Here is a 69,479-nt window from a genome sequence, read left to right on the forward strand (position 1 = left end):
AACATGAGGTGGAACCTATAAGGACAGAGCAGAACTGTCTCCAACTTTGATGATGTGGGTGTCTTGTGGGAGAAGCTGGTGCCCTGCCTCGCAGAGCTTAACACACACCTGGGCCAGGAGTCAGAGAAACTGAAAGAGGATCGGGAGAAGTTGGAGGATGTACAAGCCCAGCTGCTGCCCCATGCCCAGGAGGTCAGCCAGCAGGTAAGCAACCAAATGGCTGCTGCCTCTCTTCCACCCTCCAAATCACCTTCAAAAATGTCTCTGTGGCTGTGCACGGTGGCTCACGCCTGTAATTCTGGCACCTTGGGAGGCCGAGGAGGGCAGATTGCTTAAGGTCAGGAGTTTGAGACCAGCCTGGCCAACATGGCGAAACCCCAACTCTGCTAAAAATATAAAAATTAGCCAGGCGTGGTGATGCGCACCTGTGGTCCCAGCTACTCAGGAGGGTGAGGCACGAGAATTGCTCGAACTTGGGAGGCAGAGGTTGCAGTGAGCCAAGATCAAGCCCTGCACTCCAGCCTGAGCGACAGGATCAGACTCCGGCTAAAAAAAAAAAAAATCTTGTGGCCAGCCTACTTGGAAACATTCCAGAAAGGGAATTCTGAAAAACAGTTCAGCCTAGCCAAATTAACATAGTACAAGGCCACTGTGCTTCTTAATGGTAATGGTTTGTAATAATTTCCAGAGAGAAAAAATAAAAAGACAATTCAGTCTTTTCTTCAGCATGTTTGATCAAAATTTGTTTTTTATTATCAGTGATCTTGAACTATTGCAGTTTTGTGTCCCACAGACATAGGGATTCTGATAAATTCAATGTCATGTGATTCTCATTCAAAAATTTAAAAAAAGTGCCCTGACAATTAATTAATAGTTTTGCTGGACATAAAATTCTAGGTTTGAAATTATTTTCCCTTAGAATTTTGAAAGTGTTGGTCAATTTTGCAATGTTGAATATATTCTTGACAGGAGAGACTGCTGGCTTTGACCAAACTTTAAAGAGAACTGAGTACTGTCCTCACAAATTTCTATATCTAATGGGAAGAGTTTTCCCCAGCCAAGCTTTTTGGCTCTGTACATCTCAAAATTTGTTTTTTCTCTACTACTCAGCTGCTTCATTGCCAAATGCCTTAGAACAAGTTCATTTTTGTTTTGTTTTGTTTTTGAGACAAGCTCTTGTTTTGTTGCCCTGGCTGGAGTACAGTGGCATGAACACAGCTGACTGCAGCCTCGACCTCCCAGTCTCAAGCAATCCTCCTGCCTCAGCCTTCCAAGTAGCTAGGACTATAGGCACATGCCACCATGCCTACCTAACTTTTGTATTTTTTGTAGAGATGAGGTCTTACTATGTTGTCCAGGCTGGTCTCTAAAGCCTGGCCTCAAGTGATCCTCCCACCTTGGCCTCCCAAAGTGCTGGGATTATAGATGTGAGCCACCATGCCCAGCCCAAGTTCATATTGTGATAAACATTTGACCCTGACCTTTCATGTCACAATTCCCGTGAGTCAGCCCGGTGGGCAGTGGAAGTATTCCTAAATGGCCATTTTTACAATAGGACAACCACCGCATGGAAGGGAACTGAGGCGCCCCAGTAAAGACCATTACCAACCCCCAGACAGGCACGGGGGATATCCTGGAGTCTCCAGCTCTGACTGAGTTGTCAGCTGACAGCAGCCACATGAGTGATTCCAGCAAGATCAGCAGAAGAACCACACAGATACCAGCCTGCAGGACTGTGAAAAATGATCAATCATTTTCATCTTAAACCACTAAGGTTTAGAGTGGTTTGTCATATAGCAATAGACAACTGAACACTTGTAAATCATCTAACTGGATTTTCAAAAACCCAATCTGAGTGTCTTTCCTTTAATTTATGACAACTTATTCATAATTTCTTATGCTTAATGATATGTCTGGGTTGATTCCTAACACTTTGAGTTTTCTATCTGCCATGATTTTTTGCCTCCCACCCCCTTTTGTGCCCTTTGTTAGATAGGTCAGGTTTTATTTATGGTATTTTTCCTCTTACAGTCAGGAGGTTATAAATCCTATTTCTATTCTTCTGGCTTTTCTTTTCAAGAAACAAAGGAATATATCTGCTTCTTCATCTTTCTTTGGCGATTGGGTGTGCTTCGGGTTTAATTAGGTTGAATTTTTCCCATCAGAAGGAAGTTACTGTTTGTGGCCTAGAAAATGATAAAATACAGAGTAAGGCAATCAAAATCACCACAGGAAAGGAGCCCTGTGGGTCTGTCTGTGTGCAGACGTGTGAGCGGATGGTTATTGGAGAATGGTTGAGGAATGCAGCTCATCAGCCAAGGCCCGGTGCTCATCAGCCGCCCATCTGACACTCATCGAAAGCATCGGTTGCTGGAGATTGACCAGGTGTCCAAGTGGCCTGTTTCTTACCCTCTGCTTTGGCTTGGCCAAGGTTTAGGCAGCTTCTCTCTTTCCTCCAGGCTTCTGAGGTCTGCTTTCCTCCAAGCCTGAGCAAGTGTAACAGAAAGTGGATTGTGACCCCTTATCAGCTCCTCCTGGGAATCAGCTGACCCTCTGCCTTTCCTAGGCACATTTTCACGAGACCCCACCCCTTGCATGCCCAGCTCCCCTTACAAACGTTTGCTTACCTCTGCTTGTCCTCTCATTACCCTGTGAAAGAAAAACTTATTTCTGTTTGATTTTGAAACACTCACAGATTTCTGAGATGGGAGCTTTCTCCATATTGCAATCATCTTTCTAATTAAAGCCTCTCCCTCCCTCTCTAATTCTGGATTTGTTTTTATTTGACAAAATACAGTCACCATTTTCTGGGGATGAAAACTTAGTCAATATCAGAAACCTGACTGCAGTCAGGAATAGAGCTCATTCACCTTTCTTCCCTAGAACTTAGACTGTGCTTGAGGCATAGTGGGTACTTCATATGTGCCTTGTGAATGAATGAATGAATGAATGAAAGAAGGAACAGATGCTGAACTCAGGAGACAGAGAAGGAAGCTGGGAGAGCTGGTGTCTGGCCTCTGCTTGCTCCAGGAGCTATGTTCTCCCCGTTCACAGCTATAGCAGCTGCCAGGGATTCTGGAAACACATCCTGCTGCCATGGAAATGAATGCAGTCACAGAGTGGGAACAGTTAAGTTACTTTTCTGAGAGAGTTACATCATTTAGAAGCAGATCTCTAAAAGTCCTTGCTCCTGCAGGAGTTGGTGACTGGGTGGCAATAATTGTGTTCACATGGTTAACTATGACAGTGTCTCAAGAAGCTCAAATAACGGGTTGGAAATGCACAAATGATTGCTAGTTGCTTGAGCTCTCTGCTAGCCCTTGCCTTGCTCTCTCCATATTTACTTTCTCCAGCTTGCAACTGGATGTATAGACGTGTCTCTACAGCAGCCTGGCCCACCCTATTGCTGAGGCAGGAAGTTGATCTGCGGGTTGCAGCTGCTCTTGAGGAAGCTGAGTCTACTAAAATCTGTTCACCCTTTCCCTGACACTGCTGCTAAGGCCGGTCCCCATCCCCTGCAGCTTTGCTGGGCCTTGTTTATCTTTTCACCATTCTTGACTGGCTCTGGCCTATTTCTGGATCTCATGTCTGTCCTCTGACAAACCCTGCATCTCTGCCAGCTTTCTGGAATCTGTCACTCTGAGAGACATGGGAAAACGACATTGCCCAACAGAACCAACATCTCACTGTGGCAAAAAATAGACTCATCCAAAGCAATCTGGGCACACATGAATGTCCCCAGCACTGAACATCCGCAATCACTGGTTTCCCTCATCTGATTAATTTATTCCCCATAGAGAGGTTTTGCAAACATTTATGCATCTTTAAGCATTTTAATGGTCTGATTTCTTAATTTTGATGGATTTTCTTTTCTCTTTACCTAAAATATCATTTGAATCCATTTTCAGCTGATTATTCCTTGTTTTCTGTTTGTAATAGCAACGAGCTAGAAACAAGGTAATTATCCAACAATAAAAGACATTTTCCCTCCTCTTTGCGTGCTCTTTGGTGCTCAGGCTGCAGGCCGAGAGTCACTTATCTCCTCCCACTGGCCTTATTGCTGGCTAACCCGTGACCCAGTAGCCTAGCCCTCTGTCTTTCCTGGGAATCTCTTACAACCGGTTGACCTCTGCCTGGTCCTTCTTAGTTCGACAGAGCACCTGTTTGTTCCTGGGGTACTGAATGGAGCACTGTCCTTCTCCTGGATAACTGATGACAAAGATGCATCCAACCTGCACATGCAACGTGCTCCCTCTTGCATGAATGCTGGCCGCACCCAAGGATCTGCACCTGCTCACTCTCCCTGCCTCCCTGCCTAAGGCAGAGAATTGAGGATGTTATGTTAGTGAAATCCTCAGATCACTCACAGTGCAGAACACTCCCCCACTTCTCTCCATCATGTGTCAGGCCCAGAAGCAGTTACAATGATTACAGCATCACCTCCCACCTTTCCATCTACACAGTTGAACAGCTGTGCATTAGTCTAGAAAAGTCACCCTGAAAACTGGCTCTAGTTTGGGGAGGTGACATGCTTTTGCTTTGTCCCCAGAGATGCTCTTCTGTTGTCCTTGCAGTGCAGGGAGTACCTCCTGGGTTATGTGCAGCAGCCCTGCCTGAGGTAGGGGAGAGCTGTTCACTAATATGGATCTGAATCTCACCAGTCTGGGAGGGGACAGGTACTTCTAAATCAATCAATCAATCTTTCAAGTTTTCTCATCTTCCAAAAAGACATTAATGCCCAGTTGAAAATAGCAGCTACTGAATTCGCCTGGGCTTATCACACAAACAAACTCTCATTATCATATTTTTTCCTTGATGCTGTATGAAACTGAGTGAAGTTACATTTCCTGATTCAGAAGTTGCAACTGAAATGGCCCAAGTGGGAACAAAAGAGGACATTTTGATAACAGATGGGTTGACCCTTTATGGTATAGAACTGATTCTGAGAACTACTCCAACAAGCATGCATTCTAAACTCTATCAAGCAATGTGTGGAATCATGGCAACAAAAACATGTTCTCCCTGTCTCTTAGGTATTTCTTATTTGGAAAAGGGAGTTTCAAGTTGTTTTTCTGACTTCAATGAAGATTGTGATGAAATCACAGAATACATAAAACAAAAGATTGTTGATATTGTGTTCAAATGCAAACTAGACTTACTCATCTATCTGCATATTTGGCAAATGGTGCAAATGTAAATTTTGGAAAATTCCATTCAGTCTATAAACTTACCAAAGGAAATTTAAGAAATTTCCTGCTAGACGTCCTGACCCCTCTGTACCTTTTATATAATACTCCTAAAAAGAGGTGTGATTTGCCTACCTGTGACATTGACACTTTCGTAATGACATTTGTGTTTACTTTTCAGTTTCCTCAAAGCATGCAGAGGTACTTTATGAGATTTTTTATTTTTATGGAAGTGGAAGGAGATAGCTTTCTTAGAGATATGCCTACAAGATGTCTTGCAGAAAAGATGTTGGCATGTTGGCCTACTATAAAATCATATTTTCAAAGTGTAGGATGAGAAGAATGTCCTTCACTACTTTGGAAATACATTTAGTATGAGAAAGGAGAAAAGGATTACTGTAAAATGGAAATGTATATGCCATTTCTCCAAGACTGTTTCATAATCTTTAAAAAAGCTACAGAAAAGGATGAACTAAGTGCATCTAACTCGCTCCATTTAGGTGTAGGTTGTGACAAAAACTCATCTAGTGAACAAATGACTCATTCCTTGGAAATAAGACTGCTTTGAAACTTAAAAAATTATCACTAGGAAAGGACAGCCAAGTTAAACAGGATTTTCTCAATTTCTTTACTAAAACTGCAACTTATTTGGAATCCAGCTTCAGTTTCACAAATTCAAAGTACCTCCCTGCTTTGAAGCCATTTTTCCAGAGAAAAGAGGCTTACCTTATGATGACATCCAATGTGCTTTGAAGTGTTTTAGAATGACAGACATTTTAGACATCGATAGCCTGTGTGATTAATTTATGGAAGCAAAAGAACTGATTGACGAACAACTGGCCTACCGAAACAAGCCCGTAGATACAGGGGATGGACATGTATGGAGAGGTGGAAATTAATTCCTACAAGTCTAAAAACCTGCTGTTGGCCAGACGTAGTGGCTCACGCTTGTAATCCCAGCACTTTGGGAGGCCAAGGTGGGTGGATCACGAGGTCAGGAGATCAAGACCATCCTGGCTAACATGGTGAAACCCTGTCTCTACTAAAAATACAAAAAGTTAGCGGGGCATGGTGGTGGGCACCTGTAGTCCCAGCTACTCGGGAGGCTGAGGCAGGAAAACGGCGTGAACCTGGGAGGAGGAGATTGCAGTGAGCGGAGTTCGCGCCACTGCACTCCAGCCTGAGCGACAGAGTAAGCCTCTGTCTCAAAAAAAAAAAAAAAAAAAAAAAAAAAAAAATCTGCTGTTGCTAGTAAATAAAAGCCTAAGTACTCCATGCCCTCACAGTGTTGTTGAGAAGATATTTAGCCTTGTGTCATCACATCAGACTGACACTAGGAATCAATGTAATGTGGGCTTGAGAAGAGCAGAGCCGCAGGCCAAAGTGAATGTTATACTTATCTCGATTCAGTTTTATTATTGCATAAAAGAAAAGATGAGTGTCCTAAATGCCACAGGCAATTCAGAGAAATATTATTAGGAAAGGAAGCTGAAGGAATAAAAGGCATCTTACTGTAGCATGGGACAGAAGGAAACTGACATTTTTAAAAAATCAAATATGTGAAATACCTGTTTCATCATTCCTATTGTATTTTCATTTTCCTTTTTAATTTTTTGGCTTCTTTTTTTTATTCTTTTCCAACTTTTATTTTAAATTCAGGGGTTCATGTGCAGGATGTGCAGGTTTGTTACACAGGTAAACATGTGTCATGGGAGTTGCTGCACTGATCATCCCATCATCTCAGTATTAAGCCGGCCCAGCATCTATTAGCTATTCTTCCTGATGTTTTCCTTTCTCCCACCCTCCACCCGCTGACAGGCCCCATTGTGTGTTGTTCCCCCGATGTTTCCATGTGTTCCCATCATTCACCTCACACTTATAAGTGAGAACATGCAGTGTTTGGTTTTCTGCTCCCGCGTTAGTTTGCTGAGGACAATGGCTTCCAATACCATCCATGACCTTGCAAAGGACATGATCTCGTTCCTTTGTATGGCTGCATAGTATTCCTTGGTCTATACGTGCCACATTTTCTTTATCCAGTCTATCATTGATGGGTATTTAGGTTGATTCCATGTCTTCGCTATTGTGAATAGTTATGTTTTCCTTTTTAGAAGTCTTATGTTTATATATATTAATAATATAAAATAAATAGTCTATAAACCTTAACTATTCAATAAGGACTTTTAAAAGTTAAAACAAATTGCTATATCTGAGGATAAAACAGTATAAAAATATTGTTTTATTTTTTCACACATATTTAATTAGCCTTACTATTAATTATCCCTAGTTGCTATTAGGTAGTCCTATTATCTGGTTTAAATAACATTTGTATAACAGAAATGTAAATAAATCAGAATATATAATTTCAAATAAGTACCCATCTTCCTTTCTAAGTGCCTTAAAAGCAACGGCACATATGTGTATAATTATTTATTATATATGGTGTTATTATGGCTTTTGTATTGGTCTGGCATGGCATGGCTGTGTCTTTTGTGTGTGTGTGTGTGTGTGAGATAGAGTCTTGCGCTGTTGCCCAGGCTGGAGCGCAGTGGCGTGATCTCAGCTCACTGCAACCTCCGCCTCCCGGGTTCACCCCATTCTCCTGCCTCAGCCTGCCGAGTAGCTGGGACTACAGGTGCCTGCCACCAGGCCCGGTTAATTTTTTGTATTTTTAGTAGAGATGGGGTTTCACCGTGTTAGCCAGGCTGGTCTCGATCTCCTGACCTCATGATCTGCCCGCCTCGGCCTCCCAAAGTGCTGGGATTGCAGGCGTGAGCCACCACGCCCAGCCTGGATTGTCTTTCTGAAATATTGGTGATCCTGTCTGTCATTCGCATCATGTTTCTTTCTTCTTCTTCTTCTTCTTCTCCTCCTCCTCCTCCTCCTCTTCCTCCCTCCTCCTCCTCCTCCTCCTGCTTCTGCTGCTGCTTCTGCTGCTGCTGCTGCTTCTTCTTCTTCCCCTTCTCCTTCTTCTTCTTCTTCTTCTTCTTCTTCTTCTTCTTCTTCTTCTTCTTCTTCTTCTTCTTTGAGACGAAGTCTTTCTCTGTTGCCCAGGTTGGAGTGCAATGGCGCGATCTCAGCTCACTGCAACCTCCGCCTCCCAGGTTCAAGCAATTCTCCTGCCTCAACCTCTAGAGTAACCGGGATTACAGGCACCGCCCCCCCTACTATTCCTTGCTAATTTTTGTATTTTTAGTAGAGATGGGGTTTTGTCATATTGGCCAGGCTGGTCTGGAACGCCTGACCTCAGGTGATCCACCCACTTCAGCCTCCCAAAGTGCTGGGATTACAGGTGTGAGCCACCGTGCCTGACCTGGCATCATGTGTCTATGGTTCCATCCATGTGGCTGTCGTGTCTATCAGTAGCTCAGTCCTTTAGACTGCTGAGTGGTGTTCCATTGTATGGATACTGTGTGCCCCTGGTGGTGGAGGTGGTGTTTTTATCCATTCACTAGCTGATGGATATTTGGGTTGTTTCCAGTTCTTGGTGATTATAAACATGTGCATAAAGGTTCTTGTGTGCACATTTTTATTTTTCTTGGGTAACTGCCTAAGTGCAGAATTCGTAGGTTATATTATGAGTGTATGTTTTACTATGTAAGGAACTCCCAAATTATCTTCCCAAGTGGCTGAACCATTTTTGCATTCCCACCAGCAGTGTATGAGCTGCTCTGCATGCTAGCTAGCACTTGATAATTTCAGTTACATTTTTAAAATTTTTCAGCTATTCTAATAGATGTGTAATGGTATTTTCTTATTTTAAAATTTCATAGCAGTCATTTTGATTGGCATTCACAACTGCCTCAGAGGGAACCGAGACAAAAAGAAAACATAAAGAAAGAAAATTCTGCCTGTGGAACGGAAGAACGGGAACAGGTGCAGAAAGGGTTCTGAGAATGAGTGTGACATTGAGGATATTCAGGGTAAAAAAATCAGCTTTGGCTGAGGAAGAGTGCCCCGGGGAGGTGGGGGTTGTGTCAACCAGACTGCCCCCTCTCCCAGAGCTCAGACCCAGGGCTCTTGAGAGTCCTCAGGTCTTCATGTCTCAAAAGGAAAGAAGGAGTTGGGGTGGGGGAAGGGTAGAACTCTTTCTGCCTTTATTTATTTATTTATTTATTTATTTATTTATTTAGAGACAGGATCTTGCTCTGTTGCCCAGGCTGGAGTGCAGAGGCATGATCATGGCTCACTGCAGCCTGAAACTCCCTGGCTCAATCGATCCTCCCACCTCAGCCTCCTAAGTAGCTGGGACTACAGGCATGTGCCACCACGCCCAGTAATTTTTTTATTTTTTGTAGAGATGGGCTTTTGCCATGTTGCCTAGACCAATCTTGAACTCCTAGGCTCAAGCAATCCTCCTGCCTCAGCCTTCCAAAGTGCTGGGATTACAGGTATGAGCCACCACACCAGATCCAGAAAGTTTATTTTTGAGCGCAGTGTCCATGTCACCATACTGTGAGCTCCATGAAGGCAACCCATCATCACTCTTGTCCCTTGCTCTGTTCCCACACCTGGCTCACTGCCCGTCTCATGGTTGGAGCCCAGGAGGTACTTATGGAGTGGATGGAATAATGAATATTTCTAGACCACTGAAGCTGCTTTAGTGAAACGTCACACAGAACAGTGACTGCATTCTTTCTGCCAGCCTAGGGAAGGTCCCTTTTGCTCGCCCTAGGCCCAGTTGATGGCCCATCTGGTCATTTCTTCACCACCTCTCACACCTGTTCACTTTACTACCCCTTCCCTCACCACTGCTTCTTCTGTGGGCTGTTGACACAGCCTCCTAACAACTCTCATGGCCTCCCCCAGTCTTCTTCTGTCCCCCAGTTTCTAATCTGTCTTATCTTTGCCAGATGTTGGATTAATAAGCCTTTCTCTTATCCTGACCTGTCACACCAAGAGCCCCTGTACTGACTCCTGATATCCACAAAAGAAGAGCCAACAGGAAACTGGCCCCTCCTCCTTTCCTATATCCCAGCTCCCACTGGCCCTCTGGAGGGCTCTTGATTTTGGTCAAAGTCTACCGTCATGTTTGTTGTTGTTGTTGTTTGTTTGTTTGTTTGTTTGTTTCTTGAGACAGAATCCCGCCCGGACACCCAGGCTGGAGTGCAATGGTGCGCTCTCGGCTCACTGCAACCTCTGCTTCCCAGGTTCAAGCAATTCTTCTGCCTCAGCCTCCTGTGTAGCTGGGATTACAGGCGCCCGCCACCACCCCCAGCTGACTTTTTGTATTTTTGTAGAGACAGGGTTTCACCATGTTGCCCAGGCTGGTCTTGAACTCCTGACCTCATGATCTACCCTCCTCAGCCTCCCAAAGTGCTGGGATTACAGGCATGAGCCACCACGCCCAGCCACCTTCATGTTTTTAAAACTGCCCTTTCCTGCTGAAACCAACCCTACCCTGTCTGCATGGCCTCTCAAAAGAACGAAAGAACCAGGGCTTCGGGATCAGAGAGACGTGGGTTCAAACTCTAGTGACCTATTTCCTAACCAAGGGGACATTGAAAAATTCCTTACCCTGAGTCTCAGTGCTCTTTTCTCTAGAATGGGCAATAAAAAGTACCTACCTTTACTTGGGAGGCTGAGACAGCAGGATTCTTTGGGTCCAGGAGGTTGAGGCCACAGTAAGCTATGAAGCGCCACTATGCTCCAACCCGAGTGACAAAGGGAGACCTCATCTCTAAAACAAAACAAAACAAAAAAGTACCTACCCTGGGTTTGTGTAAGGAGATTGTATGTATAAAGGGGGCCTGGCATATACTAACAATGTAGAAATTTTTTAAAAGGTAGATATGATTTTTGGTAATTCCTGCCTAAAGAAAAAAAGGCTAAAAAAAAGAGTATAGTTAATTAATTGTTTTCTAATTCTTTCCCAGCCAAAACACTGAAGGTTGCTTCCCTAGGGAGGGAACTACCTGAGTAGAGATTGGGTTTCAAGTGTGGGTGCTGCTGCCCCCAGCCTAATGGGTCTCATGCCCTAAAGAGAAGCTGGTCAGTCACAATGCTCCCTCCAACTCCTCTTTACCTTGGGATAGAGTCCTCATGGGTTCAAAGACCAACCAAGCAACAACAGGACACAGTAGAGAAAACAGTCAGTGAGGGAGAACTTTTTCATCCTTTCCCACAGACATTTGGGGTCATCTCATGTGTGAACATGGTGAAGGAGGAAGACAAAGACAAACAGAATGTGGTCCTCCTGACTGGGTGCTCCCTGACGGAGAGGCATGAGCCTACTGATGATTGGAGTTTGCTATGGTTTGTATAATAGTGTCTCCTCTGAAATTCATGTTGAAATGGAATCCCCCATGCAACAGTATTAAGAAGTGTGGCCTTGAGGATGTGATTGAGTCATGAGGGCTCCATACTCATAAACGGATAGGGTTAGGGCTCTTATAAAAAACTTGACAGGCCGGGCACGGTGGCTCACACCTGTAATCCCAGCACTTTGGGCGGCCGGGGCAGGTGGATCACCTGAGGTCAGGAGTTTGAGACCAGCCTGGCCAACACGGTAAAACCCTGTCTCTACTAAAAATACAAAAATTAGCTGGATGTGGTGGCACATGCCTGTAATTCTGGCTACTTGGAAGGCTGAAGCAGGAGAATCACTTGAACCCAGGAGGCAGAGGTTGCAGTAAGCAGAGATCATGCCACTGCACTCTTGCCTGGGCAACAAGTGTGAAACTCCATCTCCAAAAAAAAAAAAAGTCTTGACAGATGGAGTTCACTCTTTTACTGCCTTTCCATCCCTTCTGCCACTTGAGACCATGGCATTCCTCCCCTCTAGAGGATGCAGCAACAAGGTGCCATCTTGGAAGCAGGGAACAGCCCTCAGCAGACACAACCAAACCTGCTGGTGCCTTGCTCTTGGACTTTCCAGCCTCCAGAACTGCAAGAAAATACATTTCTCTTTTTTATAAATGACTCAATCTCAGGTATTTCGTTATAGCAATAAAAATGAACTAAGACAGAGTTGTTCCAAGAAGAAGACACTTAAAACCTCTCCAAAGCAGATGGGTCTCCCTGGAGTAGAAAGCTCCCCAATATCAATGAGATTCTAGAGGAAACATTATGATCACATATCAGGGAAGAGAGTGAAGCTTCAAATGGGCTCTGATTAGGGGCTCTCTAAAGCCCAGCCTCATTCTGGGTTCTGCAACTGAAGAGGCTTTAGGGTATCAAAGGGCGTCCAGTTGCTTGAAAAGCAAAAATAAAAAGAAGAAGCTCATATGTCAATAAGGCAAGTCATTAAGAAAGTAGGTGCTTTTAATACCAGGTAATGTCAGCATAAGAATATGTATACAAAGCTGGGTTATTTTTAGTATTGGGTGAAGGCACATTATTCTTTTGACAATTAGAATAAAGAAAGCAATTAGAAACTCCAGGAAAATGAAAAGCTGTGCAGAAAAAGCTGTAGCCCAAATACAAAGCAAATGAAATGTGGCATGTCTTTGAGCAGTTGATGGAGCATAAGAAAATTGAATACATTTGACCTTGATGCTAAGAACCCCTTCTGAGCAGCCTGGGCATCATGACATTAGATCAGAAGGGAAAGAAATGTAATTCTTTGATATTCCTTGGCTCAGCAGTGACAGTGAACTGTACTCACACAGGCATGAGAATATAATATTGGTTTATTGATTTTTTCTTAGAGTCAATTTATGGACAAAATGCAGCTGTTATAATAATGACTTCAGAATAGTATCTAAATGTTATCATCAATTAAAATGTAAAAGTAAGACTATTAAAGACTTGAGAGGTAGAGGAGAGATAGAAGTCGGTTTCTCATTTTACATAGTGGGAAGTCAGATTGTATCTTCACTCTGTGGAGTAGGAAGTAGGTCTGTTAGTTAGAGCTCGATAACCAGTAGAAGAAACAAGAATATTTTAAATTGCAGAAACCAGGAGGAATGAAGAGCAATGAAAGGGAGCCATGCACATGAACCAAAACCTTGTTTTTCACAGGAGAGTGAATGAGTTTCCTAGGATTGCCATAACAAAGTATCAAAAATAGTGTGACTCAGCCTGGCGCAGTGGCTCACGCCTGTAACCCCAGCATTTTGGGAGGCCAAGGCGGGCAAATCACTTGAGATCAGGAGTTCAAGACCAGCCTCGTCAATGTGGTGAAACCCCATCTCCACTAAAAATATGAAAATTAGCCAGGCGTGGTGGCAGGAGCCTGTAATCCCAACTACTCAGGAGGCTGAGGCAGGAGAATCGCTTGAACTTGGGAGGTGGAGGTTGCGGTGAGCCAAGATCACACCACTGTACTCCAGCCTGGGCGACAGAGCAAGACCTTATTTTAAAAAACAAATAAGTAAATAAAACAGTGTGACTCAAACAACAAAAATTTATCATCTTACAGTTCTGGAGGCTGAGGTTGAAATCAAGGTGCCAGCAGTGTTGGTTTCTGCAGGGGAGGATCTGTTCCAGGCTTCTCCACTAGAATCTTTTGCTTGCTGGTGATCTCTGGTGCTTACAGATGCACAGCTCCACCAGTTGCTTTCATCTCCATTTTATGATCTCCCTGTGTCTTCACCTTGTCTTCCTTCTGTATCCAAATTTCCCCTCTTTATGAAGACACCAAGAATTCTAAATTTTGAATTTGGTCTTCCAGGTAGTTATCAAGACACATTTGTCATGGATTGGAGAATAGAACATATTAAATCTTCTGTAGATTTTATAACTTTAAAATACTTACACATATGGCCAGGTGCGGTGTCTCACACCTGTAATCCCAGCACTTTGGGAGACCAAGGCAGATGGATCACCTGAGGTCAGGAATTCAAGGCCAGCCTGACCAACATGGCAAAACCCTGTCTCTACAAAAATACAAAAATTAGCCAGGCGTGGTGGTGGGTGCCTGTAATACCAGCTACTTGGGAGGTTGAGGCAAGAGAATCACTTGAACCCAGGAGGCAGAGGTCTCAATGAGCCAAGATCATGCCACTGCACTCCAGCCTGGGCAACAGACCCAATCTCAGGCATTTTGTTATAGCAAGACAAGAGTGAGACTCTGTCACAAAAAAAAGAAAAAGAAAGAAAGAAAAAGAAAAAAAAAAAAAAAAGGAAAATAGGCCAGGCGAGGTGGCTCACGCCTGTAATCTCAGCAGTTTGGGAGGCCAAGGCAGGTGGATCACATGAGGTCAAGTGTTCGAGACCTGCCTGACCAACATGGAGAAACCCTGTCTCTATTAAAAATACAAAATTAGCTGGGCATGGTGGTGTGCACCTGTAATCCCAGTTGCTCAGGAGGCTGAGGCAAGAGAATCACCTGCACCTAGGAGGTAGAGGTTGCAGTGAGCTGAGATCACACCATTGCACTCCAGCCTGGGCAAGAAGAGTGAAACTCCATCTCAAAAATAACTAACTAAATAAATAAAATATTTACACCTATGGTATATGGGCTTCCAATTATACTCTTGTCATAGGCCCTGCAAAAGTATGGGCAGGCCTGATGTGTGTAACCACAGCAGAACAAGAACCAGAAACCATCAGTTGTTGCTCTGGAGAGTGCATAGAAGGTGAGACTGGGAGAAAGAGGATTGTAGTGTTCTGTTAGAAGCCTCTCTGTCAATGTGATGCTCTGTTTTGCCATTTGCATGCTTCACTTCAATAAAACTTATGAAAATTATCCAAGTTCTCACCTTCTCCCTTGAGTCTTCCTGATCCCCAGCTCTCACCACAGAGAGAGCTTCTACAACCCTCAGTAGCTGTGCTGCCTTCTGTCCTGCCTGGCCTGCTCTCCCAGAAGCCCCTGAAGACAATACCACCTCCCCAGGCCCACTGGCCACCTGTCTTCTTGTCTCCCCCGAGAGGTTCCCTGAGCTGAGGTCAGCACAGCCTGTTTGCCCTGCCTCCTCTTGGTCAGCATTCTCTGCCAGAGCTTCTCTCCTCCCTCCCCCTCTAGCCTGGTGCTCCCACCTGCACCTCCCGGTAGCCCCTCAGGGTTGGGAGAAGCCCAAGCTCTGCCCACAGTCTCTGGTGGCTGAGGGTGGGCGGGGAGGTGTTGCATGGAACAGTGCTGCAGCCTCACCTCTTCGTGAGAAGCAGGTGTCTGCCAAGTCAAATGGCTTTCTGCTATCCGTGAGAGGCTCCACCTTCCTCCTGACTGGCCCAGGCCTTTGCCACCACTGTTCCCTTTATGTCTCAGTCTCCCTCCCTCCCCTTTCCCTCACCCTTGCTTTCTGCTGGGTCCCCCTGTTTCTCCTTTTCTCTCTGTCTGCATTACCCTCCAAGCCCTTTACCCTCAATTCCATCTTGCCATGGAGCAGAGGGATTATTGCGACTCCCCCATTCCAGACCCCAGATCCTGCTTCATCCTCAGGGTTAAACTACCCCTGCCCCACACACTCAACCTGCACCGGCATCTAATCCAGGCCTTTCATGCTGACCCCTGACAAATGGCCCTTGGCCCATTCCTAGGGCCCCACAGCTAACAGTGGGACGTGATACTGACGCTGTAGCACTGGTTCCAATCTAGAACCTTAATCTGAACACTCACTGTCATTCATAACACTCCCCAATCCCACCCCTACCCTTTGGGAAGGGCTGGGGCTGAAAACTCGAGGTCTGTGATGTATCCTGGGGGTGCGGCCAAGTTCTGCATTCCTGGAAACTGGGACTGGCTTGGAGAAAAACAAAAACAAATCCTATGAAGTATGCTTCAATTGGTGCTACTGCTGAAAATAGTCCCTGAGGACTAAGACGAAGGTCAGGAGAGAGCAGTGGGAATGGTGTCAGGAGAGGAGACCAGAAATGTGGCTGGAGATGGCCCTGAGTGGAAGGGCAGTGACAGTCAGCAGGGAGGGCTTAGGAGGCCCTGGGCAGATGGAGGAGGGAGGAGACAGGGGGGCAAAGGCTCCAGCTGGAAGGCCAAGGTTATTGTTCATTCATTCCTTTGTTCAGCAACTATTTGTTGAGCACCTACTAAGTGGCAGGCCCTTTGCTGGGCACCGGGGAGATAGCAGTGGACAGAACCAAGACCTGCCTGTGTGGAGCTCGCATTCAGATTGCGGAGATAGACAGGAAACACACTAGCAGAGATGTTAGGGGAAGGTAGGAAAGAAGGACAGATAAGGCAAGGTGAGCAGACAGCGAGGGACAAATACTTTATATAGAGTGGCCTGGGAAGGCCTTTCTGGGGAGCTGGCATTTGAACAAACCTCAAAAGACAAGAGGAAGGGAGCCCTGCAAGTATGGAGGGACTTTGTCCAGTTAGAGGAAATAGTAGGAGCAGCAGCCCCAAGGTGGGAGCAGGGGACACGTGGAGCTGCACACAGCGAGCAGGGCCAGAGCAAAGCGGGGTCAGGCCAGAGAAAGCAGCCAGGTTGCCCACCAAGGCTCACCTGGGTTCCTAGGTCAGAGATCCCGAGAAGAGGGGAGAGGCCCTCATGCCCAAGTGGTGGGAAGGGGTGGAGGAAAATGGGGAGGAAATGGAAGTGAGGCCGCCCCACGTAAGGTCAGCTGCGACCTCTGAGTTAGCATGATGCCAGAAGAGAAGACAGGGCCTGCAGGGCCTCTCCCCCATCCATAGCCCTGGGTGCACATGCCACGAGCTCCTGCTCACTCCACCTCACGTCCCCACACTCGTGCATGAACAACACACACACAGAAAATAGGCACAGGCTCAGCTTTCACATGCATGCACATAGAAATTACGTGTAAACACACGCATGCACACGGGCCCCTCGTGTCAATGGAGACATTTTTGAGAATTCTAGACAGGCAGAATATAAGGGCCAAAGGACTTTAGACCAACTCTCACGTATGACAGAGGCACTAAGGCCTAGAAAAAGGAAGCCTCATAATTTGTTGAGCTAGGCAGATTGCTCTATGTACCCACATGTATGTGCATGTTGTGCGCACGCACACACACACACACACACACACACACACGCAGTCCCACCAGCTGGCCAAAGCTCCTTCCATAACCCTATCTTCTCAACAGCCTCTGTCTCCCAGGACACCCACAGGCTTAACCAAGTCCCACCAGGAGTGCACCGAGCTTCCTCCCAGCTATTCCAGCAGGCTGCTGGGGGGAACGCAGTGTCGGGACCAAGACAGACCCTGCCCTTCTTGGTGGGATGGCAACAGCTCACAACCACAGCTGACCACAGCAGCCCCCGACTGCCTCTCTCCTCTCAGAGCCTGTTTCCGGGTCCAATAGATCTTCTTCCTCCATCTCTCTTTCTGGGTGTTTCTCCCTTGCTTCCTTTCTCTACCTCCGGAAAGGAGGCCGTGATTCCCTCTCTTTCTCCTGGTATCTTTCTCATTACTCTGTTTCTCTCCAGTTCTCTGTCTCTGCTGGGCTTGTCCCTCTCACTCCATTTTCTCATCAGGATCTTTTTTTGCTTTCCAGGGAAAGCTGACGTGGCGCCCCTGGTCAGCGGGAGTGAGGCCTTCTGGGGTGGGGGAGTCCCGCTCGAGCTGGGGTGCAGGTGGCGCCCTGGTTGGGGGCAGCAGGAGCAGGAGCGGAGTGAAAGGCAGCGGAATGGGGGGAGAGAGGGCTGGGCCTCCGCGGGCAGGAAGGGGAGCAGGGGGAAAGAAAAACTGTGGGAGGAAGTGAGCCCGCCTCCCCTGCTAGGGTGACCAACTGTACTGGTTTGCTGAGACTGTCTGGATTTGAGCATGGAAAGTCCCATGTCCCAGAAAATCCATCAGTTCCAGGTGAACCAGGACTGCTGGCTGATCACCCTATAAGCTGCCAGGGACCCACAGGAGACAGGGCCAGGACTCACAGGAGGGGCTTCCAAGCTTGGCCTCCTAGTTCTGGGGACAGTCAGGGCCCCACGTACTCACCAAGGGTCCCCATCTCAGGCCTGAGCCCAATTTAGAGGAGGCCAGGAGAGGGGAGATGGCAGCCCAGACAGCCCACAGGAAGCTCCCAGGTGGAAAAGATGAGGAAGCCCAACTTCTGGCTTGTCTCCCAGCCTGCTGGCATGATCTCCCATGAGGTGGGCTTTACAGAAAAAACTTGAGCTATGACAACAAGAGACGGCAGAGGGGCAACCCGGGAGATCATACGCCCCATCCTCAGAGGCCTGCACAACTGCTCCTGGGCTCTGCTGAAGGGTAGGCCCACCTGTCCCACTGGGAGACACCTTGGAGAGTCAATGGTCCTTAGCTGAGATCCTGCTGGCCCTATTATCCTTCCTGGTGGAAGCGGGCACTGCCACACCTTGCAGGCAGTGGCAGGACCTGAGCAGACTAGGAAGACACATCAGTGACCAGCATGCGCAGTCTCATGTCTGCCCAAGTGGGCTGGTCCCTCTCACTTTTTCCGCCCTCAGCCCCCAACATCTGTTCTGAGGTGGGAGTCTGAGCTTAGTATTTGGCTGTCATCCAGGTCTTAGGTAGGGAATGAGGGGACAGACTCCCTGCCCCCAGAAGACTGCTGACATACTCACCCATCCAACAGAGCATGGGTCTCCTACACTGTATGAAATATTCTCTAAAATGTCTTGGGCATGCCCCTTCACTATCCTGGGCCCAAAGGCCCTATCTGTAAGATGATGAGGCGGTGAAGTGGGTGAGCTCTAAAATGCTTCATTCTGACGATCACCCAACTCGTCCATCATGCCGTGAAGGGGACGCTTACTGAGTGTCTTCCCAGTGCCGGAGATCAATAGCACCTGGGAAGGTAAGGCCTCTGCCCTCAGTGGGCTTCCTCTCTAGTAAGGGGTCGCACATTAAACACACATGAATAAATAATCACAGCTTATAGGAAGAGCTATGAAGAAAAGTCAGGAATGTCCGCAAGAACAGTCACTGGGAACTGAGGGCTGTGGAGGTGCTTGCACTCTGACCCTGGTGTGCTTGGAAGGAGGGAGATGAGGTAGGAACTGTGAACTCCTCAGAGCACCCTGGAGGTGAAGCTGCTGGCATAGACTTTGTGCAGGTGAGGGTGTGTGTATGGGCTGTGCAGAATATACTGAAGCCCCCTCCACCAGGAAGCCCTCCCTGACTGACACAGGTCACTGAAACTTCCCTCTGGTTTACTGAACCCTGGATGTGTATTCTTGCAGCCTCTGGTTGACCAACCAAACTCAGGACTTTCCTAGAAATTTTCCGGCACAGTGAGGATGATGCAACAGAGGCCTTCCTCTGCAGGGGAAAAAAGGGGGACGCTCCACTAGACCATAATAATATCCTCAACATCATACTGGGGTGTTTTGCAGGCAGCATGCTGGGGACTTCTGTGGCCTTGCTTGGTGACAGGGAATGGGGTGTGATGAGCTGCGGCAGGCTTCCTGGGGATGCTTTCAGCCAAAGATGATCCCTGTCTGCCCTTGGCCCTGCTGAGAGGGTAAGTTGAGTCATGAGCAGAATTCAGCCAGTTATCAGATGGAAGGCTAAGGAAGCTTGGGGAGGGCTACTGAGGAGATATGGTAGGCTTGTTCTGTGGAGGGGAAAATTCTTCAGTCTACAGAGTTCTTTTCTGGGGCTTCTTCATCTTTCGATTTCTCTTCCAGTTCCCTTGTTTTGGGCCTCTTTTGTTTCCCCATTCCCCTACCCTGGGCCTTCCTGTTTGGAAAAGGGGTCAAATATCTTCACCCTGGAGGCGTCTGCCCCTTCCACACAGTTGGTGTTGTAACAGTGGAGCTCAGAGAGGCCAAAGCTGACCGCATAGATGTCCAGCACCAACAGTGGGATTTTGGGCCCTGCGGGGGACACAGAGAGAACTCTCCAGGAGTGTGGCCCCTTGGCCTCCCCTCTGGGTGCCCAGTGGGCAGTGGGCCTGGGTGGCTCAGAATCCCGGCCAGGAGCACTGAAGGCCAACAGGCTCCCGCCCTGAGCTTTCTGAGCCAGGATTCCTTGTCTCCTCCCCAACCAGTAGGGAGTGCAGTGAGGGGCGGGGCCTGGAGTCTTGGGAGCTCCCTGGACAACAACATGCATTTAGTGCAGCTCAGTCTCAGAGCCAGTAGGATACGTTTTCTTAAAAAAAAAAAAAAAAAAAAAAAAAAAAAAAAAAAACACGCCTAACATCTTGGCTTTCACTGAAGGGTTGGTATCTGCTTTGTACACTTTGGTCTTCTTGGCTTTTCACTGAGACACAAATACATGGATGCACACTCACTTCCACACACAAACCCACACCAAGCCAGACACACCCATACAAACACACACCAAGACGTACACACACACACTCACACACAAATTAATGTACGTGGTTTCATACCCACATCCACACAAACACACATACAAAGTCAGGCACACACAGAAATACACACCCTCACACCCACAAACTTGTACACACACACACACATATACACACCAACACACATACAACCCTGGCTTGGACAAAGGCTTCCCCTTTTTCCTTTTTTGCAGTGGAAGTTTCCCACCTTCCATGAGATTCAATTTCTCGCCCTTCCCCCGCTAAAATCCTCCTGGCCCCATCATTTCTTGGGTCCTTTCCAGACAGTGCTGTGTCTTTAAGGAAGTTGAAGCTGCTAAAAGTGAGTGAGAGAGAGAGAGAAAACACAACCCAAAAAAATTTGGCATCTCTTCCCCCCTCAAGTTTCTGGTGTCACTTATGAAACACGGGTCCTTGTTGCTGCAGAGCAGTTGTTTTGCTGGAAGGAGGGAGTGCGCGGGCTGCCCCGGGCTCCTCCCTGCCGCCTCCTCTCAGTGGATGGTCCCAGGCACCCTGTCTGGGGCAGGGAGGGCACAGGCCTACACACTGAAGGTGGGGTGGGACCAGGCTGCCCCTCGCCTCAGCATCCAAGTCCTCCCTTGGGTGCCCGTGGCCCTGCAGACTCTCAGGGCTAAGGTCCTCTGTTGCCTTTTGGTTCCACCTTAGAAAAGGCTCCGCTTGACTAAGAGTAGCTTGAAGGTAAGCCAGTGGGGAGGAGGGCTCCAGGGCCAGCGGCGGGAAGGGGAGGCCTCTTGGATATAGGGGCTGGTTCCCTCTTGGTCCATCCCTGCTAGTCTGAGGTGCATGGGACAATCCTTAGCTTGGAGCCGTCCAGGGGGCATCTGCTGCTTCCACAACCCACAACTGAGGCCCCACAAATCCCAGCTGCGTTTGGGCTGAGCCCCTGGCCTCACCCCAGTCAGCTGAGAGGTCCTGGCGGGGGGTTATTTGGGCAGCTGCCTGGCTAAGTTTGAACAGAATAGGCCACGGGTGTGATTCCACAGAAAAGGCCTGGTGTCTGCTGCGGTCACGGCCGGAGGAGCGGGAGGGGGTGGGTGGAGTGGATGGGGGTGGTGTGCACTGCACAAGGGGCCTTGTCTGGGCCAGGGCAAAGCATACCTATGGGGGACTCCGGTGGGAGGGACTGCGGCCAGGATGTGGGAGGGCAGGGGGAGGTTCTGCAAAGTGCTGGGGGAGGGGGGTGGCTGGAAAACAGATTTCAAGTCATAAAGTCAGCTAGGAACAGGCCGAGGCAGGGAGAACTCTCCACTCGAAGGAGGAGCTGGGGTCCTCTTCCATCCTGTCTTCGTCCTGCCTGGCTGCGTGACCTCGGGCAAGTCTCTGCCCTTCTCTGGGCCTCAGTTTCTCCTTCTGTAGGATGGGGGCGGTGGGCTAGGTGGTGTTGGGCTTTAGCTGGGTTATGTGGGACAGGGCCTCCTGATGGGAAAGAGCTCTGGCTGGGCTTGTGGGAGGAATGAGTCCCTCTGGCGAGTTCTCAGGATCCCCTGGGTGACATGCCCTTCTCTGCAGGAGGCACCATGCAGGAGCTGCATCTGCTCTGGTGGGCGGTTCTCCTGGGCCTGGCACAGGCCTGCCCTGAGCCCTGCGACTGTGGGGAAAAGTATGGCTTCCAGATTGCCGACTGTGCCTACCGCGACCTGGAGGCCGTGCCGCCTGGCTTCCCGGCCAATGTGACTACACTGAGCCTGTCGGCCAACCGGCTGCCAGGCTTGCCAGAGGGTGCCTTCAGGGAGGTGCCCCTGCTGCAATCGCTGTGGCTGGCACACAATGAGATCCGCACGGTGGCCGCCGGCGCCCTGGCCTCTCTGAGCCATCTCAAGAGCCTGGACCTCAGCCACAATCTCATCTCTGACTTTGCCTGGAGCGACCTGCACAACCTCAGTGGCCTCCAACTGCTCAAGATGGACAGCAACGAGCTGACCTTCATCCCCCGCGATGCCTTCCGCAGCCTCCGTGCTCTGCGCTCGCTGCAACTCAACCACAACCACTTGCACACATTGGCCGAGGGCACCTTCACCCCGCTCACCGCGCTGTCCCACCTGCAGATCAACGACAACCCCTTCGACTGCACCTGCGGCATAGTGTGGCTCAAGACATGGGCCCTGGCCACGGCAGTGTCCATCCCGGAGCAGGACAACATCGCCTGCACCTCACCCCATGTGCTCAAGGGCACACCGCTGAGCCGCCTGCCACCACTGCCATGCTCGGCACCCTCAGTGCAGCTCAGCTACCAACCCAGCCAGGATGGTGCCGAGCTGCGGCCTGGCTTCGTGCTGGCGCTGCACTGTGATGTGGATGGGCAGCCGGCCCCTCAGCTTCACTGGCACATCCAGATACCCAGCGGCATTGTGGAGATCACCAGCCCCAATGTGGGCACTGACGGGCGTGCCCTGCCCGGCACCCCTGCGGTCAGCTCCCAGCCGCGCTTCCAGGCCTTTGCCAATGGCAGCCTGCTTATCCCCGACTTTGGCAAGCTGGAGGAAGGCACCTACAGCTGCCTGGCCACCAATGAGCTGGGCAGTGCTGAGAGCTCAGTGGACGTGGCACTGGCCACACCCGGCGAGGGTGGTGAGGACACACTAGGGCGCAGGTTCCATGGCAAAGCAGTTGAGGGAAAGGGCTGCTATACGGTTGACAATGAGGTGCAGCCATCAGGGCCGGAGGACAATGTGGTCATCATCTACCTCAGCCGTGCTGGGAACCCTGAGGCTGCAGTCGCAGAAGGGGTCCCTGGGCAGCTGCCCCCAGGCCTGCTCCTGCTGGGCCAAAGCCTCCTCCTCCTTCTCTTCCTCACCTCCTTCTAGCCCCACCCCAGCCAAGGCTGGGCTGAAGCAGCCCCAGGGCTTTCCTAACTCCTCCCCTTGCCCCTGCCAATGCCCCTTTAAGTGCTGCAGGGGTCTGGATTTGGCAACTCCTGAGGCCTGCATGGGTGACTTCACATTTTCCTACCTCTCCTTCTAATCTCTTCTAGAGCACCTGCTACCCCCAACTTCTAGACCTGCTCCAAACTAGTGACTAAGATAGAATTTGATCCCCTAACTCACTGTCTGCGGTGCTCATTGCTGCTAACAGAATTGCCTGTGCTCTCCTCTCAGGGGCAGCATGCTAACAGGGTGGTGCCCTAATCCAACTGGGAGAAGCCTCGGTGGTGGAATTCCAGGCACTGTGACTGTCAAGCTGGCCAGGGCCAGGATTGGGGGAATGGAGCTGGGGCTTGGCTGGGGGGTGGTCCGAAGCAGACAGGGAATGGGAGAGGAGGATGGGATGTAGACAGTGGTTAGCATGGCTCTGAGGCTCCCCAGGGCCTGCTCAAGCTCCTCCTGCTCCTTGGTGTTTTCTGATGACTTGGGAGATTGGGAGCCCCTTTGTCCTCATCTGAGACTGAAATGTGGGGATCCAAGATGGCCTTCCATCCTCTTACCCTTCCTCCCTCAGCCTGCACCCTCTATCCTGGAACCTGTCCTCCCTTTCTCCCCAGCTATGCATCTGTTGCCTGCTCTTCTGCAAAGGCCACCAGCTTGGGAGCAGCAGAGAAATAAACAGCATTTCTGATGCCCCTCCGTGTCTGCCTGGAATTTTGTCTGGATCTAGGAGACCCTACTGGGAGATAGAATCAGGAGCTGAAGATGCAGGGCAGCCAGCCTGCCTGCCCACAGTGGCAGGGGCCTCTGGGACCCCAACAGGCTGTGGAGGCACAGGAGGGCTGACCCAGTGCTTGTGTCAGGGGCTGGGCCTTGCAGTGGGCTGAGCTGCAGATAGTCCCTTCCTCCAAACCGTCCCACAGGACAGGTTGGGGCAGAAACCTGGGGTGGCTGGCTACCCTGAGCAGCGCCTGATGTCAGCATTGGCTTCAAGAGAGGCATTTGGAAAGGCACAAGGAAATGGAGGTGCCTGGGTGGTAGTTCCTCTTCCCTGTCCTGCTCCTGGAAGAGATGTTAGGAATGAAGAGGAAAGAGGGGACAGGTGGGGCAAGATGGAGGAGACAGATGAGGAGCAGGGGACACAAGACAGAGAAGGAGAAAGCCCCAGAGAGACTGGGAACAAGAGAACATATTTGAGGGAGAAGCCAGGGGAAATGAATCGTACTTATCCTTCCCCCAAAGAAGAAATGGTATTCCAAGAGGAAAGTCCAAATGAGGACTGCAGATTCCCTGTAGGAATCTTTCCCCACGGAGCAGGTGGATCAGTAACTGGCCTGGGCCATGTGTGTGTGTGCGCGCGTGCGCGCACGTACAGCAACTTTCAACCTCTCCAGATGAGGAGCATAAGGATGATGTCCTAACCTGGAGACTCTGCACAACCTCCTATCTGTGCCAGGTAGGAGATATGTCTTCCTACTGCCTCTATCCCATCCCTTTCAAGATCGAGGATGCTGCGTGCAGAGACAATGGCCCAGAGGGAGAGGCTCTGTGGCCTCTGTCCAGAGCTCCCAGAACTGCTGAGTTCAGCAAAGTGGAGGCAGGAGGCTAAGGAGTCTGGGGTAGCAGCTGTGAGCTTTGGCTGCTGGCCAGCCCCCTTCCCTCCCTCCTGGTCCACATACAGCACCTCCCCCTGCCCACTCTTCCCTCATCCACTTGCAGCTCCTGCTGATGTCACCAGCAGCATGTATCAAGAATGACTCCTAATCTAAAATAAAAGTTGAAAAAAAAATGACTCATGTCTGGTGGAAAACAGCAGGATGGAGCCAAATTCCATGTGCTGGGCCACCTTGGGTAAGTCATTGCCCTCATCTGGGCTTCAGTTGCCTCAAAAACCAAATGATGTGGTAGGACTGGGTGCTGCCTCATGGTCCAATAGACTCTGATTGCCTAAAGCTTGATATTCCCAGCCTGACTTGGGCATCCCTGGCTCCATTCCCACCTGAGCGGCTTGGCTTCTTGGAGTAGGACCTTGACCTAAGACCTGGGTCAGGGGCAGCACAGGGAATGGCTGTGCCTTGAGTGGACTAGCTACTCCCCTGCTTTAAGGTCTTCCGTGGCCCCCCACTGCCCTCCAGGTGAAGCCTGAATTCCCCACTTAGAGCCTCTCTGACCCAATCCTCCAACAAGCCCACCCTTTCTGCCTCTTCTTGGAACAGCTATTTAATTGTTCCCTTAATGCTCCATGGTGTGCCATCCTTTGCACCCTTGCTTACACTGTTCCCTCCATCCAGGCACCCTTTCCCTGTTCTTCATTTGGCTAAGTCAGTCTTTGAGAGCTGGCTCTGGCATCACCGCCTCCAGAAAGCCTGGAGGTTCCCCCATCCCCAAAGTAGACAGGGCCCCCTTCTCTGGGAACCTGAATTCTCCCCCCCAGAGAGGTCAGTTGCTGAAACAAGGTCAGGAAGCCTCTTTCAATGGGCTGCAGTGGGATCGCAGCGTGCCTCTTTGGTCTCCTCAGGACAACCCTGAAAGTGGGTTTCAGGTCCCTGACCCCACCCCCGGCTTTATAAGTATTTGAGGCTGTAGCAGGAACCTGGGCGTGGGGCAGGGGACTGTTGATCTCCACTAATTGTGCAGGCATTTCTCAAGGCCCTGCAGACCTAGATCTGTAGGGTAGCCACATCTTCCTACCTTCTGTAGCCCCCAGCCCCTCAGTGGACCCAGGGCATCTTCCTTATTCATATACCCCACCCCCACCTCCACCAAGCCCCCAGCAGGGAAAAGACCCTAGTCTGTCTCCACCCTCCTTTGCCCTCTGTATTCTCATTCTACTCCCATCAGGACAGCCCACGCTCTGTGCCCCCATGTGACAGGCCCCCTCCTACCTCCACACCTGGAGTCACACTGCTTCCCCAGCATTCCTGAAGTCGCTTCTCCTCCCCAGATCCTGCCCCTTCTTCAAGACCCAGAACAAGTCCCACTTCCAAAGCCAGCATCCACATGGCTCAGGGGTGGCATCATAGGGTCCCCAGTCTCTTTGCCACCCAAAGGGATGCAGCTATGAGTTCTCTCTGCCTTCCACCCAGTGTCTGGCCCAGCATGTGACCAGAACACCTCAAGCCCCATCCCCATCAACGCACAGTGTGGATGTACTGACAGCGTAGGCGGGGTTTTCCCTGCATACCCCTCCTGCTATGAGGACAGTTTCTCAGGAACAAGTTTATTGCAGGGAACACACTAACCTCTTTCATAATAGCCAAAGGCATAAAAACTACAAAAATATCTGGCTCTCAAGTGTGGGCAGCTCGGTGTGGGACCTGGTCTGAGTCGTGACTTGGGCTGCCCTTCAGGCCAGCAGCCTGGGAGCCTTCCAGCCACTCCCCAGAGAGGTCCGTGGAGCTGAGGGGGTGAGGCAGTGCCTCCGCTGCTTCCACAGCATGAAGGCCAAGGCTGAGGTGGAGCTGAACTGGAGTGGTTCCAGAAAAGGCTTCATCGAGGCCCTTTGAGGCTGGTGGTAGAGCCAGGGTAGGGAGAGGCCTGGATGTGGCCGCCCTGGCTCGACTGGCTCCTGGACCAAGGCCCTAACCCGCCAGTTTCTTTCTTCAAAACCCCTGCTGGCTCTCCCATGGCCAAGTGGGCGGAGCAGAGCTCTCCTGAGGCTCCCAGCGCAGACAGACCTCCACCCAACCACGGTGATCCAGAGGACCTGCCGGCTGCATGGCTGGGGTGATGCTGGGAGAGCCAGGGAGGGAGGAGGATGGTAGGCAGGAATGTGCCTCAACACAGATGGGCAGGTGGGCTGGCCTTCCCTGCCCTCAGGACTGGGCACCATTGGCACCCAACAGGGCCGTCTTGCGGAAGACCTGCAGGGTTGGGTTGTGCAGCAGCGTGTAGGCCAGACCCCAGCGAGCCCTGCAGCGGCTGGCCCTGGGCCTTGCTCCCTTGGCCATGGAGTCCTTTGTCTGTAACAGCTGCAACCCTGAGAGAGACGGACTTTCTGTGAGTCACTCAACAAACACCCAGCCAAGCCTCCCTGGCCCTCAGACCTGAGTAGAGAGCCTGAAAATCCCAGGTGTAGTGCAGGTGGTGAGGCTTAGGATGTCCCCTGCAGGCAGCACATGGAAGTGGGGTGTGAGGTCTGTGGAAGGTGTGTGAGGTGTGTGAGGACTGGAAGCTGGGTGGGACAAGGGTCTGGAGCTGGCTTAGTGTCCCCTCCCTACACATACTTCTGGGCAGAAAGAAAGGAGGAGGTCATACTCCCTGTCCCAAGGGAGAAGTGGGGGCAATGAGGGAGCCCCTTAGCAAGACAGCTGTTTCATTCTCTCTTTGTGCACACATATGGTGTGTGTATGTGTGTGTTCATGTCATGGAAAAAATTACCCTGAGATCAGGCCAGGAGGGGTGACCAAAGGCAGCCAAAGAAGAGAGGAAGTGAGAATTTTCCTGGCGCTCACTCTGTGTGCTAGGGAGGGGCACGCATCCTTCCTGGGAGAAGCTGGGTAGGCTCTATTCCCCCATTCCCAGTGGGAGGGCGCACCTTCGTCTTCCTCCCCTGGTCTGAGGCTGTCCTTGGGGGCCGCCATGGTCCTGGGTAGGAGGCTCCGAGCTTGCAGGAGCAGGAAGCAGAAGGCTGTCATGGCTGGATGCGACTGGCTGACCTCAATCTTCAAGAAGTTTCGGTATGTGTAGTAGCCTGCGGTGGGGTGGCGGATGGCAGTGTTGGGGGAGCAGAGGCCAGACTAGAGGCATCCAGACACCCCCTAACACACACACAGGGAGTGCGCGTGCACACCCTGCATCCAAGCATGTAGACACACCAGGCACATGGCATATCTGCTGCATGGGCACATGTGGACCTGCTAGAACACCCCACATCCACTGCACATGCTGCAGGGCCAAACGAGGCACAGTGCAGGCACACACAGGTGGCATCTGCAGCTACAGACATCAGTGTGAACTGATCAGCTGGCACAGGCCTGGGGCAGGGAAGATGCCTTCCTCACTGCTTGGGTAGCCTGAACAACCCTCCAGCCCTGCCCAGTAACCTTACCGGGGTCGAGAGTGGCGGCTCTCGGTGGCAGCAGGCTGAGGTCCATCTGGCCAAGGTGGATGGCATTGTAGAGGGCAGAGAGGAGCACTCGCCAGGTGGCCACCATGGCACCCACCAGCACATTGAGGGGAAAGAGAAGAAAGGTGGCTGCATAGAGCACTCGCCTAGGGTGGGAGAAGAAAGCTGAGGCAGGCCGTCCCCCAGAGCCCCCTCCCCAGGGTCAGTGTCAGACCTAGATGCCCAGAACTGCTGTGTATTTACTGAGGCACAGTGATGGCACACACAGGTGGCATCTGCGGCTACAGACATCAGTGTGAACTGATCAGCTGGCACAGGCCTGGGGCAGGGAAGATGCCTTCCTCACTGCTTGGGTAGCCTGAACAACCCTCCAGCCCTGCCCAGTAACCTTACCGGGGTCGAGAGTGGCGGCTCTCGGTGGCAGCAGGCTGAGGTCCATCTGGCCAAGGTGGATGGCATTGTAGAGGGCAGAGAGGAGCACTCGCCAGGTGGCCACCATGGCACCCACCAGCACATTGAGGGGAAAGAGAAGAAAGGTGGCTGCATAGAGCACTCGCCTAGGGTGGGAGAAGAAAGCTGAGGCAGGCCGTCCCCAGAGCCCCTCCCCAGGGTCAGTGTCAGACCTAGATGCCCAGAACTGCTGTGTATTTACTGAGGACCTACCATTTACTGCTGTGTCTCCTGTGCACCCCACCCTGGGCAAGGTCTTCTCTCTTTCAACCCACTACCCTGGGAGATGGGAAACTGAGGCCCAGAGAGATTGGGTGACTTAGCCAAGGCTGTCAGCTATTCAGTGGCAGAGCTGGACTTTAATTCTAGGTCCATCTAAGTCTTTCTATGACCCTGATGCCTCCCACCTCCCTTTTCTAGGTTCCCCTGTCTGCTAATTCCAAATTCCCCTGGGAACCAAGTCTCTCCCACAGCCTTGTCATCTGACAGGGAACTCCCTTGCTACAAAGCGGGGAGGGGCATGGTTTTGAGGAAACAGAGGATCCAGGGGAGAGCTGTACCAATTCTCAAAGCAAGAAAGGTTCCCAGGGGTACTTCCAGCCCCATGCCAGGTTTGTAGAGAGGTACTTTGGAGTGGGCTGAGCCACTGTCCCTTTTCTGTATGGGTAAGGCAAGCTCTTTCTACTATCTTCTGGGCTTCTTGATATAGAGAGATAGATGGCAGTGGAGGGAGGACACAGAAAGAGAGAGACGCTGAAGAAAAGTCTGAGGGCCTGAGGGAGCCATAAGCCCAGGTGCCGCCTCACCGGTTGGTCAGCTGTGGGTGTCCATCATGAGTCTCCAGGAAGACCCAATGGGCTGCCATGTTCTGCAGGGTCACAGCCAGGGCCAAAGTCACCCAGAAGGGCCTGCCAGTGGGATGGGGAGGTGGTCACTGTTAGCAGACCTCCAAAGAGGCCCCGAGCCCTCCATGTCTTGCTTCACTCACCACGAGGACTCCAGGGAACGGAAGAGCAGGAGGTTCCTGCCATGGAGCACAGGCATGAGCACCAGGAAGGCCAGGGCCGTGGTTCCCAGGAAGAAGATGATTTGCTGCACCAGGAGCCCTGCCAGGGGCGGGAGAGGCAGGGGGACAGATAACAGGTTCTATGAAAGCTGGCCACCCCTACCACCCCCAGAATCAAGGACTTTGGAATTGGGCAGGCCTGGTTTTAGATCTCTGCTCTGCCTCTGCCCAGCTATGCTGCCTTGAACAAGTCACTTTACCTCACTGAGCCTCAGTTTCTTCCTCTGTAAAACAGGGATAATAGTCCCTACCTCAGAGGCTGTGGTAAGGATCCGATGAGGTAATGTCTGTGGAAACTCTTAAAATCACAAAGTACTTTGCAAATGTTATTTCCCTCCAGTTTCTCCTGAGTTTGAGTTACTCGGGAATAAGACTACATTTTAAACTGATTTTTGCATTCCTTCAAGCTAGAGCCTGGCATACGGTAGGTGCCCAAGGACTGTCTATTGAAATAATCTGGCCAACTGATTAGAGAATAATACCTACAAAAAGGCCTGGAGGCATAAGGGCTACCAAGAAGAGATGCTATGGCTTTTGTCCTAGTAATTCCTCCACTCCTTTACCATCCTTCTCCTCCCTCAAGGAGGTGAGAATGGAAGGAAATGGAGAGAGAGATACAAGGCCCTTGGATGTGCAACCCTGGCCACAGCCCCTCACCATTCAGAGTGCTTTTCTCACCGCAGTACCCAAGGGGAGAGTCAGACACTTGGGGCTGGTAGGGGTCCTGGAAGGTTATCTGGTCCAACTCTCTCAGGGCAAGACCCCCTTTGCAGACCCCAACAATATCCATGGAACTCCGCTTGCATACCCTCAGTGACAGGGGTCTCATTACCTTTGTAGGTAGCCAATTGTGGCACAGCCCTTTCTTAAGTTGGAGTGCAGTGGCGTGATCTTGGCTCACTGCAACCTCCACCTCCTGGGTTCAAGTGATTCTCCTGCCTCATCCCCCCAAGTAGCTAGAACTACAGGTGTACATCACCACACCCGGCTAATTTTTGTGGTTTTAGTAGAGACGGGGTCTCACCATGTTGGCCAGGCTGGTCTCCATCTCCTGACCTCGTGATCCTCCTGCCTCGCCCTCCCAAAGTGCTGGGATTACAGGTGTGAGCCACCGCGCCCAGTCAGGAATGTACCATTTTGAATTTGACACCTCCAGACCTGGGTCCACCCCCCATGAGAACATCTGATGGCACCCAGGGTTCACCTCCATGTGGAGGGTACCCACTCAATTTCCCAAGGGCTCCTGTACCCCCATCCTGAGTAAGCTTCTTAAGGGCAGGGAAGGCAGGGGGGGTCCCTCCTCTTGCTGTCGCCCCAGAGCATTTCCAGACAAACCCTGAGGGCAGTACTTGCTGAGCACTCTTCTCTTCAACTGGGGCCAGTGTCTGAGGTGAGGCCCAGGCCGAGGCTGGCTGTGGCGGGCAAGGGAGGCTCACCAAGGCAGATAAAGGCTGTCTGGTAGGCACTGAAGCTCATCCAACAGAATATGGCTTGGCGGGAGGGGTGGGGACTCCGATGCAAGGGACTCAAGTCCAGGGCAGCTCCTCGGTACAGAGCTTGAAGGTTGGTCCTGGGGTGGAAGCCAGGGAGGCAGAGACCTCAGGAAGCGACACTGTCTTCCTAAATCCTCTTCTGGGCCAGCAACTGTCCAAACTCCCAATAGAATTTCAACCCACAGCCATCAGCAGGGAGTCCCAGAACTGTGGGAGCCAGGAGGAGGCCACTAACCCAAGATATCTGGAAGAGGTGATACCTGGGCAGTCTTAAAGAGTGAACGAGGAAGACAAAACCAGGCAGAAGGCTCAACCTGAGCCAAGTCAGAAAAGTGACAAACAACAGTGAGAATGGAAGTGACACACAGCACAGCCACCTGGGAAAGAGGCAAGGCAAGCACAGGCTGGGGAGCTTTGAATGCCAGGAGAAGGAGGGGTGACCTGTGGAGAAAGACCCCTGGGAGGAGCTCTGAGGGCACATGGGCCAGTTCTCTGACATGGGTAAGTGCTCGGGCTGCCCCTTCCACCTGCCCTGGGCCTTCAGTGCTCCTCACCACTCACCACTGCAGGGCAAGTGAGGCAGCATGGCGAGACCCGCACCACCTCTCCAGAGCGCTATGCCCCCAGGCCACCCCTCACCTACGCTCTCACATGGCAGGGCCACCCCAGCCTCTGCTCTCGTCCACATAGTCCTCACCTCCTATCTCTTCCATTCCCGGGAAGGTACAGCTTCCCCAGGCCACCTTCCCTCTCATCCAGCCCACCCGGTGGCCCCTACTCTCCATCAGCTGCCCTGAGTTGGTGGTGCCCTATGTCCCTCATACTCACAGACATTTCCCCAACCAGACAGGAAGGTCCAAGTGCAGGACCCGGCCCCACCTTCTCCCTCCACTGCAGCACAGCCACACTCAGGTGGGCTCCCTGACAGCCTGGGCTGGCAGAGCCCTTCCCTATCTCTAGCCCCAGGGCCTCCCTGCAAACCCACAGGACTCCCACTCCTTCCCCACCTCTGCACTGGGTGAGCCGGAGCCTGCCACTCACCTGTGTGTCACCAGTGAGCGCATCAGGACCAGGAAGGTGAGTGAGCAGGACAAGACCAAGGCCGAGATGTAGCACACTGGTGGGCAGAGAGGGGACAAAGTGAGAGGTCAGGGCCTGGAGCCTCCTGGGGTCTTCGGAACCCCTGCCAGGGTGGTGCCTTGTGGGGAGTTCCCCCTGCCCCACAATGAACTCTGCATGGAGGCCTCTTGGCCCCATCCCCAGTTCTCAGATCTAGTAAGCCAATGACTTCGGCCACCCCATTCATCCCGGTGATACATAGTAGCCAAGAGATGAAACCAGCTCTGAGTCTGCAGACCTGGTCCTCTCCCTGCTGTTGCTGCTTCCATTGCTGCGGGACCTCCATCCAACCTGGCATCTGCCTCCAGCTTCACTGCTTCTTGGCCATGTGGCCTTCAGGAGGGCACTCCATCTCCCCCAGGCCCCCATTTGCTCGTGAACATACTGCTGGGCACGCTGTTATGCTGCCCAGCTCCCAGGATAATGTGAGCCATAAGGCCCCATCCACGTCTGCACTAACGGTCTTTGTTCAGGGCATAGAGGGTGTGAGTTCGGTGCGGCCTGAGTCCATCAGAATAAGGGAGGCGGCCGCTGTCACCCAGCTCCCTCACCCCTTCCCTGGCCATGCACACAATGAGTGCGTGCATGATGGTGTGTCATGAATGAGCCTGGATGTTTAAGAATATCAGGGGTGCAGGCCGCAACTCTCCCACCTTACATCCACATCCAGCCTTGCTCTGGACTGTCACGGCAACCCCACGAGGTTAGACAGAAGAACTGTTCCCACTGGGCTGAAGAGGAAGCTGAGGCTCAGAGAGAGGGCTTCGCCCAGCCAGCCATGCCGCTAGAAATGATAGAGTGAGGTGTGCAACCATTTCCAAGCAGTTCCAAAATGAGCCTGAGATGCCTGCACCCTGATCTCATTAGTCAGCCCAGGGAAGTGTTCCTGGTGCCCGTGTCACCACCAGAATCTCAAGCGCAGGGAAAGCAAACACAGAAAAGGTGAGTGCTAATTCCACAGAGCCACAGGGATTACAGCGGTGGGTCTCCACATTGACATCGCCTTTAGGATCACCTGGAGCTGCTAAAACTCGCCCATGGCCCAGCCTGCACCCAAACCGGTCAAATCAGAATTTCTGTGGGTGGGACCCAGCCTTAGCCTGTGAAAGCAACACTGGTGATTCAGTGTGCAGTCAGGGCTGACAGCCACTGCTCTGGGGACTTTTCAAAGGCAGAGCCTTCATGATTTATTTCCATCAGCAATGAATTGAAATCAATCAACCAGCCAATATTCATTGGGTGCCTACTACAGTGGCGCTCAAACTTTGCTTGCATGAGAATCACTGGAACTGTAATCCTGGCACTTTGGAAGGCTGAGGCGGTGGATCATCTGAGGTCAGGAGTTCAAGACCAGCCTGACCAATATGGTACTAAAAATACAAAAATTAGCCGGGCCTGGTGGCAGGCGCATGTAATCCCAGCTACTCGTGAGGCTGAGACGGGAGAATCACTTGAACCCAGGAGGCGGAGGTTGCAGTGAGCTGAGATCGTGCCACTGCACTCCAGCCTGGGAGACAGAGTGAGACTCCATCTCAAAAAAAAAAAAAAAAAAATTAGCTGGGACTGGTGGTATGTGCCTGTAATCCCAGCTACTCAGGAGGCTGAGACATGAGAATTGCTTGAACCCAGGAGGTGGAGGTTGCAGTGAGCCAAGATTGTGTGACTGTACTCTAGCCTGGGCGACAGAGCACAACTCCACCTCAAAAACAAACAAAAAAATCACTGGGAGGGCTGTTCAATCATAGAGGCTAGGCCCCACTCTGAGAGTTTCCGATTCAGTAGGTCTGGCACAGGGTTTGAAGTCACCGGGTGCTTGCCGGATTCAGCCAGGACTAAAAATGATGCTACAGACAGCCAGGCCCTTCTGCCGGTCCCTAGCTCCCTCCTCCAGGGCCCTGGCCAGGACACTTTTCTCAGAAGCAAGGTTGGGAGAAAGCACTGCAAATGCATAGCTCCAGCCTCTGTGGTCCCCCTTCTGGAGCCAGCTGGGCTGCAGCGAGGGCACATTCTGGACCAGTTGCTGCCAGGATGTGAACAGCCCGCCTGTTGAGCCTGGCCTGGTGAGTGTACAGGCTAACACAGGGGTGAAAGTTAGCAGCCCCCTCGGCCACAGGCCTGGCCTTTGATCTCCATCCATCTACCTCCTACCTCTCTCTCCCTCCATTGGTCCCCAACTTGGACACCCCCAAACCCCAGCACTCACACAATCTTCCTGCTCTTTGCCACCTCTGGGATCCTGTGCCTGCCTTCTTCTGGGCCCTGCTTTGGGGGATAGATCTGTCTTCCCTCATGTGATTGAGGGCCTCAAGGGCAAGTGTTCCTTTTTCACTCCAGCGCTCATTTTGCAGGTGGGGAAATTGAGGTCAGGAGAGGTAAAGCACTTTACCCAAGGTCACTTAGCTTGTAAGTGATGGAACAGAGATTATAATCTGGTTTGCCTGACTCAGCCTGAGCTCTCTGTGAGTGATGCCAGGCTTATGGTCCAAGTGCTGGTTGGCAGTCCTAAAGAAGCTCTGAGCTCAGAAGACATTAGCTCCTTAGCCAAAGGACAGACCAAGGGACACTGGAGCCCAGGTTGTGGGGTGGCTTTGGGGCCTGGTGGCAGGCGCCTATAATCCCAGCTACTTGGGAGGCTGAAATGGGAGAATTGCTTGAACCCATATCTCTAATCCTCTTGGGCTGCAGTATTCCTCATCTGCAAATTCAGAGAGTAGATGCTGCTCTGTTTGGCCCAAGAAGATCCAAAGTGGGAGCCTTTGAGCTTGGAAACTGTAACATGCAATTAAAAATATAAGGCGTGATGAGTGGAAGAAGAATCCTTTGCCCTGGACATGTCTCTTCTTGCCTTCGAGCCTCAATGTCCTGCTCTGTGAGCTGGGATCAATGATGCTGACCTACAGGGTCACTGTGAGCAAGGGTCTGAGGTTGGTTGTGGACTGACCTGGACCATGTCTGCACCTGCCTATGACCCAGGTTGCAACCAGCTTGAAAAATCTCCCAGGAGAAGTCATTTTCAGCTCACCCAGAACTTGTCACCTGTCCAGTTTGTGGGCCTCAGCAGCAGTTCCAGGGCAGCCTCTAGTATGGGAACTGAGGTGCTCAGGGAGATGGTGGAGGTGGTCAGGGAAGGAAGCGGTCACTCCGTGCACCTCTGCCCACTCCCCACTCCCTGCCCCCCCAAGACCAGCACGCCCAGGTCTGTGGGATAAGGATGATGTTAATGGTCAGGTACAGCTTTGGAGCAGCCACACCTCCATCTGCAACGCTGGCAGCCCACGCTCTGACCATCACGTTACTCCTCAGAAGCCGGGGGCCTGTCCGTCCCAGCCTGGGGCCCCCAAGTCAGCAGAAGGTGCATGCCTCCTGAGTCCTGAGCACGGGGCTTTGCCCCAAGGTGATGGAGAGAGCCCCGCCTAGTCTTCAGGAGCCCTGCGTTCTCTTGGCTGCACTCTGCCCTGCTGGATGGCCTCAGGCAAATCCCTCCCCATGTGTCAAGTGGGGACACTTCTCAGTCCCCTCCACAGGGCTGTTGGGAGCGCCCAGAAGGCAGAGTAAGTAGGTGGCTGCAGGAGGCATCAGACCACAGAAGCGAAGGCCGGGATGGTTCCCTGGTTCAGGAGCTCATTGTCAGAGGAGGGAAGGAGAAAGGAGATGGCCCCAAAAGACAGGGAGTTGGGAAGAGAAAGCCTGCGCCCTGCCCAACACCAGCCCTCTGCCATGAGGATTCGCTCAGAAATCCTTACCGTCCTCCATCGCTGTCTCCTCCCTCCTTCCCCACCCTCATCTCACCCAGCCCATGGCCTTCCTCATCTCCATTCCTGGAGAGTTGGTCAGAGACACTGGGGGTGGTAGGGGAAGGTGCCACAGAAGCAGGCAAGGGGCAGGAGCTGCTGAGATGTCCCTTCAGGTTTCATGGAAGCTCAGAACTGGAAGCGCCAACTGCCTCAATTTGGAGATGAGGCAATTGAGACCCAGAGAGGGGAAGGAATGTGCCCAAGGGCCCCCAGTGTGTCCATGGCCGACTAGGGCATAGACCTTGGGTCTCCCCATTTTCATTCCCCACTGCAGCCCTCAGGGGCTCCCTGGAGGCCTCACCTTCCAGAGCCCACAGATGGTGCTTCACCAGCTCCACCACCTCCTGCTTGTCCTCTGAGAGCACGATCCCAAAGCCGGCCAGCAGATAGGAGACATCAGTGGTGATCCCCGCCCTCACCTTCTGGATGGTGGGTACCACGCCCACCAGCAGCAGCAGGGCCACCTGGAAGAGTCCCACAGTGAGGGCCCCATCCCAGGAAAGGGTTTTCTGTACTAACAGGGGAGACTTTGGGCAAGAAATTGGCAGCACACAGGCTCCAGCCACATGCCCATTGCCCATCAGTGTTCTTATCTGCCCCTTAGAGCAGGGTCCTCATGCCTCTAAATGAGGACATTACAGACAGGTGCAATTATAGCCTAATAGGCCAAAGGCATGCCTTCAAGCACCATAACTGCATACAGTCGGCCCTGCATATCTGTGGGTTCCACATCCATGACCAACCAATTCAATCAAGCACAGATCAAAATATTTGGGGAAAACCCTCAGTAAAAAATAATAATGCAATACAAATAATACAAATAAAAAATAATACAGTAGGACAAGTTTTTTTTTTTTTTTTTTTTTTTTTTGAGACAGAGTCTTGCTCTGTCGCCAGGCTGGAATGCAGTGGTGCAGTCTCGGCTCACTGCAACCTCCACCTTCCAGGTTCAAGCGATTCTCCTGCCTCAGCCTCCCGAGTAGCTGGGACTACAGGCCCATGCCACCACATCTAGCTAATTTTTGTATTTTTAGTAGAGACAGGGTTTCACCACGTTGGCCAGGATGGTCTCAATCTCTTGACCTTGTGATCCACCCGCCTCAGCCTCCCAAAGTGCTGGGATTGCAGGTGTGAGCCACCGCGCCCAGCCATGGGACAACTATTTACATAGCGCTTATGTTCAGTATTGTAAGTAATCTAGAGATAACGAGGTATACTGGAGAATGTGTGTAGGCTACACGCAAATACTACACCATCGTATATCAGAAATTTGAGCCTTTGGATTTTGGAATGGAGGGGTGTCCTGGAACCAGTCCACCTCAGATACTGAGGGATGACTGTGTCTGCACCTCTATTTACCCATCATCTATCTATCTAAACTTTGGAATGTAAAATTTCCGGTTTTTCTATGTTGTGAAAGTAAATGAGTGCAGGAATTAAAGCTAGACAGACTTGGATTCAAACTTAGGCTATGCCGAGATATCAGCTGTGCAGAAACTTGGCCAAGTCAAATTCACCTCTCCGAGCTTCCATTCTCCCCATCTGTAAAGTGGGGAATAATTATAACTACCTCCCAGGATCTGAATTGTTGTTGTTTGTTTTTTCTTTTTTCTTTTTTCTTTTTTTGGAGGTGGTGAGGCAGAGTTTATCAAACATGTTATCTCGCTAAATCTTCCCAATTACTCAAAGAGGAAAATTACTCTATTTCCTCCTTTTTACAGATGAGCTAACAGGTTCAGAGAGGTTAAATAACTTGCCCAAGGCCACACAGGAGGTAAATAGTGGAGCTAGGATTTAAATTTGTGTTTATGTGGCCTCCAAAATTAATGCTCCGAGTCACTTTGTGAGTACAAGAGTGAACACCCCCACCCTTCTGGGTAGGCCAGAATTCCCAAGATGGCCTGCAGCACCTGGTCAGGGTTCTGGATGGAGCACCTAGAGAGCTGGGTTGGGCCGGAGCTACTCCAGGCTTGGGGGTTGAGGGCAGGGCTCCACAGGCAGATGGCAGTACAGGGTGCAGGACATACCTGGTAAATGGCCGTCCCTGTCAGTGTGGCTGAAAGCACCAGCTTCAGCGGAAGACGGAATCCTGTAGTCCTCAAAGGAAGGAGTGTGGTGAACAGCACCACTCAGGCCCGGGAGCCCTCCTCCCTCCCAAGGGTCCCAGGAAAACAGCCAGCAGGACTCTGAATGACCAAGGCCAGGCCAGGGTCTTCCCCCTGTCCCAAGCTGGTAGTTGTCCCTGTTGATGATAAGGATTCCAGGGAGCAGGAGCCAGTCCTCCACTGAAGCTATTCTGTGCAAGGTAAAGTAACACCCCCTGTCACGCTCGGCCTCAGCTCCCAATCCCATACCTGGCTGTGGAGTGTAGATACAGTGTCTCAAGCAGACCCGGGCCCAGGACAGGAAGCCATGCTTGGAGGTGTGGGAGCTGCAGAAAGACCCAAGCAGGCGTGGGGTCCTCAGTGGAAGCCCCTTCCCTGAGGGCCAGCCCCAGAGGCTGGTCATTCTGCCCCTCTGCCCCTGCCATGCTGCCCAGTGCCAGCTTCCCAAGCACGGCTTCTAACCAGCCTGATCCACTGGCCCACAGAGGGTGTGTCGGAGACCCCACCTGCTTCCCAGCTTCTTCCTGCAAAGGAGGTTCCTCAGATATTCCTCAGAGTAGCTGCTCTGCAGCCCCTGTGGAGACAGACAATTGAACAAGCAGATGAGACCTGCCTCGACCCATTCATGGGTCCCTGGCTCAGGGAACTAGAGTGTTCACCAAGCAGGTGCTCCATAAAAACCTCTTGGCCATGGCTGTGGTGGTGAGTGCGGAGGGGGCTGACTTGTGGGTTTGAGATCCATGCACTCCAAAGCTTCCCTTTTCTCTCTCACAAATACAAGGCCAGTTTCCTGTCAAAGAACCATCAACGCCAGGAAGTTCTTCCTAAGATCTGTCTCCAACTCTCACCTGCTTTGCTCAGTCACATCTCATCACTGTTTCTTCCCACCCCTAGCCCTCTGGCCTCTGCCAGCTGAAACTGGGGCAAAGGGAAGCTGTGTCCCACGGGCACATCCCAGGCCAGGACACAGGAGGGGTCATTCCAGGTCAGACCCCCTCAGGCTTCTCCTCCTGCTACTACGCAAGGGAGATCACAAGGGTGACCAGATTTGTCTAAGCCACATTCCAGGCCTTAAGCTGCCTGTGAGGTGGCAGAGGTCCATGGGAAGATGGGGCGAGCCCCTGCCCTGAATCACTGGGAGAACATAGGCGATTGTCACTTGTTGCCATGACAACCCTGGGATCCAGGGCAGGAGTGGGTCAGCTCAAAGCTGATGGGGGTCCTTTGAGACTTAAACCTCTTTGACCAAAGTCCAAAGAGGATTTTGCACCTCTCAAGCCTGGGAGGAAATGCTGGCAATGAAGAGAGGGGTGGGGTGGTGGAAACCCTGGAAGGGAAGGTAAAGGGGCATGCCTCGGGCACCACGTGGCCCTGGGGGGTCGCTCCCTCTTCAGAGCCAGCTGTAAACAGGAGGGGACACGGGCTTCCTCGAGGAGTGTGAGCCTCAGCAGGGCAGTAGCTACAAGTGTTCAGAACTCCCTGCCTGCCACATGGGAGCCGAGCCTGGAGTCTGTGGGCCTTCTTGGACCAGAGAAGACCAAAATGGACCCAGAGCTCTCCACCCTGCCTAGGGATCTCACTCATTCTCTGGATTCAGTCTGACCTTGCCGAGCTAACACCCAGTCCCAGCCCCTCTGCTGAGCTCCACACTTTGAGCAACACACACTTAGGACCAAACATTGTCCCGGGAGCACCTGCTCCTCCCTCCACCTTCCCTGGGCCAGCAGCTGGCATCACCATCTACCTGCTGGCTGCCCAGGTGCCTCATCAAGCCTTTCCTTCCCCTGCCCTGTCTGAAGAGAATCCAAGCCCTTTGGCCTCTATGTCCTAAGCCTTTCTCCTAAGTCTGTCCTTCTTTCCCCTTTGAGGGCCTCTGCAGAGCTTTCCTCTTCCTCCTCCCTCACCAGAAAGATGTACTGGACCCCCCCTGCACCCGCAGTCCCAACACCCGCTGCACGTTTCACATTGCACTGTAGGTATTTGGTGCTGCATCTGTCTCCCCCACCACACTGGGAGCTCCTGGAGATCAGACACAAGTCCATCAGCTCCAAGTCCACAGCACTGAGCCCAGGGCCTGACATGGTAAGTCCTTAGAAGGCTTTTCAATAAGATCGAAGTATCTTCTAAGAATTCTCTTACCATGAGGCATTCATCCATCCATCTTTCCTTCCATACACCTTTCCTTTGACCCATCCACCCATCCATCCATCCATTCATCCATCTAATCAAAACTTCAAAAATATTTGCTGAGTATCTATTAAGGGCTAAGGCCTACCCAGTGCTGCAAATACAGCGAACAAAACAGACAGAAAACCATCTCTTCCCCTTTACTCATGCTCTTTCCTGTGCCTACAATGTCTGCTCCTTATTCTCTCCTCACTCTAGATCTCCCTGTCCTTCAGGCCCTTGCTAACGTCTACCTCCTCTAGGAAGCCCTCCCAGCCGTCCCCTTTATCTGAAATTATTCAACCACATTCAACCTAGAGTTGATTCATAATGCAATTCTGCCCTGGGTGCTTCCTTAATCATCTCAGTATGTGCAGAACTCGGATTAGGCACAAGGCTCCAGGCTGTCTCTCCAGCCAGATCTCAGTGTTTCACAGACAGAGCTATGACTCTCCTGGCTTCTGACTCAGTTCTGCTTTGTTAAGTCCCTACTATTCATACAGCCCAGTGCCGCAGGTATCCTGGGTGCCAGTCAAGGGCCAGCCCAGCCTTTGCCTGGGGAGGGAGGACTAAGCAGTCTCAGCAAATATTTTCTGAGCATCTGTTCTGTGCTGGGCCCTACATTAAGCACGGCCATGTATCTGGGACCACAGATATGGGGGAATAGGGCTGTCTTGGGTGCTGAGGAAAACCTTACCCCAAGCCTGCCCCTTTACCTTGGAGCCTGCTCCTGTCCTACGACTGAAGCTTCTCACCAGCTGCACAGGGTACCAAAGGCTCAGGAATCCGAGGCCCAGCAAGAGAGGCAGGGAGGCCAGCAGGGAATAGTACTTGTAGATCTGAACAAACAAACACCCAGACAGACTACCTTCCACCTTCTTCCCCCAGCCAAGAACCAGAATCCATTGCCCTTCCCACCTCACACTGGGCCCTGAGGATGGTCTGGGGGGTCATGGGAAGGCTTCAGCTCCGTGGTTCCCAAACCGCCACCCAGCGCAAACCTGCCCACTTCCCCTTCTTGAGCCCTGCAGAGAAGCTCACCCCTCCCCAGGCTCCTGGACCCCACAGGCCTGAGAGGAGCCAAGAGGAGGAGATAACTTGATTCCCTCCTGCCCACCACACCCACCTCAACCAGGGCTGGAATAAGCCCTGGAAAGAACACCTCTTTCTGTTTCTGTGTTCCCGGAGCATTAGGAACAGTTCTGAAAATCACACGAAAGCCTGACTTTGCCTACATATAGTTTTCAACCTAAACATCAGCAAAGTCTATGCCCTACTTCCCAGGGCTGAGGACTTCCTGGGGGTGGGCCTTTTGTATACTCATTCATTTATTTGTTGGTTCAATATACTTTTATTGAGAGCTTAGTATGTGCCACGTTCTAGGTGGTAAAAAAGAGCCACCAAGTCCCCCCTCTCAAAGCAACCTCTAGGTCTTCACCTCCACCCTGAGGGACTGGTGCTATCAGCTCCAGGGACGGATTCACCTCCACCCTGAGGCACTGGTGTTATCAGCTCCAGGGACGGATGCAGAAACAGTCTCAGAAAGGTGGCACTGTTTCCCCAAGGCACTTGGTACCACCTGGCATCATTTTGTTTGTGTAGCGTATCTCCCCTACTGAAATGACAGCTCTTGGGAGGCTAGGGACTGTGTTTGTCTTGTTCACAGCTGTAGTCCAGTGCCTGGAAATGTCCCTGGTACAGAGTAGGTGCTTCAAATATGTTGTTGAATGAATGGTTAAGCGAATGAATGAAGTGGTGAAGCTGGATTCACACTCAGGTTGTCTGGCTCTAAAGCCTGTACCATCACTCTTTGGGTTCTAGACTGGACAGCTTCACAGCTCCAGCCAGCAGCCAGTGAGCAAGGTCCTGAGGTTCTGGAATTCTCCTCTTGTCCCTCTAAGACCATCCCTGACTTCACACTTGCCGGCCTCCATCACGCTTCACTTCCATTCCCTCTCCAGCCTGACCAAAGGGAAGCTGGGGAATCACTAACACAGGCGTTGGGGGAGGGGGGCCATTTCAGGCTTTCTCTTCCACCTACTCTGCCCACTTTCCCTTCTCTGCCCCATCCTAGACTTAAAGCTCCTGAGGGCTGGGCCCAGCCGCCTTGTTCCCTGCCTCTCCCACAGAGCAGTCAATCTTGGAAGGGACATGTGTTTGAAGGCATGGAATCCCATGCACAATGGAAGGCTGCAGGGCGGCCCGTCATGGAACCAGAGCTCAAAGGAGGCACTGTGGTTTGAGTAGGTTGCTCTGCACGCCCCTCTGCCCTAGGCCATTGTGGTCAGCGGTTACCTTGGGTGCCTGGGGACACTCTGCCCTCTGCCAGACCTGGACACCAAGGTGGGCCCAGGACAGTGTGCTGCCGAGCAAGTGTGCAGCTCTGTGGCCAGCTGTGGCACAGGCGGCCAGAGGGTAGTAGAGGGCAGCGTAATAGAACAGTCCCAGCATCTTCCAGGCCCCTGGAAGGTGAAACAAGCAGAGAGACCCATGCTGGAAGAGCAGACATGAGGCCGGTGGTGAGCCCACCCAGGCCTCTCTCCTGTCTCCAGCTTCCAAGCCCTTCAGCACGTTCAGCAGGCAAGAGCCCTAGGTTCAAATCCAGGCTCTCACTAGTCTCAACTCTGATCTTGGGCAAGTTACCTCTTGGAGCCTCAGTTTTCCCACCTGTAAAATGGAAATAATCACAGTATATTAGCAAGGGAAAAATGAGAAGGTATATATATGACGCTTAGCATGGTGTCTGAGTAAATACTCAATTTAAGATACTACTTCCCTGGCTCTCAGTTCCTCCACTGCAAAATGGGGCTAATATGCATACTTTGTGGCGTCATTGTAAAGACTGGATGGTCTGAAGAGGTCATGTCTCAGGATAGTAGCCCATCTCATTGACAGCTATTCCTGTTACCCTCATCTCCTTGAGCTCCGCTTAAAACTCCGAGACCCCACACTATTCCCATCCCATCACACCAACCTCAGGGCCTGGGGGGCAGTGGGTACCTTGGCTAGGTGCTGAGGCAAGAGTCAGGAAGGGCAATGGGTCTTCGTCGGGGAGCAGCAAACACAGGGAGCTGAAGAGGACCATGAAGACAGCAGCAGGCACTGCCTGGGGCCTGTCCCCAGCCAAGAAATCCACAGGGCTAGCACAGAGGCAAGGACAGGGCAGGAAGGAGTTACTCAGCCCCTGCACCCCCATTACCTCCAGGCTGTATTCCATAAATCAAGGAGGTAGAGTCAGTCCCACTTTCTAGATGGGGGAATAAGACCCCTTTATTCATTCATTCCGTAGATATTTGTGGAGTGCCTCTTATCTACCAAGCTCTGGGTCCTGTGCCAAAGTGACTTGGGACATACATACAGTGGGAAGAAGCTCTAAGACTGCTCCCTCCGCCCACCCTGGAAGCTCCAGGAAGCAGCCACCTCCACACTAATTGGTCTGTCTGAGCTGGCAAACCTTCAGAGAACTCAGCGAGTCACAACATCCTTGTACAACGGCTGCCGCCCTGGGCTGGGTGTGGACCCGAGGCAGAGGGCAGACAGCGGGCATAGCTGTCCCAGGCATCACCCCTCTGGGCTCAGGGCAAGCCACTCAGACCCTCGGCTTCTGCACTGCAGCTTGCATTCACGCTCTGAGAGGTTCATTCTCCCTTAAGCACTGCCCCAGCCAGGGCAAGCTCTTTCTGGGGCCAACCGGAGACCCCAGGCTCGTTCCCTACAAAACCAGCACAGCAAGACCAGCCTCGGTGCACAGTCTGGGTTTGGGATGTGAAGCTGTCTATACCACCCATCACCTGCCCCAACCCTCTGGTCTCTCTCGCAGTAGCCTGCCCAGCCCCATCTCCTCAGGATCATGCCTGTCCAGGCAGGCTCTGGGGTCACAGGGCTGAAGGAGATAGGAGAAGAAAGTTCCAGCTATAGGGGCTAGAGGTCAGTCCCCATAAATCTGCCTTCAAGCATTAGGGTCCAGATGATACCCTCAGGGAAGACGAGGGTCAAGATGGCATTGGGATGGTCACGTCAATCCACATATGGAGGGCTGCCTGAGAAGGTACACTCTGAAGCTAGGTCATGTCAGGCTTGTTACCCTAGGGTCTGGGTTGGAGTCCTTTCTCCCAGGTGGGCTTGTGCAAGTTCCTCCCCTTCCTCTGGGGGTCCTGACTAAACCTGGAGACCTGGGTGGGCGTGAGGAAAGCCCCAGGCTAAGGGAGGTAGGGATGTCATTGAAGCCAGAGCTACCTTTTAGGTACCTAACAAATCACCCACCCTCCCAGAGTGACCCTGTCAGCTGGGCACCCTGAGTGGGGGTGCCCAGACATGGCACCAACCTGGGCAGGCCGGGCCTGCCGCGCACACAGTCAGGCCAGAGCTGGCGGCGCCTCACCAGCACGGCCAGGAGCAGCAGCACAAGGATCTAAAAGGAGAACGCAGAAGAGGGCTTGGGGTTCCCAGGCCTCCCCTGAGGGTCTGAGTTTGAGGGCTTGGACTCAGGCCCCGGGATATCCGCTACCTGCCCAGTGCACACTCCTGTGGCATCTCGGGGACTGGTCAAGGGGTGACAGACATCTGGGAGGTTGGACTTGCGTCCTGGTTTGGGCCCCCAGGCTGGGAGAACTCCCAGGTAGCTCCCCCCACCCAGGATCTCCCAGGGCCCCCATTCACCAGCCCCACTGGGAACACGGGTCCCACTGGCCAGGCTGGCAGTAGCTTTTGCAAGCCAGGTTCAACTTGGGTTGGACTCACTGACAGCGAGGCCAGGCAGGCGTGGTACAGGCCGGGTGGTACGCTGGTGTGGCAGGAGGGCACTTCCCTACAGAGCAAAGGAAGGCTGGCTCAGGCCTGCGACAGGCCCCACTGGGTGTGCAGAAGGGTCGGGGGTTCAAGACTGTTCACACTGAGGCTTTACCCGCTACCTCCCTCAACCCTCTGATCCCTCCTACACAAGCCTTCCCAGTCCCACCTTCTCAGGGTCATTCTGGGGCCCTCGTGTTCCTGTGATGTGCCGGCCCCATGCCAGGCTCTGGGGTTATAAGACTAAAGGAGATGGGAAGCTCCCAGGGGCAGCAGAGTGGACCGGCTCAGCTTGATCACTTATCCTTTTTTTTTTTCTTTTTTTTTTTTGAGACAGGGTCTTGCTGTGTCACCCAAGCTGGACTGCAGTGGCGATCTCGGCTCACTGCAGCCTCAGCCTCCTGGGCTCAAACGATCCTCCCACCTCAGCCTCCTGAGTAGCTGAGACCACAGGTGTGCACCACCACGCATGGCATTTTTTTTTCTGTATTTTTAGTAGAGACAGGGCCTCATCATGTCACCCAGGCTGGTCTTGGATTCCTGAGATCAAGCAATCCTCATGCCTCAGCCTCCCAAAGTGCTGGGATTACAGGTGTGAGCCACTGTGCCTGGCTGAGCACTTATTCTTGCTCACCCAGATGCTTCCTGTCCTTCAAGGCCTCCCCTCTCCAGGAAGCCCCTCTGACTGCTCCTGGTCTCACAGACCTCTTCTCAGAACTGTGGGTGAGCACACTACCTGGGTCAAGCAGTCAAGGGTTTGGCCCTATGATTTGCCCTCTACTCACTGCCATCTGAGGTTGGTCTGTGACTAAAATGATCTCCCCTGGTCTGTCTCTTTTCCGGCTTCCCTCTCAACGAGAGCCTCCGTGGACAGCCATGCAGGTTGGCCACTGCAAAAAGATGCTCAGCCAAGGGAACGAGCAGGCCACCCTGCTCACCAAACCCAGCACCCGCTGAACTGAATGCACCTAACTGGGGATCCCTTTCTCTAATTCCACAGAAGCTCTCTATGGCCTGGCAATGGTCCTGCACTCACCCTGGCTGAGCACAGAGGTAGACCCACAGTGGAGATAGGAGTCACTGAGGACAATGAAACCCTCCACTTCCCCAGCAGAATCATGTGGTGGAGAAAGGGAGTGAGGCAGGAGTCCTGAGCTCAGGGCTGCCCCTGGCCCTGGGAGATCAGGCAGGACTGGGTCCCTGGGGAGCGGTAGAGCTAAGGGTTTTCCCAGCTTGGGCCTGGGAGAGCCAGAGGGAGGATGGCAGCATGGGTGAGACTAGTGCGGTCTGGTGGGCGAGGGCCTGAGATGGAGCCTGGGCTGCGGCCAGTCCCTGCTTGCCCAGAGGGCTCAGCCTCCTGCCAGCACACTCTCCACTGCATGAAAAGAGGCATCAAGGCCGCATTATCCAGGGGAGCACAGATCCCTGGGACCCTCTGCTGGGTCAGCTTGGTCTGTCCTGCTCACTTTCTCTCAGGAAATCCCAGCGGTTGAGCGGTGGGAAAGAAACCAGCCACTTGGTGGACAGGCAGAGTAAGTCAGCTCTGGACAGCTTCTTGGCCAGGAGATCAGCCTCTTCCCAAAGTAGAACTGGGGTCCTGAGTAGCTGCCATGCAGGGAGCAGGTTTCCACCGTTGGTGCTCCAGTCTCAGGCTCCCCACCTCCAGCTCCAAGGCCTCTCATTCCAGTGTACAGGGCAGCCCTCCCTCTCAGCCTGCATCTCCCTGCATGACTAGGTCCTGCTCCACCTGTATACCTGGGCCCAGCAGGGACTTGGAAAACTGTCCCTGGAGTACTTTGACCATTTTCCTATGGACCTTACCCCAAACCACTCCCACCCCCAGAAACGCCCTCCAGGGCCCTGCTTGGGGGAGCCTCTGGCCCTTTCTGTATCACCTGAGGTCCCCATCTGACCTCTCAGCTCAGTGTGAGGGGTCAGATGGGGATCTCAAGCGGCACAGAAATGAGCAAAGGTTTGGCTGGTGGCTTATGGCCCCATGTTTTGTGCCATGGGACAGCCAGGATGGCACAGACATAAAGACCTTGGAGAGGGTGGCGAGCTTGATCCTGGGACAGGCACAGCAGGTGCTGAAGGATGCAGAGGAGGGAGAACTTTGGGCCAAAGGAGGTGGCATCTGATTGAGTTTAAAAGATGGTTACTGGCCGGGCGCAGTGGCTCACACCTGTAATCCCAGCTCTTTGGGAGACCGAGGCAGGCAGATCACCCAAGGTCAAGAGTTCGAGACCAGCCTGGCCAACATGGTGAAGCCCCGTCCCCACTAAAAATACAAAAAACTTAGCTGAGCGTGGTGGTGTGCACCTGTAATCCCAGCTACTCGGGAGGATGAGGCAGAAGAATCCCTTGAAATGGGGAGCAGAGCTTGCAGTGAGCCAAGATCGCGCCACTGCACTCCAGCCTGGGCAACAAGAGCGAGACTCCATCTCAAAAAATAAATAAATAAAAGATGGTTGACATCTCTTTAGGCAAAGAAGGGGAAAAGGCAGCTCCAGGTGGAGGGAAGTGCATGAGGAAGCAGAGGGGCAGGCAACAGGCAGCGTGGCTGGGGCTGGTCAAGGCCTCTAGTTTGATTGCAGCCCAGAGGTGAGGTAAGATGAGGTTACAGCAAGCATGGGAGGTCCTGGGAAGCCACTGAGGATATTTGAGCCATTGAATGTTCAGGATTTTAGGAAATTTCTGTGGCTGACTCCACTGCCATCAGTGTTCATCCACCCCAACTCCAGCCTGAGAGTGCTGGGGCACTGGGCACTCCAGAGCTCTTCAAAGCTCTGAAGCAACATGTCCCCAGGGTATCTGACTCACAGACAGAGGTGAACCCAAGTTCATCTCCTCGGGATTTCCCGAGCTCCCAATTTTCTGCTCCCACTTCAGGGGAAGGGGGATGGCAGGCAGCTTAATTGGTTTGGCTAAGTAAGTAGATTCAAACAAATCTCTTTATTCTGACAGGTGCCACGCCCTGCAGTGGGAGAAAGGAGCTGAATCTTCTCGATGTCACCCACATGAGGGACTGGACTCCCCATCACCTAGTGCCTGACATACACACAACTTTATTCTGAGACCATGCTACAGCTACAGGCACCTGGCTCCCGGCCAGTGGCCGGGCCCTGAGGCTCCCAAGGACACAGCTTCAGATTAGAGCCTTCACCTAGGTCAGAAACCATCCTCATGGGTTCCTAGGCCTCTCCTCATTCTGGTCCCTCGCAGCCCACACATACACAGTAGGACATGTGGAGCCCACAGGCTCTCGGTCAATCAGGCAAGAAGAGTGGGGAGCACGCCCTTGCTGACTGCAGGCTATTTTCCAGGTGGTCAGAACCCTGAGTCCTCCAAACAACAGCTCCTTCCCCGAGGCCTGGGCGGAGCCTCTGTCCCTCCTGGATGACCCAAGCCCAGCCAGGCTGCAGCCCCAGCCCCTGGGGAGGCACGCAAGGATTTTTCCTTCTCAAGTTTCAGGTTTTGATGGAGAACAGATGTGCACACATCTGGCTCGGCAACCCCCAGCCTCACCTTTCTACTTCTCCAAACCCTCAGACAGAGCAGGGAGGTAGGGGATGGGGCCAGGCCTGGGAACAACAAGGGAGAACTGGCTCTGGGTCCTACACAGGCAAGGTATCCTGGCAGGAGGTGGGGGACACAGAAGGGGTCCAGCTCCTCCACCAGGGCGCCCAGACTAAACCCCAGTAGAATGGACCCAGGCAAAGCCGCTGTGGCCGGGTTCTCAGGCCACCCGGGGGCGGGCTGCCTCCCTGCTCCCATCCTCGCCTGAGCTGGCCTCAGCACTCTTGCTGAAGGGAATAGGCTCTCCTCATCCTCTAAGACCATCCAAAGACAACAAAGGTGCCTGTTTGCTCAGTGACTTCTTCCCAGGCTTTCTCCCTTTGGTTCTCTGCCTTCACCGAATCCCCCAGCCTGCCCAGAGAACCTGACACTTTGGAAACACCACACCCAAATGCTCACCACAGAGACCAATAACCCCTTGAAGACAGGTCTGCTTGCCTCAACTGCTCCCAGCAGCTTCCCCATCCTGGCTATGGGCCAGAATCACCCAGGGAGCCATCCTTGCGGATCTGAATCTGCAAAGAACACTAAAGGAATCTGTATTTTTAACGCATCACACAGGTGCTTAGGTATCTTTACAGCAGGGTGAGGGGTCTTGTTCTCATGTAGCAGAAGCAGAGACTGAATGAACCCCAGAGAGGCTGTGACTTGCCCAAGGTCTCACAGCAAATGAGTGGCAAAGCCAGACCTAGCAGCCCCTGACCAGGAGCTGCTCCCCGGCCAGTTGCAACCTCTGCCATCACCCCATTCTGATGGCCGACAGAGTGAGGTTGGGGCGTTCCACACTTACCCCTCTGGCTGGAGCTCCTCGCCGCCCTGGGGCTCATCGATGTACCAGCTGCCATAGGAGTAGTCCTCTGTGGCCCCGAGGGAGGTCTGGTTCCCTGCTGGCTGGGACGACATTCTCCGGCCCTTCTTCTTTGACCCCAGGCGAGAGAAAAAAAAGCCACTATGGATGTGAAAAGAGGCTTAAAAGAGAGAGAGAGAAAAAAAAAGAAAGATGGAAAACCCAAACAAAGAAACATTTCTCTTTAATCCTGAAGGTTACTTTCTTACTTTTAGCTCTCTGGGAAAAGCCCGTCTGGGACTGAGGGCCTGAGCAAGCTGGCACAGGAGGAGGACAGGGCCTCTCGTGTCCCCTCCTCCCTTCCCGCCCATCGCACCGGTCCTGCAGAGATAGCTGTCCCCTTGGGGCCCCGGGGCTCCTGCTGGCGCATCTGTCTGTCTGACCAACCACCAGCAGGCGTTTGTTCAAAGGACCATTTTCAAAGAAGGCTTGTCCAGTCCGAGCTGCTTAGAGAGACGCCCCTTCCTTCCCCCTTCCCAAGCCCACCTAGACAGACCCACAGACACACCAGAAGGGAGGCCCAGGGAGGAAGGAGTTGCCGAGATGAAAGGGTAGGCAGGCCACAGCCAGCTCCGCACTGCCTGCCTGGGCCCTCCCAGCTGGGCTCCCTTCCCCTCCCCCAGCCTCAGCCTGCCCCTTTCTGGCCCCTTTGGGCCTCGGTGCTGGAAACACACCATAATCCTTGACAAAGCCCCCCTCCTGGGGGAGGAGGCCCCAGCACCATTGGCGGCCTGAGCGCTGCAAGGGTGTGGCCAGGAGCCACCCCCACCCCCGCACCTGACTTCACACACATACCTGCCTTCAGCGCCTGCCCCAGAGCTCCCACGCCCCTGCCCGCCACATCTGCAGTGCCCCACACAGACAGGAGACCAGCATTGCAGCAACAACCGAGGGAGACCAACTGCTGGGGCTGGGCTGGGGCGGAGGCAGGGAAGGGGAATCTGTCCGTTCCCTCTCCTAGGGTTTCCATGAAGGAGGCAACATGTGTCCACTGGTAAACCCTTTTTGTTCCTACAACTTGATTTCACAAGGAGATAACTCACCCCCACAAGGCGGAAATTAGCTCTTTAAACACAAACCAGACCCACGGGTAGGCAAGAGGAGCCCCGCCTGCCTTCTGCTCCTCCTGGAGTGAGGTTGAGGGTGAGCAAGGCAAGGTCTGGGCCAGGGAGGAGGGCTCCTCCTCATTCTCCCTCCCCAGGAGCAGGACCCGTGCCCCAGCCTGAAGGGAGGGGCGAGAGGCAGAAGAAGGTAGAAAGCAGTTCTCAGGCCACAGTCCCTGGTGGAGGTTTAGGCCCCTGCAACTGTGAGGGTCTCTGTCTTTCCAATACCCTACAAGGGACTTGGGCTTTGACCCTATCAGCTAAGACAGTCATTCAACAGCTTTTTTAAAAAGACATTATTCATTTAGTCTTTTAACTTAAATGTATTGAACACCCACTATGTGCCAGCACTGTTCTGAGCCCTGAGGCAGGAGACATTAGAGTTCACGGGGAACACGGCCAGATAACTAAATCCCCTCCGAAGTCTGAGGGTTACAAAGGGAAGCACAGGCTGAGCTGGTCTGTACCATGGGAAACCAAATTTAGTCCAAGAGTATTTGGGAGTAGGGGGAGATTCTGAAGAAAATAACCTTTCCATGGTGATCTGAAGGGCAGAGAAGAGTCAGCTGAGCAGAGGGTGGCAGGCACAGGATGGGGATGGGGGTGGGGGGAAGTGTGATCCCCACAGAGGAAACAGCAAGGGTGAAGTCTCAGAGTAAACAGGGCTTGAAATCCTGGAGGAGGCTGTCATTCAAATTCCCAAGCCCACAGGGCAGGATTAGGGGCTGAGCACCCTGCTAGCCTGAGTTCCTCCCCATTCTTTCCAAATGGCCCTTCTCGCAGGAAGAGGGTTCTGTTGCTCTCCACCATCCCACAGAGATATCAGCGCCTGCAGACTCAGGGCTGAACCCGAGCTTTATTTGATGTAATGCAGGAACCCACACTGGCCCTTCTGATCCCAGGGATGCGGGAAACTTGCCTTCCAGGCGCCGGTGCGAGCCTCTGGAGGGCGGGACTCTATCCCTGCCTTCCCTCCTCCTGCCTTCCCCTGATGCACAGCGCCTGGCCCTTGGGTAAGAAGGACTTTAGAAAGTGAGCTTGGCAAAGCCATTGCTTGTTCTGGCGGTCAGTATTCATTAGTGGGCCTGTCCTACACAGGCTGCTGCTGTGCCCTGAGGTTCACCAGCTGGGCTTCCCAGAGCCCCCGTGCCCACACCAGAGCCCAGCAAGCCCTTCCCTGCTCAGGGGTCTCAGACTCTTACCTTAGGGAGCAACCGACTCCCATCTGATTTTAAATCCATCTCCAACCATTGGAGTCCAGTTCCAGACAGGGAGCCCACTCCCTCTACAAGGCAGCGATGTCTGGGGTTAGACATCCTTGCCTATCAGAAACCATGCCCTTTGGCCAGGTGTGGTGGCTTACACTTGTAATCCTAGCACTTTGGGAGGCCGAGGTGTGTGGATCACCTGAGGTCAGGAGTTGGAGACCCACCCTGGCCAACATGGCAAAACCCCGTCTCTACTAAAAATACAAAAAATTAGCCGGGCATACTGGTATGCGCCTGTAATCCCAGCTACTAGGAAGGCTGAGGTAGGAGAATGGCTTGAACCCGGGGTGGGGGGGTGGTGCTGAGGGTGCAGTGAGCCGAGATCGTGCCATTGCACTCCAGCCTGGACAAAAGAGGGAAACTCCATCTCAAAAAAAAAAAAAAGAAACCATCCTCTTCCTTGGAGGAAGCCTAACTCTGCCTTCCCCAGGCTGGTTTGGCAGTGAGCAAGATGAGTCAAGCCCTGTACCAAATGGAACCTGATGTATGGTAGGGCTTGAGGGACACGACACGAGAGGGGAAGAGAAGAGAGACAGACGGGAGTTGGCTGTTTGCGATGAGGTGGTCAGGGAAGTCCTCACTGGGAAGGTGGTATGTCGCTGATACCTGAGGGGAGAGAGGGAGGTACCAGTTGGGGACTGGGGTCATCTGTTCTGCGTTGATCTAAAGGAAAGCCTGACTCTGGGTAACTTATAGGGAAAGGGGGTTTATGTGGCTCACAGTTCTGCAGGCTGTGCAGGAAGCAGCACGGCACCAGCATCAGCTTCTGGGGAGGGCCTCAGGAAACCTACAATCATGATGGAAGGTGAAGGGGAGTCAGGCAGGACACTTGGCGAGAGAGGGAGCAGGAGAGATGCCAGGCACTTACCAATAGCCAGCTCTCACATGAACTGATAGAGCAAGAACTCCCTCATCACCGCAGGGAAGGCACCAAGCCATTCAGGAGGGATTCTCCACAGTGACCCAAACACCACACACCAGACTCCACTTCCAACATTGGGGGTCACTTTCAACATGAGATTTGGAGGGAACACACATCCAAACCATATCAGGCACTGAGGAAAGGCAATCAGGTTGCCTGAAGGAGCCTCCATCCACCCAGGGGCTGCAGTCAGGCTGGCAGAAAGGGACCCCAGCCGAGTCCAGGCACAGTCCCTTCCCCACCCCCCATGGAGAACCCAGTGCCAACAATGCCACCTCCCTCCTCATGGGGAGACACAGAGCACAGAGGCCACCAAAGGAGGCCTTAAGCAGAGGGGAGGAAATGGTGAGCTTCGTCCTTTTCACCTGGCGTGGGCCTAGCAGGCAGAGGGCAGCCTTGTGCCCGGTACTTTGGCCAGGCCAGAGCTGGAAGGTCCAGAGGTAAAGGCCAGGTTTCTGCATGGCAGAGGAGAACGCCTGGTTGGGGAGGCCACCTAGCTGGATTTGAACCCTGGGACTGGCTATGTGGCCTTGAGTGAGTCTTTTCCCTTCTATGGGTCTCACTGGCCTCTATCAAATCCAGCCTGGAGATTCTCCAGTTGTGAACTCTCCCCTCAAGGCACCCCTCCCTGCATGCCAGTAACCAGTTGTAACAAGAAGCTCACAGAGAGTGGTTGTGACTTCCTAGGTGAACCCATTGCTTCCCACCTGCCCCCTCCTGGCCCACAGCTGCCCTGCCCAGTCTGGTGGGGGCAGAGGGGCAGGCTGAGTTGAAGATCCATGGATAGCGGGTAGCCGTGTGGCTCAAGCTGCAAGGTGAGCCCACTTCTTGAGCCCAAGGTACCTCCTCAGCTTGGGGCTAGAATCGCTTGGAGCTCCCATCTGCAAAATGGGAGGCTTGCCTCTGAGCTATTAGGAAAGATGCTACCTGGGCAGATGGCAGGAGGCAAAAAGTGTTAGGAAGAGAAGGATGGTAATGATGTGCCCCTGAAGAATTTCTCCAAAAGCCTGGGCAGCAGAGTCAAGGGCCTGCCCTCTGGAGCTGGCTTTAAAGGGGCACTGATACCCAGGAAGGTCCAGCCCTGCCCTCAGGAGAGGGCAGGCTGGAGAGCAAAAGTGCTCAAAAGACAGAACTGCCAAAGACTGAGGAGCAGGGAGGGAAAGGAGGAGATGGCTTGTGCAGTTTTGCAGGCTCCCTGGAGGAGGGGGCCTGGAGCAGGGAACTGAAGCCATGGAAGATCTGGAATGATAGCAAGAATGAATTTACACGTGTCTCAGGAGTGCCAAGAAGGGAAGTCTGAGAGACAAGGAGAGAGCAGCATAGGGGTCAGGGCAGGGCTGCCTCGCTGTGGCCAGCATGAGCCCACGTGGGCACTCAGATGAGGCTGATGCCAGTATCCAACAAGCAGCTCAAGCCAGCAGGACTCCCAGCTGGGCACAGATTGGCAGGTGGCTAAGCCCTGCTCAATATGAGAGGAGGTCCTAAAAAGCTTCTGGACTTTGAGCCAATGAAGGCCATCTGCCATTTGGGCTTGGCACAGAGCTGCTACGCCCCTCGGGTTGGAGCTGGCCCATGAAGGCCTTGGGACAGGGCTTCCTTCCTCTCATGTTTTTGTTCAAGTTGATTAAACCTGAGGAATTTTTGCATCCAGGAACAGAGGCCCACGTGCATGCCTTCGGCAGCCTGTGATTATCAAATCCTCAAAGGGCAAAGTGCTAAGCTTAGAAGAAGCTAACAGCAGGCCAGAAGGAATGGGGAAGGCCAGCAGCATCCCCAGAACCTCAGAAACATCCCCTCAAGGACTCCCAGATCTGCCAGAGCACCTCCAGAATCTCAGCAACATTCCTGAGTTTCAGTAATGCCGTAAGAACCCCTCCAACCTCAGTATTGCCCCGAAGAACCCCCAGACCTTCAGTAACACATGAGAACCACTACAACAACTTCAGGACACTCAAACTCCGGCAAATCAACCACAGATTGGAACAAGATGTTCAAAAGCCTGTGAGCATTTGCAGAAAGCCTGGAGACCCCTGTTGCTCTCCACCCTCCCATCTCTGAGTCCTACAGCAAACCCAATAGTTCTACAACACTCAAACCTCAGGAACACCCCCAACTCCCACAGCACAGAAGAGAATGCCCAAGAAAGGGGCTTCAGTCCAGGAGCTGGGGGATGGCCCCTGTGCTTACCTGTGCAGCCCAGTCCCCTTGAGAATCCATGAATAAGCAGCCAAGAAAGTCAACCTCATGCGGACCCGTGAGCTCAGAGTGTGCCCTCAGTGGCGCAGCACACTCACACACACATCCTACAGCCCTTTGCACACACACGTGCTTAATTCTGGCACCAGACCAAGTCTGCCTCCACCCAGTGGGCTGGAAGGCAGTGTCGTTGGCTGCCGTGCTCACGGCAGGAAGAGTATGGATGGCTGTCCACCTCCTGTCTCTCTATGTCCTACCTCCCCTGCCATGTGGGAGGGTCAGAAGCACCAGCTGATGTGCCCTTCCTGCAATTCTCATGCCCCCTCACCAACAGCATCATCATAACATAAAGGATTTAGACCAGGCTCTCGTATGAAGGTGGACACTGGTGAGGAGGAGGAGGAGGAGGGTAGCCGGCTGTTCCAGGGGAGCAGCATGTTCTTTCCCTCTCAGAGAGCTAGGCTAGTACTGACCTGGAGGAGGGAAGGCAGATTTCAGCTCAGGACAAAGGTAGCCTTCGTACTCTAACAGAGTAGTGAGGGCCCCATCAAGGGAGGCAATCAAGAAGAGGCTGTTAACATCAATATGCAACAGAGGGTTTCCTGCCTTCAGAGGACTAGACACAAGGCCATGAAGATTCCCCAGCTATAAGAGCCCCACATTCTCTGTTCCCACCACGTTTCTCCCTGGAGAAGGTCACCATGGTGTGTCCTTGAGATGTAGGCTTTATGCTGCCTTCCTTCTTCACTGAGGACATTGACTGCTGGGCAGATTCCCTGACTTCTCTCTCCTTGTTCCGCTGCTGACCACAGGACAGGGCTCTCCACCAACGTCTTGCTCACAGGTGGTCAGATCCAACTCAGACAGGACTCTGTGAATGTCTCACGGCCTTTTGGAGCCCCTCAGTGTCCCCTGAGGGCAGCCCTCCCCAGGTCTCCGACATTATTCATCAGAATTGCTCCAGCCTGTGACTCTGCTCACTTCCTGCCCCTAGGCCCTGATTCCTGCTCACTCCCCATCCCTCACCCCATGTACCTTCTCCCTGTTCCCTGACCTGTTCCAATCCCATCTGGCCTCCCAGGCTTGGCTCCAGCCTACCTCCAACCAGGGCGCTCTCCTGACCTCTCCTTTCCTTGTCTCTTTCCTTTCCTTTATTGATCACTCCCGGAAACTTGTCCCTCCAGGCAAGCAGGATGCTCTCAACACAGGGCCTCCTCCTCTGAGCCTGGCTCCAGCTAGGCTGGGATCCTAGAGGGGTGGCTGGTTGTGTGGTCTCGGCAGTTGGCCCTGAGCAGTGGACCCAGCACCTGCTTTAAAAGGTGCTTGATCTGCTCCTCCCGGAAGACAGCTCCCTCCTTCCCCAGTCTGGCTCTGCCCCTCCTCCTGCCCTCATAGACCTCCTGCCCCTGATTCCAGGATCAGAGGAGCCCACCCCACCCCCATCTCCAGCTCAGGCGCAGAGCAGGGGCTGGGGCCCCACACAACACACAGGGAGGCTTGTCTCCAGCAGTAGAGCCTCTCCACACCCCCAAACCATTTGCTCGAAACTTGATCTCCTTGGCCCTCAGGCTTCTCAGTGGAGAAGCCTGCACAGGGCTTTGATGGCTGAGTTTCCCCAGATGTGTGGCCTTAGAGAAGCTGAGGAACCCCCTACTTACACCCATTTGTCCCCATCTCTCACTCCCAGGGGGCCACTGCCTGATGAATTGCTGGAGGGGAACCACCAGCTCAGCTTTTAATAACCGGATCCGCATCCTGCTGCCCAGCTGGGCTGAGGGCCCTGACCATGCTAAGGGGAGTCATCACGGGGCTTCAGGGATGGAATCCCAGATATGATCTATTCCTGGGGGAAGTGAAAAAGGCCTCCTCGGAGATTTCTCTTCTATTTCTCACTCCTCACAGACAGGCTGGCGTTCTGGAGTCCTGCTCTTTGCCCCAAGTACATGCCTGCAACCTCCAAGGCTGCAGGACAGTCAACTGCATCGCCCCTCACCTGAGCACAGGCTCACCCTGCCCTCCTTCCCCTTCCTAGAGGGGGCATCCTGCAGGGATACAGACAAGACTGGGGAAGGAAATAGTGCTCAGAGGGTGCTCCAACTGAGTGCTGCGGCAAGCAGGGCGGGGAGGGAGTAGATAAAGTCCGGGCCAAGAAGCAGGGCCCTAAATTCTCAGGAGAAGGGCCCTGGACAGGCGGTCTCTTCTTCCTTGAAGGAGAAAGGGAGTGCTACCTATAAAAATGTGGGACCACAGGCTTTTGTATGTAAGATTGGCTTCCAATGATAGTGAAAGACCCTGGAAGAGAGGACTAATAAGGGGGATGATGCCAGAGCCAGGCCTGCCCAGTGGGAGGCAGGGAGAGAGGGAGAGAGAGCAGCTCAAGCCGAGACAGGGAAGCAGCCAGCCAGCTTGGATCTGATCACCATCTTGTCCATGGAGAAAAGGATTTTTAGTTCCAAAGGGTTAAACCCACATAAAGAGAAAATTAACCTTTGGCACACTTTTAGGAATCCATTCCCAAGGAATGCCTGTGTGCATGTATATGGAGACAAAATTCCCAAGGCCGTTTGTAATGGCAAAAATAATTGGCAACAACCCCAATATCCATCCATAAATGCTGATAAATTGACACGCTGAAGTACTATTTTGCTGTTAAAAAGAATGAGGTAATTCTCTGTGGACTGACGTGGCAGAACCTCCAAGACGTATCGCCAAGTAACAGTAACCAAGAAAGCAAGTTGCTGAACAATACATAAATCGTGATCTCATTTTATGCTTCTTTAACTAGGTAGACATATGTGTATGTATGTGTGTATACATAAAAAGTGAATCTGGCAGACACACAGCAAACTGTTCACAGTGGTCACACTTGGGGGAGGGATGAATTTTGGAGAATGAAGGAGGATTTTTCACTTGTTTGAAATGTATATTTTAAAACTCATATTGCATGTGTAATTCTTTTTAAATAAGCCTGCTATGAGTAAGGATCTGTGAAGGCATCACTGAGCTGTGTGAAACTGATTCCATCCCCAGCGCAGTATTGCACATTTCCCAGTCTCCCTTGAAGCTAGATGTAGCCCTTAGACTAAGTGTTGGCCAGTGACTTGGACAAAGAGTATTGTGCGTAATTCCCAGGTTGTGTTCTTAAAAAGAGAGGTGTTTTCTTTGCCCCTCCTCCTTCTAGCTGGCTGAAAAACAGTTGTGATAGCTGGATCTCAGGCAGCCATCTTGGACTACGAGATAGAAGCCATGAGTTAAGTAGAATAGAGCAGTAAGTTAGCGGCAAAGACAGAGCCTTAGCTAAGGCCAGGTTATAAGGCTGAAGGAGACTCCTGCTGTACCCCAGACTCCATCACATCCAAAAGAAACTTAAGCCCAGAGAGGCCACATGATGCGCCAGGGTCAGTGACTGACCTAGGGAAAGTTTTACCAGAGATTCCCCACCACCACTACCACACACACACACATGCACACACACATACCCCTCACTGCTTTTCCTCAAGAACATTCCTTCCTAGAGCTTGGACTCTGTTTCACTATATGGTTGGGGGACTCCTGGGATTGAGGGAAGGCCCCCAGTGTTGATTAAGCCAAATGGCAGGATTGGGACACACCTCTCAATACTCTGTCAGATAACACAGCAGAACCCCTGCCCACTGGTAGGTCTGCCTGTCAATATCTGCACCTGGCTTCTTTCTTTCTCTCTTTCTTTTTCTTTTCTTTTCTTTTTTTTTTTTTTTTTGAGACGGAATTTCAGTCTTATTGCCCAGGCTGGAGTGCAATGGCGCTATCGCGGCCCACTGCAACCTCTGCCTCCCCGGTTCAAGCGATTCTCCTGCTCCAGCCTCCTGAGTAGCTGGGATTACAGGCATGCACCACCGTGCCCAGTTAAATTTTTTTGTATTTTTAGTAGAGACGAGGTTTCTCCATGTTGGTCAGGCTAGTCTCGAACTCCTGACCTCAGGTCATCTGCCCACCTCAGCCTCCCAAAGTGCTGGGATTACAAGCGTAAGCCACAGTGCTCGGCCCCTTTCTCTCTTTTTATGTTTGTCCTCCTGTCTGCCTTTTTGCCCCTGTCCATCAGTCTCTGCCTGTCCCTCATATGCCACTCTCTGTTTCACCCACTCTGTGTCTGACTCAATCTCCCTCCTTTCCTTCTGTCTCTCTCTACTTTCCTTCTGTCTCTCCTTCTCCTTCTTTCTCTGTCTAACTCTGTGTTTCTATCACTCTCTCTGTTGTTTCCTTTTGGTTTCTCTCTCCTGCTCTTTGTTTTGCTCCCCATTCCCCAGTCTGGCTGTGAAGTTTGCATCTCTCCTCTTAAAGGTTTTAGGCAGTACATTTTCTAAGCTAGCCCAGGCCATGCCTAAATCTCTGATCTTGGGCCTTGTCTTGTGCTGACTCCATGCTGCCCCTGCCATCTCCTGCCCTCTTTCCCACCTTACCTGCTCTGTCTGTCCCCAGTGCTGCAGGATGAGTGGTGCTGGTCTCAGGATCCACAGTCTTCAGGGCCCTGGGCTTAGACACCATCTCAGGGGTTTGTGCCTTCAGAGCCTGGTGGAGCAGCCAAGCAACTGGGCACATGAAGGCAAAGGTCAGTGCTGCTGAGCAGTAAGGCTACCCTCTCCCTCCCGCCAGACCAGGAACTTTAGCCCCTCCAAGGCAAGGCTGGCAGAGGGGGGCTGTCAGGGCAAGCACAGGGATCACTGATGCTGCCCTGGCTCCCCTCCTCCAGCTCCTCCTCAACTGGAGGTCAGAGCAAAAGGACTTGAGGGATGGCCCAAGACTCTCCTGACAGTGCTTGGTGCTGGAGCCCAGAGCAGGAGGCCAAGAGAGGAAAAGTGTGTTATCCGATGGCACTGGCGTGACAGACAGGATCACAGTTATTACTCGTGACAGAAAGCTTCAAAGTAGCCAGGCCCCTCGGTGGAAGGAAGAGACTAGGCTTCTAATTTTGTCTTTACTACTTACTGGCTGAGTGACCACAAATGCAGCCTGTTGGAACTCAGAAAATAACACCCCAAAATGAAAGCCTCAGAAGCAAAAGTGACCTAGCTTTCTCTTGCCCTCCTGTCTCTCAGACCCGTTCTCCCCCAAGGACAGATGTAGAAATGAGAATCCCTGCTCCTCCAGGTGGGTCATAGAAATCAAAACCCCTTTTCCCCAAAGCCAGCCATAAAGCCTACAGACTCTAACTTTCCCCGATTTCTGTGTAAAAATGGGCCACAAAGAAATTCTCAGGCCTAGGTGGGGCACGGTGGCTCACACCTGTAATCCCAGCACTTTGGGAGGCCAAGACGGGTGTATCATTTGAGGTCAGGAGTTCGAGACCAGCATGGCTGACATGATGAAACCCCGTCTCTATTAAAAACGCAAAAATTAGCCAGGCAGTAGTGGTGCACACCTGTAATCCCAGCTACTTGGGAGGTTCAGGCAGGAGAATCGCTTGAGCCTGGAAGGTGGAGGTTACAGTGAGCCAAGAATGCTCCACTGCACACCAGTCTGGGCGACAGTGAGATCCTGTCTCAAAAAAAAAAAAAAAAGAAAAGAAAAGAAAAGAAAAGAAATGCAGAAAGTCTCAGGCCTACCTTGTTTGATCGCAGGCCAGACCTCCACTCCAGAGTCCTACCCATGCCCACACCCAGAAGGAAGAAATGCATGCTCAGAGAGGCCAGGAAGAAATCCAGACAGACAGGCCTTGCTGGGTGTCCCCACTCGGTCTATTACATTACATCATTGTCATTTTTGACCAATCATATCGCTACACAGGTGTCCATATGTCCTTGAAACTCAGCATAAAAATGGGCAATTTTCCCTGTATCTCTGGGTCCTCATTCGGAAAGCTCCTGTGTACGCCTCTCCTATTCACCTGCCTCTTGTTGGTGATTTCCAGCTAAACTTCAGAGGGTGATGGGGAAGGTTTCCCCTGGCCCCTGCAGGGCCCTCCATGCTCAGGGGCTCCAGTTTTCCCATCTGTGCGATGGAGGGGGACTGGCTGCCATCCTTCCCTTTGCTGGTCTGAGCCTGTGATCCTGTCACCCTGTGGGCCTCTGGCACTGTGGACTTGAAGGGAGTGGAAGGTGGGCCTGGGGTGACGTTCCCCTGCAGGGGAAGAGAGGCTGCTGCGGGGGGCTGGGTGCTGAAGGTCCAGGATGGAGCAGTGATAATCGCATGATCGCATTGGACCAGGAATCAGGAGACCCAAGTTCTATCCCTTCACTACCCATCTGCTCTCTCTGCACCTCGGATTCTGCGCCTGTGGAAGGGGATGAGTCTCAGCCCCAGGTCCTTGGCTCCAGAGAACTCACGGACTCCCTGCTTGCCAGGATTCAGCTCTGCCTGGAGGAAGGAAGTAAAATGGGGGTGGGGAGGGAGTTGGAGGTGGGTCGTTGAAGATAGGGGTCTCAGAGCCCTCAGGGGCTGTGGGGGTGTGTCAGCGGGGAGGTTGAAAGGAGCCATTGTGGGAAGCAGGAAGGGGGCCCTCTGGGGTGGGCTAATTTTAGGCCCTGGCTCTTCCAAACAAAGCCAGCGGCCTCTGAGTGGCCATTCTTTTGGGGAAGAAAGAAGACTGGAGGGCCCCATTAAGGTCTTTCATGCTGGAGCTTTGGAAGGTGGCTTGGAAGTTCACCTCCCAAGGCTGCTCCCTTCCTGCCTCCCTCCCCTCACCCCAGCCCACATACCCTACTCCTTCTTGACTCCCTCTGGGGAACCAGGCCCTGCCCCCCAGAGACAGTCTTGCCCGGAGTTTCAACTTTTTGAAAACTGTGGGAGGCTGAATCAGGGAGGCAGCTGGGAGTAGAGAGAACCTGGGAAGGGAGGAGGGATCTGGTGCTGCCCTGTGGCCCTGGGATCAGTTTCTCCATCTGTAAAATGGGCGTGCCAGCCAGCTCTGACTTGCTGAAATTCATTGAAGTTTCTAGATTTCTACATAGAACTGAGGCCAGACCCAGAGATGCCTGAGCATCAGGGTTTCTGCCTCCTGTCCTGCCTCCTACCCTCCAACACAGCTACGCTCCCTCCTCACCAGCTTCTTGCCCACTGAGTCCCCAGGTTGCAACTCTGAGTCCAAGTTTGACTCAAAAGCCCAAAATGGTCTTTGCTTGTCACAGATGGAATCCAAATGAAATAGCCAAAAGAACTCTTATTCCTTTCTGCATAAATAGAAGCTGGGTTGGATTTCTTCATCAATTTATTCATTCATGCATTCATTCATTTATTCATCCATAATGCTTTAACCATTTCCCAGGCACCTATCCCTCACCCAGCCTGGGCACACAAACATGATTCCTGAAACAACATTCAGGGCAATGAATGATGACTTGTGTGGGCAAGTCTTCATTTGAGACAGGAGAGGAAAATGCAAAATGGGGTGGAGGGGGGAGTCACTAACCCAGGTCACAGGGGAGGAGACTTTTAGCCAGTCTGCAGGATGAATAGGGCTGCATCGGTGGAGCTGGACAGTTTGGGCAGTGGAAATCACACCAGCAAGGGTAGGGAGGTGAGAAAAGGCAGACCTGGCCTGGGGCAAAAGGGAGCCATCCCCAGGACATTATGTTAAGTGAAATAAGCCACTTGTGAAAAGACAAATACCATAGGATTCCAATTCTATGAAGCCCTGAGTAGTCAAATTCACAGAGACAGAAAGTAGAATGGTGACTGCCAGGAGCTGGGGGGAGGTGGAAGAGGAAGTTGTTTTTTAATGGGTGTAGAGTTTCAGTTTTGCAAGATGAAAAGAGTTCTGGAGATTGGTTGCACAACAATGTAAATGTATTTAACATCACTAAGCTGCACATTTCAAAGTGGTTAGGAAGGTAAAGTTTATGTTATGTGTATTTGAATACATTTTTTTTTTAAAGTAACCATACACACACATCAAAAAAAGTAAGCCTGGCCGGGCGCGGTGGCTCAAGCCTGTAATCCCAGCACTTTGGGAGGCCGAGACGGACGGATCACGAGGTCAGGAGATCGAGACCATCCTGGCTAACACGGTGAAACCCCGTCTCTACTAAAAATACAGTAACTAGCCGGGCGAGGTGGCGGGCGCCTGTAGTCCCAGCTACTCGGGAGGCTGAGGCAGGAGAATGGCGTAAACCCGGGAGGCGGAGCTTGCAGTGAGCTGAGATCCGGCCACTGCACTCCAGCCCCGGCGACAGAGTGAGACTCTGCCTCAAAAAAAAAAAAAAAAAAAAAAGTAAGCCTTCGCCAGAGAGAATGGGGGAGAGGAGGCAAGAATTAGGAGTGGGTGTGGACATTAGGTGGTGGAGGATCCTAAAAACTTGCTAAGGCCAACAGAGCCACCTCGGATTCTTTGTAGAAAGTCAGAGGGAGGTTAGCTGGGCATGGTGGTACGTGCCTGTAATCCCAGCTACTCAGGAAGCCTGAGGCAGAAGAATCGCTTGAACCCGGGAGGCGGAGGTTGCAGTGAGCCGAGATCCCGCCACTGCACTCCAGCCTGGGCAACAAGAGCGAAACTTGGTCTGAAAGAAAGAGAGGGAGAGAGAGAAAGCAAGCAAGCAAGCAAGCAAGCAAGGACGGAGGGAGGGAAGAAAAGAAAAGAAAAAAAGAAAGGAGGGAGGGGGGGAGGAGGAGAAGGTAGGAAGGAAGGAAGAAAGGAAGGAAGGAAAAGAATGAGGAGGAGGGAAGGAAGGAAAGAAGGAAGGAACGAAGGAAGGAAAGGAAGGAAGGAAGGAAGGAAGGAAGGAAGGAAGGAAGGAAGGAAGGAAGGAAGGAAGGAAGGAAGGAGAAAGAAAGAAAGTTGGAGGAAGGGAAAGAAAGGAGAATGAGGGGTATGAGGGAAGTACTGAAGGGACTTGGGATAAGGAAGGAAGGGAGGGAGGGAGGAAGGAAAGAAGGAAGGATGGAAGGAAGTAAGGAAAGAAAGAGAGAGAGAAAGGAAGGAAGAAAGGAAGGAAGGAAGGAAAGTTGGAGGGAGGGAAAGAAGGGAGAATGAGGGGTATGAGGGAAGGGAGCTGGGATAAACCAACCAGGAAAATTTGATTCTGAGAATGGGCCCTGCTTGCAGGGGATGGGGCTGGGATGCGTGCGCAAAGTTTGGCCCTAGGGCAGAAGCAACTGGACTCCTATCTTGTAACATCTCTGTGGGTCACTTCAAATATGCAAGGAAGGGAGCTGCTTTTACTTAGTCACTAAGCTCCAAGACCTCAGACCTGGCAGAGGCAAACCACCACCTCCAGACCCACGATGGTTGGCCATGCCCAGCCGCTGAGGCAAAGGTTTCCAGGTAGCCTCTGCCACCTACCCTTTCCCCCAAAATGGCCATACTGTGGTCTTTCCTGACATGAATTATAGAATTTCAGACTATCAGAGCTGAGAGATGATTTACCTGCCCCACTATCCCAATCATAAAGATGGGCACACTGACACCCAAACAGAAGGGATCTGCTGAATTTCACTTACAAGTCAGGTGGCTAGAACTCTTTGCCTCAGCTTCTCCCTGGGGGATCTGAAGAAACTGAAATTTAATCATTGCAGAGGAAGCCTGCTATATACATTGGGACCCGTAACTGGGCTGGCCAATACCACTTTTTTTTTTTTGAGACAGAGTTTCGCTCTTGTTGCTCAGGCTGGAGTACAATGGCGCAATCTTGGCTCACTGCAACCTCTGCCTCCCAGGTTCAAGTGATTTTCCTGCCTCAGCCTCCCAAGTAGCTGAGATTACGGGCATGCACCACCACACCTGGCTAACTTTTTGTATTTAGTAGAGACAGGCTTTCACCATGTTGGTCAGGCTGGTCTTGAACTCCTGACCTCAGGTGATCCATCTGCCTCGGCCTCTCAAAGTGCTGGGATTGCAGACGTGAGCCACCACACCTGGCCAATACCACTTTTAGACTTGGTATCTTTTACTTTATGAAAGTGACGCATTTCAGTCAATGTAACTTCAAGTGAGATTTTTTTTTAATGAAATCTATGCTGTCTATAAATGTTCTCTTTAGACTCAGAACTATACTACAGTTTTAGGGTACAGAATTCCCTAGTTCCCTAATATAATACATTTAAATCTTTGAGCCAGTCCCAGGACATGTTTAGTAGGGATAAGTGTAGATGGAATTCTGAGGTTCAGATCTCAACACTTACTCACTAGCCATGTGATCTTGGATGAGTTTCCTGACATTCTCTCAGCCTTGGATTCTTCATTTGTAAAAGGGGGAATAATTATATCAACTCACAGAGCCATGTAGAGTGCCTGGTATCCAGTGGCTGCTCAACAAAGACTGCCATTAATAACGAGGCTGATGATGATGATATTGGGTAATGATAATGGTGATGGAGGTAATGATGGTGATGCTGGTGATGCTAGTGATGCTGCTGCTGCTGGCAGTGATGGTAGTGACTGTGATGGTGGTTATAGTGATGGTGGTGGTGACAGTAGTGGTGGTGGTGATGGTGATGGTGGTGATAATGGTGATGACAGTGATGGTAGTGGTGATGATGATGATTGTGGTGGTGGTGGTAGTGATGATGGTGATGGTGATGGTCATTGTGGTGGTGATAGAGGTGGTGGTGATGATGGTGATGGTGGCTGTGGTGGAGATAGAGGTGGTGGTGATGATGGTGACTGTGGTGGTGGCTGTGGTGGTGATAGAGGTGGTGGTGATGATGGTGACTGTGGTGGTGGCTGTGGTGGTGATAGAGGTGGTGGTGATGATGGTGACTGTGGTGGTGGCTGTGGTGGTGATAGAGGTGGTGGTGATGATGGTGATTGTGGTGGTGGCTGTGGTGGTGATAGAGGTGGTGGTGATGATGGTGATTGTGGTGGTGGCTGTGGTGGTGATAGAGGTGGTGGTGATGATGGTGATTGTGGTGGTGGTGGTGATAGAGGTGGTGGTGATGGTGATGGTGGTGGTGACAGTAGTGGTGATGGTGATGGTGGTGGTGGTGATGGTAGAGATAGTTCTTACTGAGGGGAGTCCTGAATCTCACCTCTCCCATTGGGTAACACCAAGACCTACAGTCAGGGAGAATGGATTCCAGCTTGACAACTCTTTGGTGTAAGAGGCTCTGGGCTGCCTGCAAAGTGAAGCTGTGCCTCACATTGTAAGTCTTGATTAATAAGGTAAACTAGGCCGGGTGCGGTGGCTCATGCCTGTAATCCTAACACTTTGAGAGACCAAGATGGGCAGATCACTTGAGGTCAGGAGTTCGAGATCAGCCTGCCCAATATGGTGAAACCCTGTCTCTACTAAACATACAAAAATTAGCCGAGCATGGTGGTACATACCTGTAGTCCCAGCTACTTGGGAGGCTAACACAGGAGAATGGCATGAACCCGGGAGGCAGAGCTTGCAGCGAGCCAAGATCCTGCCACTGCACTCCAGCCTGGGTGACAGAGTGAGACTCCATCTCAAAAAAAAAAAAAGAAGGTAAACTAAGGGTCTGCTCCCTGAGAATAGACACTGTCTCCCTTCCCTTGAGATCTCCCCACACCCCAAGCCAAAAACTCTTGAGAAAGAATAGGCGTCCGGGCACGGTGGCTCAAGCCTGTAATCCCAGCACTTTGGGAGGCCGAGACGGGCGGATCACGAGGTCAGGAGATCAAGACCATCCTGGCTAACACGGTGAAACTCCGTCTCTACTAAAAAATACAAAAAACTAGCCAGGCGAGGTGGCGGGTGCCTGTAGTCCCAGCTACTTGGGAGGCTGAGGCAGGAGAATGGCGTGAACCCGGGAGGCGGAGCTTGCAGTGAGCTGAGATCCGGCCACTGCACTCCAGCCTGGGCGACAGAGCGAGACTCCGTCTCAAAAAAAAAAAAAAAAAAGAGAGAAAGAATAGGCATATGAACAGGCTATCCCAGAATGGGAAGTTCTGGATACCACATACCCATGTGCTCCCCACACCAGAATCTTCATCCTTGACCCTGCACTAATTTTTTCCATGGAACTTAACATCTTCTAGCATACATTATAATTTTCTATATTTAGTGTTTATTTTTATCTGTCTCTACCCACCTCCCCCTAGAAGATAAGCTTCAGAGGGCTGGAGTTATTGTTTGGTTCACTGCTGGATTCCAAATACCTAAAATAGTGTCTGGCACACAGTAGGTATTCAAGAAATATTTGTTGAAGGAACAAATGCTAAAAGGAAGGGATTGATGGAACAAAACTTGCCTGGGTCAGGCCCAGCTTCCTGCCTTGTTACCCGGTTTCTCCTCAAACAAACAGAGGTGGCTGGGGAGTGGCCCTGAGCACCCAGCCTGTAGGCTTTCAGACTGGGTCAGGCTGGGCTGTGGGTGAGAGGCTGCAGTGCTCAGCCTGGCAGTTGGTCTCTCAGTGGCCATGGCATTCAGGGGACCTGAACCCTGGGTCTCTGCATCCCTGCTGAGCCAGAGGCTGAAGGCGGAGGAGAAGACGCTAGATCTGGAGTTCGAAGTTTTGAGCGTGGGGTTTAATGAGGGGGGTAGATACGCCCTGAGACTGTCAGCAGAGAACACCCTGCAGGTGGGCTCTGGGGCTGGGGTGCAGTTGCGAGTGAATGATGGGGACCCCTTCCCTGCCTGCTCTGCTGTCACTGATGTCATTGAGCAGCAGGAGCCTGGCCAGGGCCTCACCCTCACCAGGAGCAAGTTTATCTTTACTCTGCCCAAAGGTATGAAGTAGGGATGGGGTTTGGGGGAGAGAAAGACCCTGGAACTCCTGCCTGAGCCCCTCTCTGGGACCCCAGAGAGCCTCAGGAGAACTGGGAGGGACAGGGTCGGAGCTCCAGACTGCATCCCAAAGCTCTGCCGGTGTGACCTTGGGCAAATTCTGGGCCTCTGTGACCCGTGCCTCCTTCAGTGTGGCGTGGGGACACTGGTGCCCATCACACAAGGTCAGGTGAGAAGGAAATAGAAGGGCAGATGAGAGATGGCTTTGTAAATGTAAAAGTGCTGAGCACACAGCGGGTTTGGGATCCAGTCCTGGGCAGTGGACATTACACCGAGTAATGTTACACTCAGCCCCGTGTGCCTGACCCTGAGCCCCACTTGATTGTGGGTATGTGGGGGTAGACAGAAATGAGGGGACCTGGGACCTGCCTTCTGTAACTTCCAGAGCAGGTGGAGAGGAAGGAACTCCAAGCAGAGGAAAGTAAAGTGAACTGGAATGAGAAGGAGATCCATGCCTAGACTGTGAGGCCACCCCAGCAGGCTGCCTGGAGGAGGGGGGATGTGAGGGAATGGGGAAACAAAGTCCCAGACTTTAAATGGCCATAAATCGGGGGCAGGCTGAACTCTTCCCCAGTCTAGGAGTCCAGGGTGGTGGCAGGACCTAGGATCATCCCACAGGCTAAGCCCTCCCTTCCTCACCCCTGCCCGGTGGGCTTGGATTGGGCATCAGCAAAGGGAGGCAGCCATGGGTGGGGCCTAGGAGGGAGTCACCTACCAGGGAAATCTTAGCCAAGACTACTTGGCTTTGACTCAAAGGCTGGGCAGCCCAGGTTTCCCCAGGGCCCTGCCTGTCCCCCTGGTCTCCTGGCACATGCAGAGAAACCTGAGACCATCTCAGAGCCCCATGTTCCCTCATCCAGGTTTCTGCAAGAATGATGGGCAGCATGATGCTCAGCTGCGCGTGGAGGCACTGAGGCTGGACGAACCCTGGGGACGGGCAGCCCAGCGGGTGGGTGAGGCCATCTTCCCCATCTACCCGAGGCCGGAACAACCTCGCATGAACCCGAAGGCTCAGGATCACGAGGACCTGTACCGCTACTGTGGCAACCTGGCTCTGCTCCGGGCCAGCACAGACCCCACAGCCCGACACTGTGGGAGCCTGGCCTACAGTGTGGCCTTCCACGTCCACCGGGACCCTCAGCCTCCAATCTCAGACAGCCCTCCCGGGGCTGGCCAGCCAGAACTGATGTCACCATGCCCAGAGCCCTACCTCCCCAAGCTAAAGGTGGGTGCTTCCCGGGTCCCAGTTCAGGTTCTGGGCTCACGGGGCACAAGACCCAGCCTTCCTGGTAAGCCAGGCTACCCCCTGTCCTGAGCTGAGCAGAGCATCAGAGCTCCCAAAGCTGCCACGTTCATTCTGGGGAATGTGCAGTCTGAGGATGGACACAGGAGTCCCAATTTGAAGGGGCAGACGGAAAATGGGACAGGACACGGGATTCCCAGTTTGAAGGGGCAGACAGAAAATGGGGCAAAGGCCACACAGAGCAGGGAGCCAGCTGAGTGGGGTTTCTTTTGCTCTGTGGGTTAGTGTCCCCTGAGACCCTTCAGTTCCCAACCTCATTCTCACCAGATTTTGTGGGAGGCCCCAAGTAACCAGGGGACAGAAGCCTCCTCTGTATGCCCACCCTCAAGCCCATCCAGCATCCACCCTGACC

At 52.3% G+C, this 69,479-nt stretch overlaps 2 protein-coding genes across 9 annotated transcripts; one reads left to right on the forward strand and one right to left on the reverse strand.

Moving 5' to 3' along the window:
* Positions 1–20,675: 20,675 nt before the first annotated feature.
* ISLR (immunoglobulin superfamily containing leucine rich repeat) lies at positions 20,676–23,900 on the forward strand. 2 transcript variants are annotated; one of them, XM_017874912.1, is made up of 2 exons: positions 20,676–21,021; positions 21,853–23,900. In XM_017874912.1, exon 2 carries the CDS (start codon positions 21,861–21,863, stop codon positions 23,145–23,147), a length of 1,287 nt encoding a protein of 428 aa, XP_017730401.1. In that variant the 5' UTR covers positions 20,676–21,021; positions 21,853–21,860; the 3' UTR covers positions 23,148–23,900. The 2 variants fall into 2 exon arrangements, with proteins under 2 accessions (XP_017730401.1, XP_017730402.1); XM_017874913.1 differs by lacking the exon at positions 20,676–21,021 and adding an exon at positions 21,503–21,655.
* A 2,508-nt stretch (positions 23,901–26,408) lies between these two features.
* On the reverse strand, positions 26,409–59,737 carry STRA6 (signaling receptor and transporter of retinol STRA6). Of its 7 annotated transcripts, none has more exons than XM_017874921.1 (19): positions 59,605–59,737; positions 49,620–49,747; positions 45,206–45,272; positions 44,791–44,876; positions 43,466–43,605; positions 43,109–43,132; positions 42,761–42,927; positions 41,182–41,304; positions 38,806–38,873; positions 38,549–38,625; positions 38,222–38,283; positions 36,496–36,658; positions 32,323–32,398; positions 31,225–31,358; positions 29,711–29,828; positions 29,529–29,630; positions 28,666–28,829; positions 27,742–27,897; positions 26,409–27,183 (listed from the first exon to the last, which is right to left on the reverse strand). In XM_017874921.1, exons 2-19 carry the CDS (start codon positions 49,730–49,732, stop codon positions 27,020–27,022), a joined length of 2,004 nt encoding a protein of 667 aa, XP_017730410.1. In that variant the 5' UTR covers positions 49,733–49,747; positions 59,605–59,737; the 3' UTR covers positions 26,409–27,019. The 7 variants fall into 7 exon arrangements, with proteins under 7 accessions (XP_017730410.1, XP_017730404.1, XP_017730409.1 ...); XM_017874915.1 differs by having other exon boundaries at positions 49,620–49,797; positions 59,605–59,719; XM_017874920.1 differs by lacking the exon at positions 59,605–59,737 and adding an exon at positions 56,288–56,450 and having other exon boundaries at positions 49,620–49,797.
* Between the last annotated feature and the right edge of the window lie 9,742 nt (positions 59,738–69,479).

This window comes from Rhinopithecus bieti, unplaced genomic scaffold (assembly GCF_001698545.2).
Source record: "Rhinopithecus bieti isolate Rb0 unplaced genomic scaffold, ASM169854v2 scaffold_9693, whole genome shotgun sequence".
Taxonomy (NCBI): Eukaryota; Metazoa; Chordata; class Mammalia; order Primates; family Cercopithecidae; genus Rhinopithecus; species Rhinopithecus bieti.

Excerpts from the sequence above, each read along its gene's own strand:
- STRA6 (XM_017874915.1), bottom strand. The coding sequence starts at position 59,689 with ATGGTGTCTAAGCCCAGGGCCCTGAAGACTGTGGATCCTGAGACCAGC. Across the intron at positions 49,798-59,604 it reads ACTGGGGACAGACAGAGCAG|CCTCTTTTCACATCCATAGT; the intron begins GTAAGGTGGGAA and ends CTCTCTTTTAAG. Across the intron at positions 27,898-28,665 it reads AGCCGCCACTCTCGACCCCG|GCTACTACACATACCGAAAC; the intron begins GTAAGGTTACTG and ends ACCCCACCGCAG.
- ISLR (XM_017874912.1), top strand. The coding sequence starts at position 21,861 with ATGCAGGAGCTGCATCTGCTCTGGTGGGCGGTTCTCCTGGGCCTGGCA.